This window comes from Zingiber officinale, chromosome 5A (genome assembly GCF_018446385.1).
Source record: "Zingiber officinale cultivar Zhangliang chromosome 5A, Zo_v1.1, whole genome shotgun sequence".
Classification (NCBI taxonomy): Eukaryota; Viridiplantae; Streptophyta; class Magnoliopsida; order Zingiberales; family Zingiberaceae; genus Zingiber; species Zingiber officinale.
The window spans coordinates 80,118,989-80,181,857 of NC_055994.1; the positions used below are offsets into that span (position 1 = coordinate 80,118,989).

Below are 62,869 nucleotides of genomic sequence, written 5' to 3' on the forward strand. Positions count from 1 at the left end.
AGTCTCCCTGTGTTTAAGATAACAAATGTCCACTAATTAAGTAAGTTACTGACAACTCACTTAATTAATATCTAGCTCCAAGAGTAGTACCACTCAACTTCATCATCATGTCGAACTAAGTCCACCTGCAGGGTTTAACATGACAATCCTTATGAGCTCCTCTTGGGGACATTCTCAACCTAGATTACTAGGACACAGTTTCCTTCTATAATCAACAACACACACTATAAGTGATATCATTTCCCAACTTATCGGGCTTATTGATTTATCGAACTAAATCTCATCCATTGATAAATTAAAGAAATAAATATCAAATATATGTGCTTGTTATTATATTAGGATTAAGAGCACACACTTCCATAATAACTGAGGTCTTTGTTCCTTTATAAAGTCAGTATAAAAAGAAACGACCTCTAATGGTCTTACTCAATACACTCTAAGTGTACTAGTGTAATTATATAGCTAAGATAAACTAATACATAATTACACTACGACCTTCCAATGGTTTGTTCCTTTCCATCTTGGTCGTGAGCTACTGTTTATAATTTATAAGGTACTGATAACATGATCCTCTGTGTGTGACACCACACACCATGTTATCTACAATATAAATTAATTGAACAACTACATTTATCATAAATGTAGACATTTGACCAATGTGATTCTTATTTCTAGATAAATGTTTATACCAAAAGCTAGACTTTTAGTATACATCTTAGCACTGACCGCGGAGGGGAATATTTGTCTGATATATTCAAGACAATATGTAATGATAAAGGGATTATAAGACAATTGACAATCCTTGGAACTCCACAGCAAAATGGGATAGCTGGAAGAAGAAATAAGACTCTTCCTGAAATGGTTAGGTCTATAATGGTGCAAGCTAATTTTCCAATCTCCTATTGGGGAGATTTATTATTAACTACAGTATATATACCTAACAAAGTACCTTCAAAGTCAGTTTCATCTACCCCATATGAACGTTAGACAGGCAGAAAACTAGATTTAAGTAATCTGAGATCCTAGGGGTCAGCTGCTTATGTTTATGATAGTTCTCACAAATATGGAAAACTAGGATCTAGGGGTAAGAAATGTATCTTTATAAGATATCATGAGACCTCCAAAGGTTATGTTTCCATAGGTGAGCAACTAGATGGAACCATCTTCGAAATAGATTCGAGAGATGTAACTTTTTTCGAAACAGAGCTCTCAATCAGAGGTGATATTGATAAAAATATTCCTCTATTTGAGGATGATGAGATATTATCAACAAGAGAGGTGTCAAAAGGGATACTTGAGTCTAGTCAACCGAGTAAGAGTGATATGACGAGTCATGAGTTGACTTCTTAGTAGCCCAACTTACGGAGAAGTGTTCGTAAGATCAAACCTAAGAAGAGGTTTGATATTGAGAATGAGGCAATGGTTACACTTCCAATTGATGACGATGAACCTCAATCCATTGAGGAAACATTGGGATGCAGAGTTAGAGAAAAATGGAAAGTTGCAATGGTTGAAGAGATGGAGTTCATGATTCAGAATCATGTTTGGGACTTAGTCGATCTTCCTCCGGGTCGAAGGGCTATTGGGAATAAGTGGATTCCCAAAATAAAGAGGAAAGCTGATGGATCGATTGACAGATACAAAGTTCGTTTAGTTGCAAAATAATATACCCAAATGGAGGGTATTGACTTTGACGAGACATTTTCTCCTGCAGTGAAATTTGTGTTAATACGAATTATTTTAGCCTTTGTGGCACATTATGACTTGGAATTACATCAAATGGATGTAAAAATCATTTTCCTTAATGGTGATCTTGATGAAGAAATTTATATGGTTCAACTAGAAGGTTTCATTGCTGAAGGCCAAGAGCAGAAAGTATGTAGACTTAGAAAGTCTATATATGGGCTAAAGTAAGCGTCAAGATAATGGAACATAAAGTTTAACAAAGTCATTTTATTTTATAGTTTCGAGATGATCAATGAGGATCGTTGTATTTTCTTGAAAAAGGAAAAAGGAAAGTATGTCATTTTATCATTATATGTTGATGATATGCTGATACCTGAAAATGGCATAGGATATGTGAATGAAGTCAAGAAGTGGCTGTCATTACAATTTGATACAACGGATATGGGAGAAGCTGAATGCACCTTAGGAGTGAAGATTATAAGAGATCGTCCTAAAAGACTTTTAAGTCTGTCGCAAGAGTCTTATATAAATAAGATGTTACATCATTTCATCATGTCAAATTAACGTAGAACATATACCTATTGTGAAAGGTACTATTTTGAGCAAGAGTATGTGTCCTAAAACTCCAGAGGAAATAGCTGAGATGAATAAAAAATCATATGTCAGTGTTATTGGTAGTTTGATGTACACTATATATGTTGTGTACATGTCCCGATATTAGCTATGTTGTGGGTTTGGTCAGTTGCTTCCAGTCAAACCTAGGACCGAAACACTGGAAGGCGGTAAAAAGGATATATATTCAGATATCTGAAGGTGACAACAGATTATTGTCTCTCTTTTCAAGGATCATATATAAGTCTGAAAGGTTATTCAGATGCAGATTGGGCTGAGGACCTGAATAATAGAAAATCCACATCAGACTATGCATTCTTGATTAATGGTGGCGTCATCTCTTGGAACAGCAAGAAACAAGCTTGTGTAGCTTTGACGGTTATGAAAGCTGAATATGTAGCATATTCAACGGTTGTGCAAGAAGCAGTCTGGTTGAGAAGGTTCCTAAGGTATCTGAAAATTGTTGAAGATAGTGGGAGTCCAGTAACTGTCTACTGTGACAGTCAAGCTGCAATAGCTTTTTACAAGGATCCCAAATATCACAGTAAAGGCAAGCATATAGAAATTAAATATAATTTTGTGAGGGATATTGTGGCTAAAAGAAAAGTAATTCTTGAGTATATCCCTACACGTGTTATGCTTGCAGATCATTTTACTAAGTCAAAGACTAAAGAGTCATTTAAAGAACATGTAAAGTCTTTGGAACTTCGTAGAATGTAACAATATTAAAATAACGATCAGACTTTGTGATTTGATTGTATCATTTGTCATAATTTATTCAGTGTATATGTTGTATTTGTTACATTCATATAAGATCTCGGTGAGCATGTTAGCAGGTGGAGATTGGTCCACTCATATGGATAATCATCTCTGTTTGTTAAGTACAAATAGGGGTAAGACTGTTACTTATGGAATAGTTTATGTAGCTAAAATTAGAGACAGATCCATAAGTTGAGATCGCATTGATAATTGTGTCAAGATAAGATCATTTATGTGTTAATAATGATCGAAGTAAATGAACCCACCATTTACTGAACCCGTTGAAGGCTAGATTTGAATTCATTTATTGAATTCAGGATTAAACATTAGGTATGTTTAGATCAAAATCTATACGATGTTAAATTTGAACACAACATGCGCTCTTTTTAGTAAAGAGAATAACATCGTAACATGTGATTCATACCACATGTGTTATTGCGACAATAAAGGTAGTAAGAGAATGAATCCTTGTTTCTCAACTATGTGAGACCTTTGAGATTATAAGTTATCTCAGTTTTTGTCTTAGTGACTATTTAGCTGTTTACTTGAAGTTTTAATCAGTATCTACTACTTTAGCGTGTATCCTATGACTATAGATGATTCGATCTATGGAGCATAACTAGGAAAGCGACTGATTAAAATGAATAGATTCTAGCTAAAAAGGAAGATTAAATATATTTATATTTTTTTGATGTTATTCACTGGTTGACCCATTTCTGTTATGTATAGAAATGAATGTGAATATTGGCTATGGAACATGCTCTTGACATAATGGTCATTATAAGAGATTAGAGATGTTCATATTGATGTAAATGAAAATTATTTAATCTGGGTAAATAGCAAGACATGGATATCTCCAAGATAATGGCTATGCGCCACTTAAAGATTGGATGATTTTTGGATAAAGGCTATGTGCCACCAGAAAAATGGTTGTGTGCCATGAAGAGTAAGTCTCTAATTTATTTGAGCGGCTAAGTAAAGTGTAACAACTTTGTTAGCATTGATCGTTCAAAGAGCGGCTAAGTAAAGGTGTAACAATCTTCTTCGTAATTATCGCTCAGTGTGCTTGCTGTCGCACAAACCATTTTCTCTAAGTATGGATTGGATGTTCTAATATGGTCTTTGTGACCAAACTCTCAAATAGTCTGTGTGACTTATTATGTCTTTGTGACCAAATTCTCAAATAGTCTGTGTGACTTATTAGGTCTTTGTGACTAAGTAGTCTTTGTAACTTACCTGAATGAATTAGTCTTAGTGACTTACCTTGTATGAGTGAGAGATGTAGGAAATGGGGAAAGTGAGAACATGGGAACATATATGTCCACGTTCCCCACTACTCTTAATGAAAAGGTCCATTATACCTCTGAGTTATTTCCCTTATAAGGAGTGTGTCCAAGGATCATTCAGTAGCGTAAGGAGAGATAAGAAAGAGAGAAGGAGAACATCTGAGGCGGTGCATGGGATTTGGTTCGTGGAATTGTGGAGAGATTTTCGATCCTGTGATTGTTCTTCCGATAACGAGTCTTGTCGTCGTCGATTGCAGATCTGCGAGAGATCGCTGTAAGTTTTTACCATATTAATTCATTTTAATTCATGCATTTAGAATTATCAATAAGAAAGATCGAAGGAGATGTGAAGACGCAAGTGCTCAACGACGAGAGGAGAGAGGGCCGAGCAAGGTGGACTGACAATGTCACATATGATCAACAACAACGAGCGACTGTATCAGGAGCGGGAGAGGGAGACGGGAGAGTCGCGACCGGCGATAGAAAGAGGAGATTAGGAATTTAAAATCCCGTCGGGAGATGAGACGGGAGAGTCACGATCGGTGAGAGAAAGAAGAGATAAGGGAATTAGGATGTATAACTTTACGTAGCCATGTTATCCCAGATTTAAATTCGGTTCAGGATTAAAATTTAGTTTTTTTTTAAATTTAACCGAATATGTACTTTCAAATTGAATCTGAACTAAAATAATAAATTTTTTAAACTAAATTAACTTAAATTCTAAATAACTCAATTGAATTTAAAAATTCAATTAATCTAAACTGATTTAATTGATTTTTACTCGCCCTAATCTAGTCTGTGTTTAGTAATTTTAGTCCCGAATCTATTGACTAATGTATAAAGTGTTATTATAATTGAAATAAATATTTTCATCATATGTCAGTCAATATTATAAAGATTAATAATTAATTTTTTACTGAGATAAATTGATAGAGACACTACGAATACGAATACATGTAGTCATTTTTACAACGGCAATTTATCAAAAGACGTACTAGGTTTAATGTATTTACCAAAAAGCGCATCACGATTTTGTATTTACCAAAAGGCGGAGTTTACCAAAATCAATTCTCATATTACCCCTCTGGCTAACCTGGCAACCGCCTTTTTCAAACACATTTTTCCAAGCATCCAAGCCGAAATAAGAATAAAAAAATAATTTGTGGTTCAGATGCACGTCTTCTCACCGTCTCTCTCCCTCCATCCCTCTGTGTGGTGTTATAAACTTGAAAGAAAAAAGAAATATGAACCCTGCGCTTGTCATTACTGCTCGTGGTGGTTGGCGGGATTGCAATAGACCAGTTAGGTTTATGGCATAATTGTGTAAGAGTTGCTAGAGGAGACCAAGGACAAATTAAGTTAAGAAGGTCAGCCGAGAAGGACAAACTTCTTACAAGAGGGAAATTAGTAGAAACACACATTTAAAAATTTAGACATATATGTATGGATTTTTTTACTGTAAATTAGGGTAGTGAAGGTAAATAAAAATTACACTATTTGTGTGTGAAGGGTGGCAGCAAAAAGTGTTTTTATGGTTAATTTTGGTTGTGTGGGGAATAATATTCAACAACACCTGAATTATGATGCAATAGAAGACTTAATCGATTTAAGTTATGTTAGTTTTTGACGTTGATAGTTAAGTTTGGCTAAAAATTGTTTATTTATGGTTTAGGGTTTAGTTAGTGGTGGTCCTAGTTTACAAGAAGTATCTGCTTCAAAAGGGGTCTGATATCATAGATATTAGGCCCAACGTGGGCCTAATATCATAGACATCAGGCCCACCTTGGGCCTGATATTGATAACGTGTTATGTGGTTAAAACTTTGTTTTTACATCAGACCCTTCCTAGTTTGAGCAAAATTACAATTTAACTACAGAAAAAGATTATGTAGTTACAAATTTACTAAAATAGTTTGTAATTTATTTATCAGGGATGATCATATAACTGACGAAATTCTATCTGAGATATGGAATACTCTTGATGCAAATTCTAGCATTGGACATGCAGATAATGTAGGAGAAGTATCCAGAACAAATATTCCATCATCTTCACAGTATAGTTGTGTGCATAACACAAATAGAAATACAAGCAGTAATTTCACATTTGATCTAAATGAAGAAGCTAGTATTCAAGAAGATGAGGTTCTGAACCCGTGTGCAACACTTGTTGATTACTATGAGCCTAGTTGGAGTGAGGAGGAAGGGTATTATAACCGAAATGGAGAGGAAATGCAATGCAATATAGATGTACAAGAATTCTTTGCTGATGATATGCAGATTGAACAATATGAATTCTCCTCAGAGCAGTACACTGATATAGAGGAGTTCCTAATAGCTGATGATCTATATATTATGAATTCTCGATTGCTACAAAGGACAATTGGAGAGACAACAGATGAGAATGAATATTTTGTTGGATAGGTTTTTCCGTCTCGACAAGAGTTCAAGAATGAACTTGTGAAGCATGTCATGACTAAACGTATGAGATAAAACTCAGTTGACACCCTAATAAATAAAATTAAAGTAGTCTATTTCACTTAACTATGTACATGGAGAGTAGTTGGCTGGGAAAATATGGAGTTCACTGTTATAAAATATATAAAGGAACACCAATGTGGCACCATTAGGGAAAGTGCTGATCATCAAGCATGCTCTTCATCCTTTGTAGCTTCTTTTGTTGAAGAGCAATTTCTTGCTAATGAACAATACAAGCCAAGTATGATTATAGCAGATATAAAAGTCAGGTTCGGAGTGACCATATCCTACAAAAAAGCTTACATAGCTCGAGAGAAAGCGATGAAGAAAGTTGTTGGAGATTATGATCAAGCATATAGAGATCTTCCATTATATCTGCGTGAGTTAAGAGTCAGGGATCCTGAAACCTATGTTGCACTACACAGGAATGGGGATAATCAGTTCCAACGCTGTTTTTGGGGTTTTGGAGCTTGTAGAAGAGTATTCATGTCTTATTTGCGTAAATTAATTGGAATTGATGTCACACACCTAAGAGGCAAATATCCGGGTGTGTTGTTGATGGCTACATCAATAGATGCTAATGGCAATGTCCTCCCAATAGCCTTTGGAATCGCTGAAATTGAATGTGGGTCTGCATGGGAGTGGTTTCTGGATCATACGAAGAGATTCTTTAATGTTGATCCAGAGTCAATGAGTATAGTATCAGATAGACATCGTGACATTATAGCAGCAGTTAGGAAAGTCTACCCTACTGCCCATCATGCTTTTTGTTGCCACCACATGTCTTGCAATATGGTAACAGATGCTGGCAGTAGGTCAGGTTTAGGGTTGTTTTGGGCAGCTGCTCGAGCAAACACAACACTACAATATGATCTCATAATGCAGTCCATGCTTGAAAAACATCCAGATGCTCATAAGTGGCTTCAGAACATTGACACTAAAAAATGGGCTAATGCACACTTTAGTGGCAGAAGGTACACAATGCTAACCACCAATTGTGTAGAGAGTTTAAATGCTTTGTTCAAGGAGACGCGTGAACTTCCGATAAACAGGTTAATTGATAATACCAGAAGAAAGGTAGCTCAATGGTTCTTTAACTGTAAGGAGGAAGCGTCGAAATGGTATGTAGCGTTGACACCTCATGCTACCAAAGAAATGCAATCAAGGAGGGAGAAAGCTAGACGATATAAAGTCCACCCCTACTCTCAATCCGAAATGGAAGTAGAGACATGGGGTGCTTCATACATTGTTGATTTGGAGGGGAAATATTATAACTGTGGGGAGTTTCAAATTTCAGGATTGCCTTGCTCACATGCAAATGCCGTCATAATTCACCGGAACATGGATACACTCCCATATTGTGAGCATTATTTTCATTCACATAATTGGAAAATTGACATACATGGATTATATTTACCCCTGTCGAAGCAAGGAATTTTGGCCTAGGGGAGTCAACAACATTATAGTGTTATGTCCCCGTAGCCTTGTGTAGCCTGGTAGGCGAAAGAAGGCAAGGATCGAAACATAATGGGAAGGTAAAAATCAAATGCAGCAGGTGCAAACAACTGGGCCATAATCGGAGGACCTGTAGAATGCCGCCAGCCCCTGGATCTTGACTGAATTGTAAATTGGAGGAGTTGAGGCATATGTTTTGTATGAAGTACATAAATAGGTTTGTAAGAAAATTAGTTGTTAAAAGTGATGTTTCTGTTATATACATTTATGGAGTATTTAGTTTGTGTTACAGTTTTATGGTAGGTATGAGAAGTGTAAACCATCACCTGCAAGGCAGAAATAATACTTCACACCATATCTCTATTGTATCAAATAAAAATGCGATACATTTCAATTCAACAAGAAGAGGTTCGTAATTTCAAAGTCATGTAAATATGTAGTGAAATATAGATGTGTTAAAACTCGCACAAAGGGATTGTAGTAATCCTTGCAAAATAAGATAGAACAGCAATTCTCGGTCATTGAAATGGGGTATAAATATGTTTTGACACCAGATATACCATCTTCCCAGGTAGACCTTCACAGGGGACTTGATTTCATGTACATCCAAGTAGGGGAGGGCCATCAGTGGGTTTTGGTCAAAACTCACTGATAGACCTTGACACCTCTGATTGGACCCATTTCAGCTGTAGTGGTATTCTGGAGTTGCAAGGACTCCAAATCTGCTGGCAAATCATTATTTATATATCTATAGGTGCTGGGAAAAAATAATATAAAATCAGCCTTCGTTGGGCCTGATATGCTTGGATATCAGGCCCAACGTGGGCCTGATATGACTATCATTTAATAAAGCATTATTCAATCTCCCCCTAATATAATCTCCAAACATTCTAACAGGGGCCTGATCAAAAAAATAAAATAAGATCAATTTTAAAAGTCACCTTCCATAGGGTAGAAAAGAAAAGTTGTGCACTGTTCCGTGCCAACTGGCACGGAGGCATACCTTCTAATTCATGGTGTATAAATTATGTTTGACACCATATATACCATCTCCCCACCAAGACCTTCACAGGGGACTTGATTTCATGTAAATCCAAGTAGGGGAGGGCCATCAGTGGGTTTTGGGCAAAACCCACTGATGGATCTAGACACCTCTGATTGGACCCATTTCAGTTCTAGTGGTATTATGGAGTTGCAAGGACTCCAAATCTGTTGGTAAATCATTATTTAAATATCAATAGGTACTGGGAAAAAATTAAAATACAATCAGCCTCCGTTGGGCCTGATATGCTTGGATATCAGGCCCAACGTGGGCCTGATATGAGTGGATATCAGGCCCAACGTGGGTCTGATATGAGTGCATATCAGGCCCAACGTGGGCCTGATATGAGACCATATCAGGCCCAAAGTGGCCTTGGTATGATATCCTTTCTTATAAATTTATACTATCTCCCCCTTTCTATAAATTCAAAATGTGCTACCATGCCCCTTATGAAAAAATAAATGGCAACTGGCACGGACCCATACTTCCTAATCCATGGTGTATAAATTATGTTTGACACCATATATACCATCTCCCCACCAAGTCCTTCACAGGGGACTTGATTTCATGTAAATCCAGGTAGGGGAGGGCCATCAGTGGATTTTGGTCAAAATCCACTGATGGACCTAGACACCTCTTATTGGACCCATTTCAGTTCTAGTGGTATTCTGGAGTTGCAAGGACTCCAAATCTAGTGGCAAATCATTATTTAAATATCTATAGGTGCTGGGAGAAAATTAAAATACAATCAGCCTCCGTTGGGCCTAATATACTTGGATATCAGGCCCAACGTGGGCATGATATGAGTGCATATCAGGCCCAACATGGGCCTGATATGAGACCATATCAGGCCCAACGTGGGCCTGATTGAGACCATATCAGGCCCAAAGTGGCCTTGGTATGGTATCCTTTCTTATAAATTTATACTATCTCCCCCTTTCTATAAACTCAAAATGTGCTACCATGCTCCTTATGAAAAAAATAAATGGCAACTGGCACGGACCCATATTTCCTAATCCATGGTGTATAAATTATGTTTGACACCATATATACTATCTCCCCACCAAGACCTTCACAGGGGACTTGATTTCATGTAAATCCAAGTAGGGGAGGGCCATCAGTGGGTTTTGGTCAAAACCCACTGATGAACCTAGACACCTCTGATTGGACCCATTTCAGTTCTAGTGGTATTCTGGAGTTGCAAGGACTCCAAATCTGGTGGCAAATCATTATTTAAATATCAATAGGTGCTGGGAGAAAATTAAAATACAATCAGCCTCCGTTGGGCCTGATATGCTTGGATATCAGGCCCAACGTGGGCCTGATATGAGTGCATATCAGGCCCAATGTGGGCCTGATATGAGACCATATCAGGCCCAAAGTGGCCTTGGTATGGTATCCATCTTATATATTTATACTATCTCCTCCTTTCTATAAACTCAAAATGTGCTACCATGCTCCTTATGAAAAAATAAAAAAATAAAATAAAATTAGAAGGTGCTACCATAGGGTTTAAGTCTATAGCATGGCCATAAGTGGAATAAGTGGCAACTGGCACGGAGCCATACTTCCTAATCAATGGTGTATAAATTATGTTTGACACCATATATACCATCTCCCCACCAAGACCTTCACAGGGGACTTGATTTCATGTAAATCCAAGTAGGGGAGGGCCATCAGTGGGTTTTGGTCAAAACCCACTGATGGACCTAGACACCTCTGATTGGACCCATTTCAGGTTTAGTGGTATTCTGGAGTTTCAAGAACTCCAAATATGTTGGCAAATCATTATTTAAATATCTATAGGTGCTGGGAGAAAATTAAAATACAATCAGCCTCCGCTGGGCCTGATATGCTTGGATATCATGCCCAACGTGGGCCTGATATGAGCTCATATCAGGCCCAACGTGGGCCTGATACGAGTATCATTTAATAAAGCATTATTCTATCTCCCCCTAATATAAACTCCAAGCATTCTAACAGGGACCTGATCAAAAAAATAAAATAAGATCAATTTTAAAAGTCACCTTCCATAGGGTAGAAAAGAAAAGATGTGCACTGTTCTATGCCAACTGGCACGGAGCCATACCTTCTAATCCATGGTGTATAAATTATGTGTGACACCATATATACCATCTCCCCACCAAGACCTTCACAGGGGATTTGATTTCATGTAAATCCAAGTAGGGGAGAGCAATCAGTGGGTTTTGGTCAAAACCCACTGATGGACCTAGACACCTCTGATTGGACCCATTTCAGTTCTAGTGGTATTCTGGAGTTGCAAGGACTCCAAATTTGCTGGAAAATCATTATTTAAATATCTATAGGTGCTGGGAGAAAATTAAAATACAATCAGCCTCCGTTGGGCCTGATATGCTTGGATATCAGGCCCAACGTGGGCCTGATATGAGTGGATATCAAGCCCAACGTGGGCCTGATATGAGTGCATATCAGGCCCAACGTGGGCCCGATATGAGACCATATCAGGCCCAAAGTGGCCTTGGTATGGTATCCTTTCTTATAAATTTATAATATCTCCCCCTTTCTATAAACTCAAAATGTGCTACCATGCTCCTTATGAAAAAATAAATGGCAACTGGTACGGAGCCATACTTCCTAATCCATGGTGTATAAATTATGTTTGACACCATATATACCATCTCCCCACCAAGTCCTTCACAGGGGACTTGATTTCATGTAAATCCAAGTAGGGGAGGGCCATCAGTGGGTTTTGGTCAAAACCCACTGATGGATCTAGATACCTCTGATTGGACCCATTTCAGTTCTAGTGGTATTCTGGAGTTGCAAGGACTCCAAATCTGGTGGCAAATCATTATTTAAATATCTATTGGTGCTGGGAGAAAATTAAAATACAATCAGCCTCCGTTGGGCCTGATATGCTTGGATATCAGGCCCAACGTGGGCCTGATATGAGACCATATCAGGCCCAAAGTGACCTTGGTATGGTATCCTTTCTTAAAAATTTATACTATCTCCCCCTTTCTATAAACTCAAAATGTGCTACCATGCTCCTTATGAAAAAATAAAAAAAATAAAATAAAATTAAAAGGTGCTACCATAGGGTTTAAGTCTATAGCATGGCCATAAGTGGAATAAGTGGCATCTGGCACGGAGCCATACTTCCTAATCCATGGTGTATAAATTATGTTTGACACCATATATATCATCTCCCCACCAAGACCTTCACAGGGGACTTGATTTCATGTAAATCCAAGTAGGGGAGGGTCATTAGTGGGTTTTGGTCAAAACCCTCTGATGGACCTAGACACCTTTGATTGGACTCATTTCAGCTCTAGTGGTATTCTGGAGTTGCAAGGACTCCAAATCTGCTGTCAAATTATTATTTAAATATCTATAGGTGTTGGGAAAAAATTAAAATACAATCAGCCTCCGTTGGGCCTGATATGCTTGGATATCAGGCCCAACGTGGGGTCTGATATTAAAGAGTATTATTTCAAAATATTAATAAATAATCTTACACATAAATCGAGTCGATTAAATAAAATAAAATAATGAGATATCAGGCCCAAGTTTCAATCTGCAAAAGCGCACACTCTCCTACTTCGGTCGTCATCTTCTTCTCGAAGCCATTCTACGCAGCTCCGATCGAGGTGTGACTCTACCTTCATCGGCGTTCAAAAATCATTGCCGTACGTAGGTCGGTTGCTCATTTAGTTATGCTTTCTATAACCAGTTAACCTAGGGTTTGTGTGGGTGTGTTAGAATAAGAGCGTAGTCGTTATTACGGGAACTAAGAGTTGTTTTTCTGGGTGTGGTAATACAGTAGCTAGGTTCGCAATGGCAACAAAAGAAGTCTCCACAAGTGTGAGTGCTGATCGACCAAATTATCAAAGTTATGTCAACAGAGGAAGAACTAAAAGAATGAACTGGAAAAGTACCATTTGCCACTTCAGAAAGTTTATCTCTTCTGTTAACCCGACTGCAGAACAAGAACAGAAGATTCGAGGCACACCTTTTTCGTGGATCCTTGACCTCCCTGATAGTTCTTTTGTAAGAGCTCAGGTACAAAATATGTTTGATAACTGGGATCATGAGGAAAAAAACTTTATCTTCCATGGGAAGAAGCTCAATTTTGCAAAGGTAGATGTGGGACTGATTCTTGGCCTACCCGACAATGGAGATATAGTTCGTCTCGATTTAAATGAGGCTTCAAGCGCACTGTACATGGAGTTTTTCCGATAATCGGATTGTTCTGCCAGACATTTAGAGAAACTAATTAGGAAGTCGAGATCAAATGACAAGCTGTACTGTCAGCTTTATATCCTGTATTTTTTTACAACTGTTCTGTTTTGTGGGAGTAGCAGTGTTCTCAGAATACCTGTGCTCTCCCTAATTGACTGTGTAGATGATTTTGACAACTTAGCTAGGTTTAACTGGTGCAATGCAGTATATAGTTTCATGGCTCAACAATTAGACTCCATTGGATTGGAGCTTACATTAAGACCAAAACCACAGGTTGCTGATGCAACGCCCAAGGCCCCCTTGCTAAAGGGATTTCCAAATATTTTAGTTGTAAGTCCGATTACATATATATCAAGTCATTTGTAAAGATTATGAATTATTTTTATAATCATATTGTAGGTATGGGTGTGTGAGCACATCAGCATTATTGATCCAGACCATCCAGAAAAATTACCAAGAATACTACGATGGAGGTGGCCTAACTATCATATTGACACAGTAAAAAAAATGATAGACCGTGTAACTGCAGATAAAATTTTAGTAGATTTAATTCCGACAGAATCAGAGTTGGATTTACTACCAAACCGGCCTCAGCCATCTGAGTATCTTGAGTTGGTTGGCCAAGGATCTTTACATCAAGCCGAAGAAGGTCTACTGCAGTGTGACGATACGGTAGATTGTATTTTGTGCAAAGAAAAGGATAACAAAATTGAGAGTTTAAAGCAAGAATTACATAAAGCTTCTCAAAGTTTGGAGGAAGCTAATAAAAACCTGGCAACGGTGATAGAAGAAAAGGATAGTCTAGTAGCAGCAAAGGATATTGTGATTGCTGATATGGAATCTATGCTTAAAGAAAAGGATCAACAAATAAGTGAACTGCGTAAAGAACGGGATACGAGTGACAACAAGGCTGACACTATAAATTCTGACGTGGATAACAGAATTTTAACTGTAAAGAGCTCCAACAAGTCATACAAAGCATATCAGGGGAGCCAAGAGCATCAGAAGGCATAGACCCTGAATCAGAAGGCACAGACCCTAATCTGCCTATAATTCCAACTAATTTTCGGGTAGGCCCCAAAAGAAAGAGAACCCAGAGAAGTTTGATATCCCAATGCACCAAAAAAAAAGGCAAACAGCTTGTTCTTACTGTCGAACCAGATGCTCCTGCACCATCAAAGACAGAAAATACAAGTTCATCACAGCTAGAAACACAATGTCATGAAATTAACAAGGTCAAAACCAAAATATTGAAGGTACGGTCGAGAGTAGGTAAGTTGTTATTTTATAATCCTTAATGACATTGTATTATTTTAATTATCTCAGCAAGCGAAGACATTTTTAAAAAAGAGTCAAGATGATGTGATAGCCGATGTATTATTGAAGCTCAATCAGTTAAGGTAGCGTAGTTGCCAACCTAAATACTTAACCCACATGTCAACGAAGGATTATTATTGGAGTTTAATGATATTTTTTTATTTTTAATTTATTAAATATCATTGACTGTATCCTTGTGTGTAGGGTGACGGTGCAACCAATATGGGCAAATGATAATTTCTCTTTAAATATGTAATCTTTTATGACAATATTTGATTGGACGTAATATACCAATGGGGATTGCATAAATGTTTATTGGAATATTCTTGCTAATGAAGCCAAACACTCTAACTCACCATACCACCCATCCATATTTTGTGGGGTTGGATTCCCAGTATGTCCCTTATCTCATTGTAAATTGTTTACAATATATATTGGATGCAGTCACCATAATAGCTCTATTATTTGCATAGGACTTGTTCGGAATGATGCACGTGGATGCATTGAAACAAACTGCAAAAACTGATGACGACAAGGACATTAGATATATTTTTTGTCCTCTACATAACCAAGATGATCATTGGCATCTAATGGTCATGGACCTGGAGGAACGTCAAATAATTCATTATAACTCTCTTGGCACCACAGAAAATTACACTTCTGTTTTTAATCAAACTGTAAGTAACAAATTTCTTATATCCAATAATCATTGTTTATGTATTAATTACTATGGTTTGATATTTGTAGGTGTTGTTTTTTAAGGAGCTAAACTGGTCATACTATCACAGATGGCATAAAGGTTTAGCACCATTCTCCGGGAGAGAGTATAAAACGATGCAAGTTATTGGCCCCACACAAAGCAAATCGTAAGTATTTGTGTATGTTCCATAATAATTCGATTTGGCTTTTTTATGATGGATTGTGTGCTTTTGTTTTGTAGGTTGAATTGTGCTTTTTTTATAATGCGCTATGTAGAGAGTTTGATGTTCCGGAGATCTACAGACTTTGTACAAGCTGATATGAGAGCTTATAGATTTAGACTTGGACATAAAATCATGTCTGACAAAAACTTTAAACTATAGAAATAGTGAACAATTGTAATATTGTATTCTAGTAATGATTTACTGTTTGTGTAAATTAAATTTATGGTGAATCAACTTATTGTAAATTAAATTTATGGTTAATAAATACCTTCTTTAAATCCCTTTCCTAATAAGGTATTGCTCCGTGGCAGTTGGCATGGAACAGTGCACCGCTTTTCTTTTCAACCCTATGGAAGGTGAATTTTAAAAATGATCTTATTTTAATTTTTTTATCAGGCCCCTGTTATAATGTTTGGAGTTTATATTAGGGGGAAATAGAATAATATTTTATTAAATGATACTCATATCAGGCCCAGGTTGGGCTTGATGTGCCCTCATATCAGGCCCAACGGAGGCTGATTGTATTTTAATTTTCTCCCAGCACCTATAGATATTTAAATAATGATTTGCCACCAGATTTGGAGTCCTTGCAACTCCATAATACCACTAGAACTGAAATGGGGCCAATCAGAGATGTCTAGGTCCATCAGTGGGTTTTGACCAAAACCCACTGATGGCCCTCCCCTACTTGGATTTACATGAAATCAAGTCCCCTGTGAAGGTCTTGGTGGGGAGATAGTATATATGGTGTCAAACATAATTTATACACTATGGATTAGGAAGTATGGTTCCGTGCCAGTTGCCATTTATTTTTTTCATAAGGAGCATGGTAGCACATTTTGAGTTTATAGAAAGGGGGAGATAGTATAAATTTATAAGAAAGGATATCATACCAAGGCCACTTTGGGCCTGATATGGTCTCATATCAGGCCCACGTTGGGCCTGATATGCCCTCATATCAGGCCCATGTTGGGCCTGATATCCAAGCATATCAGGCCCAACGAAGGCTGATTTTATATTATTTTTTCCCAGCACCTATAGATATATAAATAATGATTTGCCAGCAGATTTGGAGTCCTTGCAACTCTAGAATACCACTATAGCTGAAATGGGTCCAATCAGAGGTGTCAAGGTCCATCAGTGGGTTTTGACCAAAACCCACTGATGGCCCTCCCCTACTTGGATCTACATGAAATCAAGTCCCCTGTGAAGGTATTGGTGGGGAGATGGTATATATGGTGTCAAACATAATTTATATACCATTAATTAGGAAGTATAGCTCCGTGCTAGTTGCCACTTATTCCACTTATGGTCATGCTATAGACTTAAACCCTATGGTAGCACCTTCTAATTTTTTTTATTTTTTTATTTTTTCATAAGGAGCATGGTACCACATTTTGAGTTTATAGAAAGGGGGAGATAGTATAAATTTATAAGAAAGGATATCATACCAAGGCCACTTTGGGCCTGATATGGTCTCATATCAGGCTCACGTTGGGCCTGATATCCAAGCATATCAGGCCCAACGGAGGCTGATTGTATTTTAATTTTCTCCCAGCACCTATAGATATTTAAATAATGATTTGCCAGTAGATTTGGAGTCCTTGCAACTCCAGAATACCACTAGAACTGAAATGGGTCCAATCAGAGGTGTCTAGGTCCATCAGTGGGTTTTGACCAAAACCCACTGATGACCCTCCCCTACTTGGATTTACATGAAATCAAGTCCCCTGTGAAGGTCTTGGTAGGGAGATGGTATATATGGTGTCAAACATAATTTATACACCATGGATTAGGAAGTATGGCTCCGTGCCAGTTGCCATTTATTTTTTCATAAGGAGCATGGTAGCACATTTTGAGTTTATAGAAAGGGGGAGATAGTATAAATTTATAAGAAAGGATACCATACCAAGGTCACTTTGGGCCTGATATGGTCTCATATCGGGCCCACGTTGGGCTTGATATGCACTCATATCAGGCCCACGTTGGGCCTGATATCCATTCATATCAGGCTCACGTTGGGCTTGATATCCAAGCATATCAGGCCCAACGGAGGCTGATTGTATTTTAATTTTCTCCCAGCACCTATAGATATTTAAATAATGATTTGCCAGCAGATTTGGAGTCCTTGCAACTCCAGAATACCACTAGAACTGAAATGGGTCCAATCAGAGGTGTCTAGGTCCATCAGTGGATTTTGACCAAAACCCACTGATGTTCCTCCCCTACTTGGATTTACATGAAATCAAGTCCCCTGTGAAGGTCTTGGTGGGGAGATGGTATATATGGTGTCTAACATAATTTATACACCATGGATTAGAAGGTATGGCTCCGTGCCAGTTGGCATGGAACAGTGCACAACTTTTCTTTTCTACCCTATGGAAGGTGACTTTTAAAATTGATCTTATTTTATTTTTTTGATCAGGCCCCTGTTAGAATGCTTGGAGTTTATATTAGGGGGGGGGTAGAATAATGATTTATTAAATGATACTCATATCAGGCCCACGTTGGGCCTGATATCCAAGCATATCTGGCCCAACGGAGGCTGATTGTATTTTAATTTTTTCCCCAGGACCTATAGATATTTAAATAATGATTTGCCAGCAGAGTTGGAGTCCTCGCAACTCCAGAATACCACTATAGCTGAAATGGGTCCAATCAGAGGTGTCAAGGTCCATCAGTGGGTTTTGACCAAAACCCACTAATGACCCTCCCCTACTTGGATCTACCTGAAATCACATTCCCTGTGAAGTTCTAACTGGGAAGATGGTATATCTGGTGTCAAAACGTATTTATACCCCATTGCTTATAAGGTATTGCTCCGTGGCAGTTGGCACGGAACCTAGTGACGTTGTGCTCTTGAAACCGACTATTGGTCCGAGCCTATTTGATTTTTTAAACAATCCCAACCGTTACCATGTTTTCAGTTTTGAGAAGATAGAAATGGTGTGCATTATAACTTATATACATTGTGTCTTTCCACTGATAAGCACCAGCATCGCATTTTATATATTGTGACTTATATTTGACTAATCACTATGAAATATTATTAATATTCCAGTGACAGTTTATAATCTTCTCATATACTACATACCACTGTATTATACAACAAAGACTACATACAAAGATATTAAAAGTCCTACACTACGTAATAAGTGCATTTACATTCTATACAAGTTTTTGCCTTACAAGACTGGATATTTAATCCAATGTTTTAAAATACTTATCCCTCAAAATTGATACCATTACATCAATTCTAATCTTTTTCATGTCTCCTTGTTTGAAGTTCGTCTTCATATCATATAGGAGACATCGAATGTATTGTATCACAAAAAAACCACAGTTAACGCTGTAAAGAACAACAACATTTTTATGGTCAATATTTTTTTATTAATTATTTATATTCACACGTTGTGCTCGATTTACCTTGCTTGTTGTTGTGGACATTCAATTGTGCGAGAGACCCATCTATCAAACGGATAATGTCTTTCCAAGTTTGGATGAATAGCAGCAACGTGCTCACGACTATATAATTTAAAATCTGATACCTGAAGATTAAAGAGGAAATTTCCATTTTCCATCAACTAGCATTTATATTAAAATACAAATATACACATTATTATTAGATGCTCACCACTGCTTCAAATTCATATTTGTATTTACTTCCACTTGCTAGAGAATTGTACTGATTGAATGTCATTGATTTGGTGTCCACCACCAGCAAGTGGAAGTGTGCATTATCACTGCACAAAGGTATAAATATATACCTTACCTCTTCATCTCGTCTATCCGTCTTTATCATGTGTTGGAAGGCAAATTTACTTGACAATTTCATTAATGACTACAAATATGCAAAGTCATACATACATAACCAAATAATAAAAAGAATTCTATTTTTTACTATAATCAAATCAATTCCTTACTGTGAAGAATGTTGAACAATATATTGACTTGTTGTATGTGTTTCCAAACGGGAATGCCCCCCTAAATAAAATTTTACAATACGTGTCGATTACATCCCCTCTTGTCAACATTTCTCCATTAATACCAGATAAAAGGGAATACAAATTTAAACAAAAGGGTGGTTCCTCCCAAACTATATCATTTGTAAACCTACAAAGTAAACAAATCACAGATTATTTTTACAAATTTATTTTTGATAACCTTAGCCCAACTATGTAATCAGATAAGCATATAATATACTTTACTATTCAACTATTTAATTTACATACTTTATTTCCTCCAAGGCTTTTAACAAGTACGTCACCTCTTCGTCTTATTTTTTTTTCTTGGAAGACTTAAATTGCTTCTTCACATACTATGCATACAAACAAAAAAGGCAATTAGATAATCCATTATATCTAACAAATTACAATGAAATTTGCAGATATCGTCTTATAACAATTGCTTGTTTCCTCATTTTGTCATATTTGGCAAACATATCTACATCCTTGTCTGCCTCTTCATCAGATTTGTCTTCCATCAATTGTACAATAATAATTTCTTCTTCCATTTCATCCAAACCAATTTTTCCTTTCCCCTTGCCCACAACAACATATTCTTTGACAACTTTTTTTCCTTCTCCTATACTTGTAACTTTCTCCGCAGGCTCACTTATATGTATATTTCTACGCTGCTTCTTAGGTAAAGTTTTGAGCCACAATGAACTATCAATTGGAGTATCCCTGTAATCATAGCGACTTCTGTCACGTCCTCTCCTACTTCTTGTTGTAACACCTACAGGTTCAATTTGAGGATCGTCTATAGGCTCACTATATTGAGATTCCATGCTTTTTTTTTTCAACTATTTTAAGTAACTCTTTCACCCTCTCCTTCAATTGCATGTTCTCCATTGTTAGCTCTTTAATTATGTTTGCTTGAATAATGCAATTACAACAATCCTTATTAATCTGCCTTCCTCCTACAGTGACTTCAATTTGTGATGCCTCCATTGCATGTGGACTGTCATCAACGCCAGCAAAGTTCTCAACCAATGATCTTTCATCTTGGTTAGGGATTAGGTCAATCACAACCTGTAAGAATATTAAACCACATGTTAAAACAATACTTTTTAACCAAACTATAGTCAAAGTATTCTAAATTTACCTCTTCAGATGAAACTTGGTTAATCAATTCTCTCACCTTACTAATATGTGAAGGAATATTCCTCCACTTATTTATTCTGGTTCCTTTTATTTTGTATGGTTTTTGGATTGGAACATACTCCAAAAACCATGCCTGATTCACCATGACAAGGGTTAACTATTTTAAAATTGTTCGCAAAATATTAAAAAATTTCACACAAATTATACACTTACTGCCAAAAGACCAGCAAATCCTTTTAGGTAAGGGAAGTTGGTGTTAGCATGTTTTGTCTCAGTTGATGAAAATATGTCCTCAATCTTAGGTAATTGTGGAGCCATAAATTTATGGATTGCTTCAACCCAGTTGAATCTATCAAGATTCTCAAAATCATCTACTATATCTATAAGATTTAACGGGACCTTATATGTACTAGAAGAAAATAAGACACAAACAAATATATACAAAATATAGAATTTGCAAAATAATAAAACATCATCTTCGACTTCAATGCGATTGCCATAAAATTTAAGCAACTCCTCAATTCTTGATCTAGTAGCTTCCTTTTTGTTTGAGAAGTAAGTTAGAAAGAGGTCACTGGATGCTTTAGCTGAATTCATCGGAATTGAAGCTCCTCGGTCAGCAATACCAAGCAGCAATGAAACGTCTCCTCTTGTGAAGCAAACCGGAACACCTGACCAAGTTAAATTATTATTAGACTTCTACCAACACATACAAAAGTATTATGAACACCGTGGACATGATACGATGTCATATCAAGCACTGATACGACATCGTATCAGGCCCATGTTTAGCAAAAGATTAAATTTTACCATACAACTACTTTGTAATTAAAATACAAAATTATAAATTGTACCTGAGAATCTAAAGGTTTGACTACTTGAATCCCAATTTTGAAATATATTTATCAAAATCCCACGGATGTGCTGTATATCTTCTATGTCCAAAAACATACGAAAGGATGACTGTTTGATCAGCACTATGTGTCGGTCATGTAAAATAACAGAGCCTTCATGCGTTCCTTTCTTCGTGGATAGTTGAAAAAAAACTTTTAAAGTGACCGAGGACACTGTTCCAATGCAGTTTCTGTCCAACATCTTATAAAAATAAAAAAAAATTAAATCATACTAGTTCAGCTTCTCAATATCACAGAGTTTGTAAAATGATAACCTTTACAGCTAATTGATGTGGAGAGGATGATGATACACCCGATCGACGTCTTTGCGCCATTATGATACTAGTTGATTAATGTAAACCCTAGAATCCTTCACTGATGGCTCACGAACACTCCTGGTTTTTAATTGAACTGAAATTCTAGATGTCGTTTGAGAAAAACTCGAACTGATGGCTCACGAACACTAAACTAGGGTTTCACAAGACGGAGCTGTGTCACGAAGGAGGGAGGTACCCTAATGATCGATTTTATTTTTTTAAAATCAAAGTTATTTAAAAATGTGGTTCGAATGCCTGGGAAATGATGACTGATCAGAGGAGTTGGCGGGAGGGTTATATTCGGTAATACATATCACTTATCTATGTCTTTTGGTAAATACAAAACCGTGATATATTTTTTGATAAATATATTAAACTTAGTACACCTTTTGATAAATTACCGTTTTTACCACCATTGCGTTGAGAAAATATGAACAAAGGATAATGTAAAATAGTCAAAAGATGAAACAGCTTAATCGTCGCTAGTCAAAAAGGCATCCAGCCTTTGACTTTAAGTAAACGCTACGTCCTCCCTCCACGTGGAACATGATCGAACTACAGGAACTGTGTCAGACTTTAAATGACAAATGAAAAAAGAACAACATTCATGCAAAAAAACTAGAAATGTAAATTAAATTAAAAAAAATTATTATGTTCTTAACGTTTATGCAACTGTAAAAAATCTCATAATATTTATATTTTTTCTTTATTTTTTAACGAACAAATTCATAAATATAAAACTGGCTTCTGACACAGTCACAGAACCCAACTAATTAAGCTCATTTAATCACCCACGATACGAAAGCACGGAGGCAATTAAGAATATCTACTCGTTTCTGGTTCCTGTATGCTGTCTGGTGAGACACTGGGAATCCGTAGGACAAAATCACGTGGAGCTTCGTTAACGGACGCGGCATCGAGTTAGCTAAGCTAAGTAGCTAACTGATATAATAAAAAACTCAAGGTGGAATTTGGGAAAATAATTAAATATATGATTAATTAACATATTAGAAGCTTTCCAAAAAAAACTAAAATTTTTCATACTAACCCTTAATGTCTAAAAACTTTCATTCTAACCCTTAATGTTCACTGCCGGTTTTAAAATGTGCTCTACCATTCTTATCTATATGCCGCTTGTGACTTTCAAATTTATCATTCCATCACTAAACTCACTACCATGATAACTTTTTTATTAACAAAATAAGGGTACAAATATGAAGTAATTTTTCTCATAAAATAATGATATATCAATTTTTACAAGATGTAAATCCTAAAATTTGATTAAACTCATCCTAAACACATTGTAATAGCTATTGGTAATTTTTACATATTATTACAATTATTCGATAATTTCTACATATTGTAAACCTTAAATCTTAAATTTTAAATTTACCCTAAATATATTGTAACATCTACTTAATAGCTTTTATACGTTATAGTAGCTATTGGATAACTTCTATATGTTATAGCAACTACTAGTAGCTACTATAAAAAATGCTTAATCAAGAGGTATTTTTTAAATAAAATTATTAATGGGACATCCAATTCATTTTTATTTTTTATTTTTTTAAGAGTGTCCATTTGACATTTATCTTAGTTTTTTTTACCTTTTTTTTTACAAAGGAAACACGGGAATATTTTGATGATTTCAAAACTATGAGGGGGCATTTCAAAAAGATGAGAAGCTAAAATAAAATCATCTCGAAATACAAAAATAAATAACAATAAATTTGAGAGAGTAAATTGAAAGAGCGTGAAATTTCTAACTTTTTAATTTAATTTAATTTCGCTTGCTCACTTCACTCTACAACCTCAAAGTTTGGTGGCAGTCGTCGTAATTGCGCGCCCCTCTTTATTTCTCTTCTTCTTCTTCTTCTTCTTCTTCTCTCTCTCTCGATCTCCATCCGCTTCCTCTCTCTCTCTTGCTTCGCTCGACGCGGTGCTCCTGGATCTATTGCAGCAGAGATCCAGCCGCGAACTAGGGTTTTATGAGCCAGCCCCGCCCGCGCTTCCTCTTTCTCCTCCTCCAGCGGAGCCGCTGGAGCGCGGCCATTTCGGACACCTGGAATGGCGAAACAGGAGCGCTTCTGATGAGTTGAGATGTCGGGGTTTCTGATGCTGCTGATTTCGCTGCTCCGTTTGGCTTCGAACCATACTGGTACGCGCCTCCGCACTCTTTACCTTCCGGCAGTTTGTGCGAGATCGCCCCTTTTTTGCCAGATGACGCGGTTTATTTAGTTCTCGTAAGGTGTTTTTTTCTTCCGGCGGCTGGGGTTTGGCGCTTTTTGGGCTTCCGGTTGGATGGGTGGCCTTTCGCTTCGCTAAATTTGTTATTTTGGCCATAAGTTGCATTATCTCAATGTGAAGTTATGGAACCTTGAGATTGGAATGTTGCATCACTGATTTCTTCAAACTGATTGATGCTTTCATGGGATAGCTGATGCATCGAAATTGGTCGCGTCTTTTTAAGTCCATCATCATAAATTTTTGTACTAAATCACACAAAACGCAAGACGCTGCTTATTTCTGGTTAAAGGTATTACAACCTTCGTAGGAAAAGAAAGGGCAATATTTGATCGTTTGAAAAATTATAAAATACTCTCTCTCAAATTCTTGTTAGTTTCTGCATGCATTATTGCAGGCTAGTAGAGCATAGGGATTAGAATCTCCACTTACCATTCTCCTGAATTTTGTACTTTTGATAAAGGGGTAGTGCGCCCCACCAAAATCGCCTGAATTCTTATTAATGTTCCCCTCGCCATTTGCCTCAATTGCAAAGGTCATCCAAGGCCGGAGTCCAAATCCTCATCAGCGGGTCGCATGCAAGGTTTACAGCCTAAAAGACAAGAATTGTAGATTGCAACATTAATCCCAAAATGTGGTTTTCCCTATTTCCACCCGCTTTCATTGACAAAGTGTGTGATGTTTGACATAATAACAATTGAGCTCATTGTGCAGCAAATGTTTTTGGTTTATTGTGTTTGTTTATCCCCATCACGTCCATTTAATTGATTCTTCTTTCATTTGTATTACCATTGGCATACATTTTGTATTACCATTGGATACATAGGTATACATTATTTTATCCTGCCCATGTATATTTAATTGACTTTTTTTTTTCTATTTGTATGGCCACATTCACTACAAAAGCCATCGCTACAATTTTCAAGTTACTTGTGCAGGAATGCATATGGCAATAAATCAAGTAATATCTCCAAGAAACTCACTCAAACCATGGAATTTAACACCTTTAGGGCCTGCGCCTTCCCCAGTTCTCTCTCCTAAACACCATGGTAATCTACATTTTTGGTTTTGATAATACCTATCATCTTCTTGGATCTTGAAAAATCAAACTATATTTGATCATTCCAGGTTCCCATGTGAGACATCATTGGTCAAAACACCATAGAAGATTGCCTCCTGCACCCTCACCAGCCTCAGTGATACCAGAACAATCTCAGGGTGTGGTTTGTTTTGCTTCAAGAGAACTTGTGATATTTTAGTTAACTATGTCATTGATGGTGCATACAATCAAGAAGCTAGCTAGCATGATTAACCTTTTTCATTTTATTATTACTTTTCAAACAGGCTGTGATGAAATATCTTGCTCAGAACCTCTCACTTCGACCCCAATCGGCTCACCCTGTGGATGTGTCTACCCTATGCAAGTTGGAATTGATCTGGGTGTAGCACCATTTGAGCTATTCTCTAGAATTGCAGAGCTTGAAGTTGAAGTTGCAGCTGGCACATTTTTAAAACAAAGTCAAGTAAGAATAATGGGTGCCACTGCTAGCATTAAGGACCCAGAAAAAACAACAGTCAGCATTGATCTAGTGCCTCTAGGTGAGAAGTTTGATAAGACGTCTGCATTGCTGACTTACCAAAGATTTTGGCAAAAGAAAGTGCCAGTAAACATGTCTCTTTTTGGTGAGTATGATGTGCTATATGTTCGTTATCCAGGTAATGCATGCTCCTATTTTGCATATGTTATCAGCATGTCAACTTTGTAGTGCACTAAGAATCCAGGAACACCATGCAGGACTTCCTTCTCCACCACCCTCATTTAGTAAGTCATTGGGTCCAAGCGGTATTGGAGGTCATCAAGATCCAATCACAGCAAATATATCAATGCACAAGAAGCAGAAATTTAAAGGAAGAATAGTCATCATAATTTTGTTATCTTCATTCATACTTATGCTGATATGCTCTGGTGTTGTGTGCATGATTTTGAGATTAAAGAAGCTTGGCAGATCTTCTAGTTCGGTCGAGCCTACATGTACTTCCTCAGTAATCCGTAAAACAGGTAGCAACAAATTATTGAATCATTATTTAGTTAGTTCATCCATTATATCCCATTATGCATGTTTGTTGTTACATTTATCCATGTGAGCCAATGCCACTGAGAAGAGATTTAAACTGGTAAAGAATCAGCTTTCCTACTATCAAATGCTACAAAAATGAAGATTGAGCATTCAATTAACAAAAGTTCCTGTTTCCTTCATTGGTACAATCTAACAGAAAAAATCCAGCTAATCCTTGCTTGAGCAGTTCATCACTGATAGCCTCCAAAGTTAGCTTCTTCACTTCTTGTTTATTACACTTCTTATTTCTTGTAATAACACAATGTTAGTAACATCTTAACTGGAGCACTTCTGAAGCTGTATATTGCCCATAAACAACTCCCAATTCCCCAAAGTTCACTTCCTCTTCACCACCCAACCTTCAAAATCTCAGAACTTGGTGTAGAAGGAGACCTTAAAAAGAATATATATATGTATATATATATATATATGGGTTATTTGATTTATTTGAATAGTCCCGTTCTTTTTATTCTCAACTACTTTGCCTGTTTACACATTCAACTATTGTAACATGTGACTGAATCTTATGCTGTACCAGTCGTCTTAAACAATGGACAATAAAGAGACAGCTCCAATTATCTTGGTTTGATGATCCTGATAGTCTTAGCGCACATGCCAGTCAAAAATTTCATATTTATGTCATAACTTTGTCACAGCTCCAATTTTCTTGGCCTGATTATACCAGTCTTGTCTGCTATTCCTAACATTGCACATGCCATAGTCATCAGTTTCATATTTATGTCACAACTTTGTCAAGCACCATACCTGTAGTTAATTTAAAACCTTCTGTTTTAAGTAGTCAGAACTTAGAAGTGTACTGCCTAGGAGATCAGAAAGTATGGTAATTATATTGATGTTTTGCTCTAGTGATTCATAAACAGTTATTTTATATCACTAGCAAGATAAAATTTACATAGATTTCATGACAGCATAAAATCTATACTGCAGACACCAAATAATTAGGATGCATGACTTTTTTCCATTGTGGATATCCAATCAGTTATCCAGGCTGAATGTCCTACAGTTAGATGATTCATAATCAGCACATCAATTGTTCTGTTTTCTGTATAGCACATTTATATAGTGACATCTTGACTTCCTTTTCTTTTCCATTGTTTTTAGGCTCTTATGAATTCTTCCCTCTGCATTATATTTATTAAGCATTTTCTCTCTGCATTCCTTCTGTTCCCAACTTGAATGTCTGAAAAATACTTATAACAAGTTGATTCAATTGCACAGATGAATCTTAATGTTTACTAATTGCTTATCTGTCGATGTTTGTACATGGTCTCTCGACCACTGTATTATCATTTATTTACATGATTCCTTATCCATACACCGATACACGCATTTTGTTTTCCATTTTAATGTAATTCTATCTTTTTGCTCTTTGAACTTAAAGACTGTTTGCAGTTTGCACTTCAATCGCATTGTAAGTTCAGAATTACATATTGTGTCTGTCTACTTGTGACCTTTGCTTGATGACTTCCGTTAAATTGGTCTTTCTCTGAATTCTATGTGCCTTCATGCAGGCAATAGATCCATATTGTCAAGTAGTCTAGCCAGCTCCATGTCGATGTCCTTTGTTTCCACCATGCCTACTTGCCCACCTTCAGTGAGAGCATTTTCAGTATCTGAGCTCGAGAAGGCTACAGACAAGTTCAGTTCTAGGAAGGTTTTGGGAAAAGGTGGATTTGGGCGGGTTTACCATGGTGTCATGGATGATGGTACTGAGGTTGCAGTTAAGTTGCTTACTAAGGAGGACCAAAGTGGCGATCGGGAATTTATTGCTGAAGTAGAAACACTTAGCCGACTGCACCATCGTAATCTTGTCAAGTTGATTGGTATATGCATTGAAGACAGAATCCGGTGTTTGGTATATGAATTTGTTCGAAATGGAAGTGTTGAGTCCCATCTTCACCGTATGTATCTTCCAGGTTATCTGTGGAATTATAACTGCTCAAGATTGCTGCTTTTTTTTTATATATATACTGCTTCCTGGAATTTCAGGTCCTGAGAAAATGAAGCAGCCTCTTGACTGGGACTCGCGGATGAAAATTGCCCTTGGTGCGGCACGAGGACTGGCTTATCTGCATGAGGATTCCACCCCTTGTATCATACACCGCGATTTCAAGGCCAGTAATATCCTACTCGAGGATGATTTTACCCCCAGGGTTTCAGATTTTGGGTTGGCTAGGGAGGCATCAGAAGGAGTCCATCACATTTCTACCCAGGTCATGGGTACTTTCGGGTAATGTTCTATTTCTCATGCATGAACATTTTCGACACCATTCATGATACATGAACATGCTCGGGAACAATTTCCCTTAGTTTCTTCCTACTAGCATCTTGTTCATTTTTTCATCGCAAACATTTTATTTGTTGTAGCCATTACGCCATTTACACATCCTGATATTTTCTTCTGTGAAACACACATCTACTGGCTAGTTAAGAAAGACAAACAAAAAAACATTTCATCTAATATGACAAATCACCTAGATTTCCATCGCATATACTAGAGGGCTAACGATAACCTTGCAGGTATGTTGCGCCGGAATACGCTATGACTGGACACCTACTTGTTAAAAGTGACGTTTACAGCTATGGGGTCGTCTTGTTGGAGCTTTTATCCGGTAGGAAGCCAGTATACATATCTCAGTCCCAAGGTCCAGAGAATCTTGTCACATGGGCACGCCCTTTGCTTACTACCACAGAAGGGTTGGAGCAATTGGTCGATCCGTTGTTAGGCGGAAAATACAACTTCGACAATATGGCAAAAGTAGCAGCGATCGCATCAATGTGCGTCCACACAGAGGCATCGCAAAGGCCATTCATGGGTGAAGTGGTACAAGCATTGAAGCTCATATGCAACGATATGGATGAAGCCTGCGATAATTCTGTCAGCCACAGAGAAGAGTCACTGGGCACAGACTGTGATTTCAAGGGTGACTTTGACAGCGAAAGCAGTTGGTGGAACGGCACTACTATGCCGTGCTTGACATACGGCGGAGCTACTTCTTTCGTGACCATGGAGTATAGCTCAGGACCCGTGGAAGAAATCCAGAGACCCCATTCAGCATTCAATATGATCAGTGGGTTAGAAGTCTTGGTCAGGCCGAACAGATCTGGACCTTTGAGAACGAAGAGGATGAAGCAACCATTTCACAGATTGAGAGGGAGCATGAGCGACCATGGTCATCCTTACTGCGCCCCTAGGCCCTGATTACAGCTCTTGAGTTCGAGTTGTGTTGAAGGAAATGCCCATTCCTCCCTCATTTTTCCTTAAATGTACAGTTTCGAAAGGCGTCATATGCTCATGACATATCGATTTGTTTGTCATTGTCGCTCCAAAAGCTTATCTAATGTTATACCCGATCTACTGAGATTCGCTTTACTAATGACCTTGTCATATTTTACAAATTTAACTTATGAGAAATTTGCATCTGACAGACTTGTGGTTAGGTTATGTAGTGTTCTATCAACTGGTCCTGGAGTTGGAAGCTTGATGAGCCAGGGTTCTTCGAAGTTTAGCAATTGTATTGTAAAAAATCTTTTAACTCTTAAAAGACAGCATGAAATTTGCAATTCAAACTTGTGATCAACTTGATACTCAAACTTCCACCCACACGAAATCTCAAAGATGAGTACATATGTAGTCGTATTATTCTTTATAAGAGAATTATTTCGCAACCCAAACCAGTAATATCTAAATCAAACATGATACACAAAACTTCTATCAATTCGAAATCTCAAAAATGAGTATTATACATATAATCTTATTATAAGAGATTATTTTCACAACCTCAACAAATAATCTCTAAATCACAACAAATTTAATGATGCATCAAGGCTTCCTTTCAAATCTTGTTAACACTCCTTTAAAAATATTTTGAAAGAAAAAAATTAAAGTAAGAATAATTTATTTTTAAAGCTTTTATAAATTATTTAATAATTTTAAGTTTTTTTTTCATATGAATAATTTTAAAAGTAATAATAAATATAAATATCAGAGTTAATAATTATAAATAATGTCATAAATATATGATTTTAAAAAATATTTAAATAAAAAAAAAAATAATGTGATCACGATGAATGTTTGAAAATTTTTAAAACCATTCCAAACTTTATATCGAATTTAGCACACAATCGTTTAAGCTCATTTTATTTTATTTTCATATCAAGCTAAATATCAAATTCGTTATGCGTAAGAACTCTTCCTATTCTGAATCTGTGAATCATACAGGAAAGGGAGCAAAGAAAGAGAAGAAATCAAAGAGAATGGAATGTGATTCAAATCTTAAATGGGACCAATATCTTGAAGGTGCATATGATTAAATCCTAAAAATTGGAAATTAAACAATCAAATGAATTCAAGAGCATTACGTTTCTGTAGCAGGAAGTTGAAAAAACTAAAGTAGAAAAGGGAAATTTCCAAATACTATAAGAAAGTTGAGACATCAAACAAGCTGAAACAGTAAACGGAACTGCATTTCGAAAAAGGTCTAGATGAAAATTAGAAGTTGCGATCGATCGACTTCGGGAAACAAAATCATAAATTTTAAGTTGCTAAAGTAGTAATCGTTCTCCAACCACGCGGATTTAGGGAAAGCGAACTCATAGCTAGAAGGATGTAACGCAACCTCATGGCCTGCGGCCGTAACCACCACCACCAGGGCGAGACGGGAAGGCGGGTGGCGCAGGGGCATCCGCCTGCTTCTCGACGCCGGGGAGGTCCGGCATGCCGAGCGACGCGAGCATGTCGAGGGTCTCCTTGTCGACCTCGATGTGATCGACCTTGATGGCGGATTCGTCCGGCACGAAATCCATGCGGCGCTCGCGCTCCTCCTCCTGGAGCTTGAGGGAGATGCCGCGGACAGGGCCGCGCTGGATCCGGCGCATCAGGTGGGTGCTGAACCCGGCGATCTTGTTGCGAAGCCGCTTGGAGGGGATGATGGCCACCTCCTCCAGGATCTTCTTGTTGATGTGGAAGTCGAGGGTCATCCTCGAGTAGTAGCGCTCGATGACCTGTCGGGAGGACTTCTTCACCGTCTTAGTCCGGACGCGGCCCATCTCGCCGGCAGCGCTTCTGCTCCTCTGGTGGAATCAGGCTTCTCGGTCGCGCCGCTTCTATCCGTATCTAGTTTATATCGTTCAGGACGGGCGTGTTTAGGGTTTCTAACGGCGTTAGCTAGTTGCTCCGTCAACGTGCTTTCCGGTTCGCGCTTCGGTTTACGAACCAAACCGAGTCGGTTGTGATTAACCCGGACACGACCTCTTCTTCCTCCTTTTTGATCGTTTGGTACTTAAACCGGAGCAGAAGAGGAGGCTGTGGGGGACGATGGCCTAGTCCTAATTTGGGAATTGCCGGCGGCGGCCGCTACGGTGTCTGCTTCCTCGGTGGCGGTGACAACCTCAGTGGCGCCGGAAGGCATGGATCCTATCCTGGTCTACGCGGCAGGTGCTGAAATCAACCAACTGCAGTGATCTTCTATGATCTCACGTCAGAAGAAAAGATACGTACTTACGCAAGTGATAAATACAGTCCAATCAAGTCCACAATTGATACAGAAATCCATGCTGTAATGAATAACATGGATTATTTCAAAATATATTATCTGGATAAGCCTAAGTTAATTATATGGACTGACTGCCAAGCAATTATATATAAGCTTCTTCAATAAAACAGCATAAAACAAGTCATCAAGAGTTAGATGATTATCTTTCACAGACTACATCACTAGGCTTGGAATTGATGTTCAATTCCAGCACATTGAAGGTAAAGATAACCTACTTACTGACGCTCTCTCTCGTTTGGTTTGTCATATTACAGGACCATGGACTCTGACGGAGAAGGATCTTCTTCTACTAACCCAAATAGAAGAAGCAGTATTACAGATCCAAGCAAAGCCCAATATGAAGGCGTCCCATCACCTAGCAGACCTTATCACCTCCTGGAGCAATATGCAGAATTGGCTTGCTCAGGACGAACAAGCATACTCCACCCAGAAAAACACGACAAAAGATCTCATATGGCCAACATTGAATGGACAGCAACCCGTAATGTCATCAACAGCCTTCGAGAGTTGGAACTTATCTGCCAAGTCAAGGAAACCGATTTCAGACGAAGAGGCCATCATGAAGGACAAAGCACCTACTGGAAAGATGCCTTACCGGCTGTCACACAAGCCCGATTGGACCTCTGGGAAACCTTTATTCGACTCCAAGCAATAATCCAAGGAGTAAGAGATAACCCACCATAAATTCGAAGCAATGGTGAGCCCAACAATCCAACTTTAAAGATATGCCAACAGTATATATCACTATAAAAGCAACTTTACCTCTGGGACAATGGGCTGAGCCTCGGGGAGCCGTCCACCTGTCTCAAATGCAAAGAAGCTGAGTGTGTACCCAATAAGCCTACTACTAGGCCACTAGCAAATGTGTGTAAAAGGAGATATGATAGGATGACGATGGGGCCCAATGAGCACCCGATTCATCATTTCTCCTCTTTTTATAAGCACCTAGAAGTCCTCATTGCAAGACACAAGTCGAGTTCACGACACAAGTCTTACTCTGAGTTCTCTGTAAGTTTTAATTCGGTAAGTTTCCAAATTTCCTTTCTTACAAACTTAAGTCCTGTACTTTTAAGTTCTTTCGTACATTATCTTAGTTTGTTTGCAAAGAAGCACGCTTCTACTTTGGTATTAGAGCTAGTTTAATGGCTGAGTAAAACACCTAACGAGGTATTCTTGGTAAGCAGCACGGGTGAGGGAGAGGATATTGCACTACAGAGTCATTAGCTATTTCTCAAAACTCCAAACAGATATCATTCCTAACTATGATAAAGCGACCGGGGAACGACGAGTGGATTGCAAAAGGGCAGGTCCTAACTTGGCTATAAAGAAGAGTAAGTCCAAGGGCACACCTGCATGAGCAAGAAAGCTCTTAGAACCCTCTAAGCCGTACGTAGTTAAGAAATAAAGGTCTGAAGAAGGGGTGTTAAAACATAAAGTTGGAATTGAAAAAGAAATTGCTTGATCGCCCGCAAAGCCTAGCAATTTTGGTTAAGGTGGATAGCCAGAAGCCTTAGCTGGGTATAGTTGGTGGATAGCCAGAAGCCAACCTACTCAAGAGACAGCTATATGTCTAGACGTTGGGAAATAGCTATACAAGAATGGTATTCTAAGTCACCAACCGCAAACCTTGAATACCTCGACTTAGCAAAAACAGAGCCAACCCTAAAAGAACTAGCTCATAATATTGCAGTAACCTACGATAGGATAAGTTTGTCGAATAGAATCAATCTAAAGAACTTCAAACAAATTCAAGAGGAGTTAGAAGTCCTTAAAACTGAAAACAAAAGACTAACTCAAACAATAAAGGACCTAACTCAAGAAATTCTTGAAAATAGGCCTTTAACAGAAAGACAAATCAATAGCCTAATAGCCAAAACAATAGAACAACCCAAAGCTGTTGAAGAAAGAACGGTGAAGTTGACATGCTCATCCTGATTGGATAAGTATCGCCTTTGCCAACTAGGTCAAACTGCTGAGGGCTTGAAATCCTGAAGTGGTTTAGGTTCCAGAGTCCAGACACATGCAAGAAAATCTAACCCTTTTCTATGGTTAATTGACCAATTCAATGAATGCTATCGATAGTGTATTTTTCTTTTGAACATACAACTTTATACTGTCATGGCTTGTTAAAACACGTTTAGCTCTTTATCTCATTGTTCTTCAGAGATGAGATTATTTTGTTTTCTACTTGTGCTTCATCATGAGATGATCGATCTCACTTTCAATGATCGTATAGCATATAAAATGAAACCCCACTGACCCATTTCTATGCCTTCCCTTTCATATCCGTAGAGACGACTTACAAATTCTCAGGCGGCAACTATTCGCTTGGGATGTGAATGTCATGACAGGTGCTATGCTTAACTCTCTTTAATCTCGTATGAACAAGTTGGATGATCTCATGCACTCTTTACCGGAATGTTGCTTGTTTGTGTATTAATAATTTGATCCTCCTTTGTACGAGAGATGCAAACTCTGGTTGACACGTTGGTCATACGACTAAAGCAAACTTTATTGTGTTGAAGTTTTCCATGTTGGATGTGGTCAGGATACCAAACTACCTTGTTGAACATCCTTCCAAATCTGGAATATTAGGGTCAGATATCATTAATCTTTTTCAAGGATTTTTTTAAAATAATAAACAGAAATATGTGATTTCTAATTTGATATATAGCGTGTAATAAATGGTTTTTATGTTTTTTTTATATTATAGAAATATTATCAGTAATAGATAAGAAATAATTTGTATAAGACATCTTCATCAACAATATTTCATCTAATCAGCTTGATCCACAGAGTCACTCATCTGCCTACTGGAATTATCCTACAGCTCGACCAAGTGGTTACGCCCATCCTATTTTGTGGTTCACTTGACTCGTTCTATTGGATGGTTGTGTGCTGTGCCCTATCTTGTCGGCTTACTTTCGTCCACCAAACCTCTAGGGCAGTTAGCCAACTTAGCTGCCAAGACCCCTCAAACCAAATCCATTAAGTCCTCTCAACTCATCAACTCGTGCCTTGTGCCCTTAGCCAACTTACCCCACTCAACACATCCATTTCACTTAACTGCCAATTGCCAATCAAGCTCATCTAGTTTAACTTGTCCAATCTCTTCTTCTTAATTGCTTCATTTAGTCAGTCCAAAGTTAAAATTGCACCTACTAAAAAAAATCCGGCATATTTAAGACAATCAATAAATACTCAGTAAATTTAATTCTTCTTGTTGTAGTATATTCAATTTACTTTACCTACTTGACTCTCAACCCCAGTGTATCTCCGAATCCATCAGGCCGAGAAAATATATGTTTCTTGGAGAGTGATATTCTTGGATGATGGAAAGAAAATGTGCAACGAGATAATCAGAAAGATAAAATTGACTGGATGATGTTACCATAAAATATCTGATGAAACTGTGCTGATGTTGAAGAGGTATTAGGGTTGAAGGAACATACTCGAGCATTAGAATTTGATTGTGACGATGATGATGTTGAACCTTCAGGGATTCATAAAAGTTCTTCATCACTTGAACCTGATGAGCAGTGATTCAACATACGTGGTGAAGATCAAAGCCTGATATAGATTTGCATGCCTGTAGCTATTGAGAAAATATACATACATTTAGAAGCAAGATTAGCAGTGAATATTTTGATGTTGTTCTAACACAATATTAGCTGTGAACGCATCCCTACAAACTGAGAACACATAATGGGCAAATGCATTCAAAATTGCATCCGAATACACAAACTAAACAATCCAAATAGAAGAATGAATAGATTCACGTCAAGCATACGGCAGCAGGCATATACTTCAATCGAGCCATCTAGTAACACCATCTTCGTTTAGAGTTGCAAGGATCTCAATGCTTACGTCCAAGATAGCCTGCACAATCCAAAATCAGTAAGACTCCCCTACCACAAAATATATACCCTTAGAAAAGCCAAAAATGTAACAAGGGGCATTCAATTCCCAATCAATCAATCAGGGAAAAAAGGATTATTTCATCTTAGTCTGGTAAATCAAAGCTATGTTTAGCAGGCAGGTAAGACTTAAGAGAATGGAATAAATAAGTGAAAATGATCCAATTTATTTCATTCTTTTATTGCAATAGAATGGTATCATAACGTGAATGATTTGTCTATATTCAACTCGTTCAACTCATTCAATTTTTTCTGCAGATATACTTAGTATGTCTGGTTCTTCCAATTCGCACAGCCCCATCAACTCAGTCCACTGAGTTGGCTTAACTCACTTGAGTAGTCAATTTGTTGGGCTCACCAATCAATTCGGTTTGTTCAGCCCATTTTGCAGTTCGAATGACTCAACACACTTCGCCCATCTAGTCTGTATGACTCCCTCCCAGCTTATCAATTTGACTAGCCCAGATTGATAAGCCCACTAGCCCAACTAATTGATTCAGCCCATCCAACCCGCCCATTCAGTTCAAGCCGTTTTAATCTTCTATCCGCTTGATCCAATAAGTTCATCAGCCCATCCACTCTGTTTGCCCTGATAAATCTGCCACTCCATCCAACCCATAGAGCCCACCTAGTCCATTCAACTCAACCGGTCTAAGCTAGTTTTTTTCAATCTATATCTTATCTATAGGGCAGCTCGGTGCACGAAACTTCCACCAATATAGGGTTCAAGGAAGGGTCTATTATACACAACTTTATCTTGCTTTGCAAGAGGCTGTTTCTAAAACTCGAACCCTTGACCTCTGTCACATGACAAAAAGTTCACTATTACGCCAAGGCTCCCCTTCAATCTATTTCTTAGCTATCTTTATTTTAAATCTAAAAATAACAAATAAAATTATATTTAGGAGAAGAACAAAAGATTCCATATATTGAACTACGGAATAGGTGGAATTGAATGATCATGTCATCAAAAATTGTCCATCTGAAAATTGGAGTTGATTGTTCCACCCTAGCAAACATGACATAAGGTACTTTCCTTTTAGAGATCAAGGAGAAAGGAAAAAAAGGGACGAAATGAAATGTACTTAACTAGTAGCAGTAAATTGATATGTTTAAATTTGGAAAGGGATGTGAAAACAATGATAAACCTTGGGGAAAGTGATGTGAAATATCCATTGTTATGCACATGTTTCACGTAACTACAAAAGCAATAGCTACAAATAGATCAATCACAAGTGTATTTTGATCTCGTTCACAAAGATAAGAGAAAATCACATACCAATGGGTTTGTATTATTGACAAGCTTGCACTGGTCAAGAACTGAACCTTCCAGTGTCCAACTCTCCCTCTCTTCAAAACTATGGCTCGCAAATATAAATTCCATTTTTCTGTTGATCTGACAGCAGAAACATGATAAATAGAAAGTAAAGCTAGTGGAAGTATTATGTAGCAGAAATAATAAGGATTACCATTGTTACATATTCACTGACAAGCTAACTTGAGCATAGTGCACCGGACATGGTGCCAATAAAGAGAAGTAATTTTCTTTTTAAAAAAAAATAGTTCACAGAGTTAGTAATATTAAGTTCTAATAAATTTAGAACTACTGTAATTAGATTTAGGTTTAATCAGTATACATAGGATGAGGATCCAATTAAGTTTTTTGTTCCAAGTTCACAATTTGTTGCTATAATGGCAAACCATACCAGATCTAAACTTCAATGTGGATGCATTGGGTCACAACCAAAAGCCACATTGTCATGCTTCTCTTTGGTTGGCTTTTATGGATCCATGCAAAAACCACTTATCAAAACGTGAAGAACAACTGAATGTGAGCAATAGCCCTTGTTCAAATCAATCATTAGATTTAATTTACTAAAGAAATCTATTCAGATTCTGACATTAGTGACGACAGCAGCATGATCACACCATGAATCCCAAGGTTGGTAATATGGATGTTATTCAGCCACTGAAATTATTTTTATTCAAGAAGAAATTATCTCAATTATAGACGTCATTGTTCATTCCGTTTTTCCTTGCAAGCCTAAGTAATCCATCTAAAAAATAACATACAAAGATGAGGCTGCTAATATTGATATAAACTAGGGAAAAATAATAGGAATCAAGAAAATTTGTAATATCATATAATCAAAATCAGCCTACATAAAACAAATAAACATTTAAGAAAGTACAGAAAGAACACTGCAGATATATGGATTATTGTAGCTGACTACTGAAGCATAGTGACCACTAAAGCAATTACTAGTAGATGAAGATTGTTTGGTTCTGACATAATAGATACATTGTAAGCACTGAATTAGAATTGAAATAGACCTTGGTGTACCAAAGGCAGAATATTCCGTAACTATAATATCTTGGCTAAAATGCTAGAAGCAAAAGATAATTACGCTCATCCTAGGCATCCCTTACAGCCCGTTCTCAGGTTATGTGAAGGGAGATAAATCATGGGATTAGCTTATAGCCGACCGCCAAGTGACTAGGGGATGGGAGGAATTTTTCTTTCAGGGCATGCGCCCATCAAAAAAGTTAGGACTCCTGAATTAAGAGATCGAGGACAATGAAAATTAGAATAAAAAAGAACCTACAGGGATTGACAGAGGTGTGTGTATGATAGGTACTGCAATGTCAAACAATATCATAGTGTAACAATAACACTAGTTCAGTAGTTGGATACAATCAATATTCCTAAAAGTTAGGCACAATCACCTGCAAGAGTTTACCACCAGCAGCAAAAGATCGCAATCCAAGTACTTCCTGGATAAATAACAGCTGGTAAGCTGGATATGTTTTTCTTATCAAGGAAGGTGAAAGGTTGCACATAAATACATTAAAAAAATATTTTACATTCCGATGAATACCTTGCCTTCAAACGTAACAATAAATTGTGCTGCAGGGTCCCTTTTTGTGACACTAGTAGTTGTATCAAGGAACCAGCCACCACCAGGAATTCTTTGTCTAGCCACAAAAAATCCTGAATCACCTCTTGCATGCAAGGCCACAATAAACCCCTCTTTCAGCTGATTAGCTGATTTATCACAAAGATCGGTTATTAATGCAACTTTTTTCCCTGGCTTGGCTTCCATTACCGGTTCAAAAAGACACATTTGCTTGATTTTAGGATCCTCAGGAGAAGCAAACCTAGAACTGGAACTTAATACTTGATCTCTTCCGCTTATAGCTGTGTCATCATCTCGACGCGAGATGTATTTACTATCACTTTCCGCTGCTGAAAATTCATCTGACTTCTGCTGTGATCTGCGGTGAGCAGGCCTCTTCTTACCTTTCCTGCCAGATTTACTACGCTTTCCTTCTGGCCTATGACCAGAATTATGAGATGTACCTGAACCTTGGGCTTCATTCAATTTATGGAGACTTCTTGTCTTAGCATACTCTGAACTCAAATGGCTCTCATCTGTCTGTGGCTCTTGATTCTGAACCTGCAAAGGACTTTCTTCTACATGTTTCTTGGACTGCTCTTCTTCATATCCTATTTCACTTATTTCATCTTCATCAGATACAGCAATTTCTGGTACAACTCCATCAAAGAGAAAAGATTGTAATATGGTGATTGCTTTCTCTCTTATCTCCATCCAAACTTCTTCACTGTAATCAGCGCTGCGAGGAAGAATCAATACATTTGGCATTTCTCTTACCTGCAATTGTATTTGAACTTATTCATCAGTTGTTGTCATGCTAATGAGGAGTTACTGTCAAACCCAAAAACTGTTTTATAAGATAGATGCTCTTATTTGAGTACAAATTTGATTATAATAATAGAGAGGTAGAAGGTAGAATAATTCAACTTAGGTTGTTTCCATTCACCTACCAAGAAAGATCAAATTTTTTCTTAATAGAGAAAACCTTCTAAATCCCTTCAATTTTATATCCATCCTTTTAACCCCCTTTTTCCTATTATCTATCCTCTTGTGCAAACAAGGTCAAGTTTATTTGTTGTGCTAAACTTTATCCCAATCCTTTATTCCATTAAGTAGGATCGGTTATATGGATCCTCCTTGGTCATTGGGCTAGATATTCTGATATATTTTCATTTATATTTAAATGAATTTTATCATGTTTTATTGTTGCCAAAGTTTTCTTTAATCTCCTCCTCCCTCGATTTGTGTGTATTTGCCATGATCACACATTTTTTATCTTATCCATTCTCGTATATCCATCATCCACTTTAACATTCTCATCTCTATGACTCATATTCTGCTCATGTGTTCATTTCATAGCCTAACATTTAACTCCATATAACATAGTACATATATCCATTGTTTTGCAAAACTTCCCTTTAAGCTTTAGAGATACATTGTGATCATTGTTGAACTTTTCTTTCTAAAATGATAATTTTTTATTGTGTTTAGTAGGCATGACTATGTTCCAACAAAGCTAAAAGGATAATATAAGATTGGGAAAGTAGCTTCCCAATTCATAGGTAAGTCATTAGCCAATTTGATGACACAAGGTATCTAGCCCGATAATGATCTCATATGAAATAAATATTTTATACTTAGAAGAAAACAATCAACTATAAAACTATAATGAAAATGTAAATTTAGAAGTATAGATTATAATAATAAAATAAGAGATATCCCATGTTAACCCATAGGCCATTCAAAACACAAAATTAGCAACTCATAACAAGAAGCCATTGACCAATTTGATCTCATAGGGTATGCAGCCCAATAACATCATATGAAGCCATAAATATGATGTACTTAGAATAAATAGTATAAATCCATATTGAATATGAATAATAAAAAGTTAATATCTAATGTTCCCCCATGCATATAACACAATGTAAATTTTGTTGGATCTGACAGAATGACGATATAATACCATTTTGGCAAAGTCGAGGCTAAAGTTGGACTCTATCTCTTTAAGACAAAATTGTCCCGCACATAATGCTCACGGAACACGGCAATCGTCTCCCAAAATATAACGACTTTATCTTACGATAGAAACACTTTAAATCGCAAGACCTCGGAATCGAAGAAGCTTCTCCAACTCTCCAAATGCAAGTATGGAATGCAATACTTGCTTTGCTTTGAAATAGAATGAATGAAAATATGAGGAATCTTATTTATACTAAATGAAGGGGTACAAGAACCTCTTGGATCAATTAGATCTCATCCATCCAACTTGAATTGGATGATCTAGATTGCATCCCTTCCAAGAGACACAATGCCTCTTCATTTGGATGCCTTCCTTTTGAAATCAATGATGAGATTGGGCCATCTGAAGGGACACTTATGCATTCTCATTTGGATGGATTTGATTTGTCCACCTTAATTCGACGATCCAGATTAAGCCATGTCACCAATCCATGTGATTTCTCATTCATACAGTAATTGGTTCAAAACCAATTTTCCAACAATCCCCCACATAATGAAAATTAATGCATGCATGTATATTAACACCTAAGGAGAGTTCAATCAAAAGATTAGTATATCATCAGGAGAGGTAGCTTGTGGCTTTGAACCTTTCGTAATAGAGTACCATCGAATTTACTAGTCTGCTTAGTGAACGTGATGTCTTTAACTACTTAGTCGTTCATGTAAACCAAGACAATGGTACCTACACAATAACATTTCTCACTTCATTATAGTTCTCAGTTCTCACTGTTTTGTTTGTTTTGGCTATGGACAATATCTTGGATTCATAAGTGTTTCTTGTCTTCATACTTATATAGGTGACCTCCTATAAAGAGTATCCTACCATACTCTACTATTACAAGTATAGGAGTCATGAAAAGTTTATAACTTAACCTCACTACATATCGTAGGTAACACTTTTCCATCCTAGGAATGAGAGGAGAACTAATCCATAACTTCGTTGTCTAATTGAACCAAGATCTTAGGATCTCCAATTAACAAGGTTAGGTTATCACTATGAATATTCTTGTTTGTAAATTTTTAATCTCATTCCTCTTGATGTACAGTATATTTGATCTCTATTCAAACCTTTTGTAAACAGATCCATCGATTTATTTTTCGATTTGACATAATTGACAGAGATAACTCCATTAGAGATCAACTACCTAATGGTATTATGTCGTCGATGAATATATCGTGACTTACCATTATACATCTTATTTTGTGCCCTTACAATTGTCGACTGATTATCATAATATATCATCACAGCAGACATTGGCTTTGCCCAACATGGGATATCCTCTTAGAAGTTACGAAGCCTTTCAGCTTCTTCTGCGACTTTATCTAAGACTATAAACTTAGATTCCATAGTTCATCGAGCTATGCACGTTTGTTTCGTGGATTTCCATTCCAATGGTATATACATATCTACTGATTGATTTAGAGTCTTTCTATCAGATATCCAATTTGGATCACAATAGCCTTCTAATACTGCTGGATATCTTGTATAATGTAATCCATACTTTAAGGTGTATCTTAAATATTTAACAACCCTTATTAAGTCTTTCAATGGTCATCATTTGGATTACTTGTAAATCTATTTAATTTGTTAACCGCATAGGCAATATCCGAAAATGTACAGTTAGTGGCATACATCAAACTTCCAATTATCCACGAATATTCCAGTTGGGATATGGGTTTACCATGATTCTTAGCCAAATGCAAAGCTTAAGTCCATTGATGTTTTTACATGAAAAAAATCATATGCATTAAATTTACTTAGTACTGTCTCAATATAGTGAGACTGTGAAAGGATAATTAGATCTAATGTCTTATCAATCTTAATCTGGAGTATAACATCCGTTATACTCATATCTTTCATATCAAAATTCTTGGTCAACATCTTCTTAGTAGTTATGATTATATCATAATTACTACTCATGATGAGCATATCATCTATATATAGGTGTGCCTTTGATATATATGTATTCGTCGCACTCATTTATTTTAAATTCATTTAACATCATAGTTTTGTCAAATTTCTCATTCCACTATTGTGGTACTTGTTTTAACTCATATAGTGACTTCATGAGTTTGCACACACAATTATGTATTGCAGTAATAGCAATGAGTACTCGAATGGATGCAATCCTTGTTAATGGTGATAGGTATCAAAGAAGTCAAGCCCTTCCTTTTGTTTGAATCCCTTTGCCACTAGTCTTGCCTTGTGCTCATCAATAGTTCCATCAGCCTTATATTTCTTCTTTAGAATCCATTTACATGCTACAGGCTTGATTCCGGGTGGAATATCCACCAATTCCTAAGTATTTCAGTATTGATGGCTTCTTTCCAAAAGGGAGCGTCAGGACTTGATAAGGCTTCGCTTATTGCCTTTGGTTCATTTTTCAACACATAAGTCATGAAACCAAGACCAAATGAATTAACTATTTTAGCCCTCTTACCGCGTCTTGGTTCTTCATTATTTCCAACATTATCTATATTCGCAATTTCATAAGTTCTTTTATTTAAGCTTCCTTCTTTCGCCTCTTGGCAAGGAAAGATATCTTCAAAAAATATAGCATTCCTTGATTCAATTGTTGTTCCAACATGTACCTCAAGAATTTGTGCACCGAAAAACAATATGCAATCCTATTATTGGCAGATCCAATAAAAATGCAATCAATTGTCTTTGGTCCTATTAACTTGTTTTGGCTTAGGCACTTCCATCTTAGCCAAACACTCTCACACTTTTAGATATTTATAAAAAGGTTTATGACCTTTCATAACTCAGAAGAAGTTTTATCTTTCTTTTTGTAAGGGATTTTATTAAGAATATGGTTTGTCGATAAAATAGCTTCCCCCACAAATTCTGGGGTAAGCCTGAACTTATCAGCATTCAATATTTCTTTAAAAGTTCGCTCTTACGCTTAACAATCTAATTTGATTAAGGAGAGTAATAAGCTGTGGTTTGATAAATAATGTCAGATTCTACACAAAATTCATCAAATGGATCATCATATTCTCCTCCTTGATCACTTCAAATTCTTTTAATTCGTTGACCAATTTGATTCTCAACTTCATTCTTCTAATTTTTGAATGCTTTTGAGGGTTTATCTTTGTTTTTCAATAGATACGCATAACAATATCATAGATGAAAATAACAAAGTACTTTTTGCCTCCTCTAGTTTGCACAAATTTTAAATCACATAGAAAGATAACTTTGTCATTTTAGCTTAAACGCATATTTCACATTTATATATTGGATAAACATTAAATATTTAAATGTTAGCAATAAATTTAAATTCACAAGTCATCGAAAAGTGTTAAAATTTAAATGTCCAAGTCTAACATGCCATAAATTAGAACACTCAACCAAATAAGTAGAATTTATAATTTTATTGTCATTGAAGTCACGGTGTACAACCATTACATTCATTTTGAATAGACCATCTTCCATGTAGCCTCTACCTATGAACTGACTATTTTTTTGGCAAAACATATTTATTTGCAAATATATGCTTTTTTATTGATTCTAATTGCTTACGATTATCTTCTTTAATCCACAATCTTACAATCAGATCTTAAGTCTCATCTCCTTTCACTTGTGCTTTAGATAATTTTTGAATTCCCTCCATAGAGGTGGGAGTTTTTCAATTATTGCAACAACTTGAAAGGCCTCATTCATTACCATGCCCTCGGAATGCAGATTATGTAGGATCCGCTGCAACTCTTGGACTTAAGTCGTCACTGTTTTGGAATCAATCATTTTGAAGTCAAAGAATTTGCCAATGATAAATTTCTTCAATCTGACATCTTCTATTTTGTACTTCCTTCGAGAGATTCCCATAACTCATTTGCAGCTGACATTGGACTATACGCGTTGTATAGCATGTTGTCCAAGCCATTGAGGACATAATTTCGACATAAGAAGTCACTATGTCCCAAAGCATCATATGTCGCCCTCTTTTCTTTATCAGTCTCACCTTGAGATAGGGGCATCTTCACGTAAGAACCTCGCAAGAATCAACGTGGCTAGGTAAAACATCTTTTACTGTCACCTCTTGAAATTGATACCTATAAACTTCTCCAATTTCTCGTCATGCCCCAGTGGAACAGAAGTCGTTGATGATGAATCCATCAAGATTACACGAAAAAAATCGTATTAAAATTGTTAGATCTGATGCTGGTGCAATCTGAGCGTGGGCGAAGTCAAGGTTAGAGTTGGACTCTATCTCTTTAAGACAAATTTGTCCCGCACAAGGTGATCGTCTCCCAAGATATGACTTTATCTTGCGATAGCAGCTCTGTAAATCGCAAGACCTTTGAACCGAAGAAACTTCTCAAACTCTCCAAATGCAAGTATGGAATGTAATGCTTGCTTTGGTTTGAATGGAATGAATGAATAAGAATGTGAGGGATCTTATTTATACCAAATGAAGGGGTACAAGAACCTCTTGGATCAATTAGATTTTATCCATCCAACTTGAATAGGATGATCTAGATTGCATCCCTTCCCAAGAGACACAAGCCTCTTCATTTGGATGCCTTCTTTTTTAAATCAATGGTTGAGATTAAGCCATCTGAAGAGGCACTTATGCCTTCTCATTTGGATGAATCTGATTTGTCCATCTTAATACGACGATCCAGATTAACTCATGTCACCAATCCATGTGATTTCCCATTCACACTAATTGGTTTAAAACCAATTTTCCAACAAATTTAAAATAAAATATAAATTTGTAGTGAATATATATAAATCAACATCAATATCATGAAGCCAAGTGTGTCCAGAAAATCTAGATTAGTTACATGAATCATATGCCCCCATTGAGTTTTATACAAGGCCATATTGATGCAATCAGAAATCAATTTAAATTTTGAATTATAATTGATTTTGATATTGGTCCTATTGTATGTGCAAAAAAATTGATGACTTTTAATTTGATAGTAGTTTAATTAGAGTTAGTCTCTTTCCCAATTACTGGTATTTCTTTTTTAGTTTGGTTAATGTACAAGGCCATATTGATGCAATTATAAATCAATTTAATTTTTGAATTATAATTGATTTTGATATTTGTCCTATTTTATGTGCAAAAAATTGATGACTTTTAATTTGATAGTAGTTTAATTGGAGTTATTCTCTTTCCCAATTAGTGGTATTTCTTTTTTAGTTTGGTTAAAGTTAAGCTTATAAAACAGTTATAGTGACAATGTATTCTTTAACTTTAGATTAATAAAATATTCCAGTTTCAATCTGTTTGAGATAGATATTCCCTTTACTTCATCAATCTTGTCACAACTTTGTACATGATTGGAGGGTTTGACTTTGGCGTTGCATTAATGTATACGACTTAGTTCCTAGCATGAGATGTGTATACGATTTAGTACAACCTATTTAGTCATGCTTGATTCAAGTTTCATTATAGCATTTATGTCAACAAGCAGGCTTCAACTCAAAGACAATTTATAGAGCCTACTTTCGTTCAAAATGTTTTCCTCTCTTGCTTAAAAAATATTTTGCATGAAACATATGGAAGTAAATCATATGTTGTAATAAGAAAGCATCCTATGAACAAATTTTTTCTACGTACATTTGTTTGTGAACTTCTGAAATTTCAGTTATATTACGATATAAAAGAGATGTGTAGTATTTTAGTTCTTAGTTTAGGCTCTTTCAAGTCCTATCTTTATGTCCTAAACAGTGAACAATTAGGTGTCAAAATAATATCATAAAATGCTTAATTAAGAGAAAAACAATATAAAAAGTGTGATGAAGGACACTAGGTGATTGTAACTAGATGTGATGACAATGAGAATTCTAGCAACAATTATGCAGTAACAGCAGGTAAAGAATACTTGTGGAAAATCAAACTATCCTAATTTGGATGATTCTAATATTCCTACATATGTTAATATCTTGTATTTATTACTATTCCTTGTAATTAGGATTTCTGTATTGAGCTTCTTATTTTAGGTGATACGTGTATTTATACTATATCTATCCATGAATAAAAAGTACTCTGTTTTTCCTCTCAAAACCACATGGTATCAGAGCCTAGGTAAACCTAAGACCCGCTGTTTCTGCCCAACGTCTGCAGCCCTAAACTGGAGTGTCTCCTCTGCAACGGCATCATCGTCTCCTCTACAGTGCCAGCGTTTTCTCCTCTACAGCGACATTGTCTTCGCCTCAGCAACCAGTGTCTTCTCCTCTGCAGCGACAACGCCCCTTTCTCCTTCTCTACAGCATCCTCTTCTTTGCAGCCCTAAACTGCAACGTCTCCTCTACAACAACATCATCATATTCTCCTCTATAGCGATGTTGTCTTCTCCTAAGCAGTGTCAGCGTCTTCTCCTCAGCGACAACGCCCCTTTCTCCTTCTCTGCAGCATCCTCTTCTCTGCAGGCCTAAACTGCAATGTCTCCTCTGCAACGACATTGTTGTCTTCTCCTATGCAACAACGCTGTCTTCTCCTCAGTAGTGCCAGCGTCTTCTCCTCTGCAGCGATGTTGTCTTCTCCTCTGTAGCGACGTTGTCTTCTCCTCTGCAGCGGCAGTGCCCCTTTCTCTTTCTAATCGTTCACCTCAGTCTCCATGGCCTATTCCAACCAAACCTCCAGTGATTCATCTGTCACAAACCCTCATGTTTCTTCCCATATACCAAGCAGTTCACAAACACCAGTTGATTCCTCCGTTGCCCTTAACATCGGTCACAAAATCGATGGCTACAATTATCTTCAATAGTCCCAGTCCATGATGATCTTTGTGACCGGCCAACGTCACGATGACCATCTCATGGGGGCAGCCGTCGAACTTGTTACTGATGATCCAAATATCAGAAATTAGAAAACATAAAACAATCTTGTCATGTCATGGCTCATCAGTTCCATGATCACTGAAATAAGAGAACTTTCTCCTCTATTCATCAGCGAAAGAAATTTGGGATGCTGCCCGTGAAACATTCTCAACCAGCGACAACACCATAGAGTTATTCCACGCCGAAAGCGCTCTTCAAGACTTACACCAAGCTGATCAATCAGTCACTGCCTTCTTCTCCACATCGACATTCACAAGGCTTTGGCAAAAATTGGATCATTTTGAATTTCATGAGTGGAAGTGTACTGAAGATGCTACATACTTCAAGAAGATTATTGAGACTAAACGAGTATTCAAATTTCTTAGGGGACTAGACAAGTCTCTCGATGACGTGCGTGACCGAATCCTCAGCATGAAACCTCACCCTAATCTTCGAGAGGTATTTTCTGAAGTTCGTCATGAAGAAAGCAGGACAAGGATCGTGATGGGAACTCCAACCAAGACACTTTTGTCTGAGTCTTCTGCCTTAGCCACTGCCACAGAAGAATTCACATCTCTTGCTGCCCGAAAATAGCCTCAAAATCCTACTCCATGAAGAGGACGCCCACGGTGTGAACATTGTGAGAAACCAGACCACTATAAGGAGACTTGCTGGGATTTGCACGGCAAGCCAGCAAATTGGAAGCCTACGCGAAAGTATGACCATCAAGGTAATACTACTACTATTTATGCACCAAAACCATCTCCCTTCGCCAAGGAATAAATGGACGCTCTCATACAAATCTTCAAGTCTCAAGTCACTACCAATACAGTCCAAGTCACTGCAGCAACCACTGAAGGTTCTCAAGGTATTGACCATTTTGCCTTTCATGTAACAAATCAGCACCCATCCTCCTCTTGGATAGTTGACTCGGCGTCGCCGACCATATGACAGGTGATAGAAGATTATTCACTACATTTGTTCTATATTATGATTCTCAGAGTAGTCGACTCGGCGTTGCCGACCATATGACAGGTGATAGAAGATTATTCACTACATTTGTTCTATATTATGATTCTCAGAGTGTACATATAGCTAATGGGTCACAATCCAAAGTCTTTGAAAGAGGAATTGTACAACTAACACCCACTCTTACCCTTCAAGATGTGTTATATGTCCCAGAATTTGATTGTAACTTACTCTCTGTAAGTAAACTTAATTCTTACCTTAATTGTGAGACTAAATTTTTTGCTCAATCTTATGTTTTTCAGGCATTGGATTCCAGAAAAATGATTGGCAGTGCTAATCTATTCCAGATTATATCTCTTCAAAGCAAACAATCCTCTCATTGGTACACAACTCAACTCTCAGTGTCAGGCAGTTAAGTATCTTAAGACTTGTTTTCATTCCAATAAAGATAGTGACATTATGTTATGGCACTATCGATTAGGCCATCCAAATTTTATGTAACTAAAGCATCTGTTCCCATCACTATTTGTTAGTAAAAAACCAAATTCATTTAGTGTGATGTTTGCCAACTCTCTAAACATACTCATAGCACATATTCCCCTATTCCATATAATCCATCTCATCCATTTTCCCTTATTCACGGGGATATTTGGGATCCCAATAAAATACCAAATCTCACTGGGGCTCATTGGTTCTTACTATTAGTTGATGATCATACCTGAATAAGTTGGACATTCCTTATGAAAGATAAATCTGAAACCAGCAACATTTTTAAAAAATTTCATGTAATGATTAAAAACCAATTCCACACAGATATCCAAGTTTTCAACTCTGACAATGCCCGTGACTTCTTTAATTCCAATCTTGGTCCATATTTGAATGACCATGGCATTGCACATCAAAGTTCCTGTGTAGAAACTCCATAACAAAACGGAATTGTTGAACACAAAATCGTCACATATTAGAAATAGCTCAATCCATGTTGTTTCAAGTTAATGCCCCAAAAAGTTTTTGGGTGAAGTTGTTCTTATGGAAACCTATCTAATAAATAGGATGCCTTCTCATGTCATCAACGTCCAAACACCACTCCAAGCCCTTGTCCACCTATATCCAAACTCTCATCTTGTTTCGAAAATTCTGATAAAAATCTTTAGTTGTACTGTCTTTGTCCAAGTCTACCCTCATAACAGAAGTAAACTTGATGAACGTGCAATTAAATGCATGTTCATTAGGTCCTCGAATAAAAAGAGTTACAAATGCTTCTCGCCTACAACCCAAAAATTCTACACTAAAGACGTCCATTCTTCTCCATTTCCGAAATTCACTCAGAATTAGAATTGGTCCTCTCTACACTCTGCCGCTTTTGTCTGAGGCACCTAAGGATAATCAACCACCTCCTTTGGTCGACCAATCTCCTTTAGCTGATCAACTTCAGACTTCTGACAGTCCACCCGGTCATCTAAATCTTTCAGATAAGTCTATTAAAATTTACAAACGCTTGGAACAGACCAAGCACAACCAAGAATCAACTCTAAATCCAGTGACAGACGAAATAGCACAGGTTGAACCAGCAATTAGTCCTCAGTCAGAGCTCGTGGATTCTGAATCACTAGATAATTCTATCTTCAATTTGAATCGACCAATTGCTCTTTGGAAAGGTACCAAATCCTGTACAATGCATCTAATTCAAAATTATCTGTCATATGTCAGTCTCTCGGAGAAGTTTAGAGCTTTTGTGTCAACACTATGGCATACTGCTGTCCTTAAAGAATATTGGGCTCTAATGGTGAATGAAACTTGGATATTCACACCACTACCACCTGGGAAGAGAGTTGTTAGATGTAAGTGACTTATTTCCGTGAAACAGAAGGCATATGGAAGTGTTGATCAATTTAAGGCACGTCTAGTGGCAAAGAATTCACACAGTCCAATGGGATTGACTATCATGAGACTTTTGCTCCAGTTACCAAGTTCAATGTCATAAGAGTTCTCCTATCTTGCGTCGTAAATCAAGAGTGGCCAATATTCTAACTGGATGTGAAAAATGCATTCCTGAATGGCGATTTAGTTGAAGAAGTATATATGGAAATTCCACCAAGATTTGAGAATGGTCAGACATGAGGGAAAGTATGTAAACTCAAGAAATCTTTGTATGGACTCAAGCAGTCACCACGGGCGTGGTTCGAGAGGTTTTCCAAGGTCCTGAAGCTGGAAGACTACTATCAATCCCAAGTCGATCACACATTGTTTGTTAAGCACACCCCAAATGATAAGGTGACCATTCTAATCGTATACGTCAATGATATAGTACTCACAGGAGACAATGAAGAGGAAATAAAACGACTTAAAAATGTCCTATCCAAGGAATTTGCGATGAAGGACCTAGGACTTCTCAGATATTGTTTTGGTATGGAAGTTGGTAGATCTTATCAAGGAATACCGGTCTCTCAACGCAGATACGTGTTAGACTTGCTTCGTGAAACTGGTATGAGTGGTTGTCATCCATCGAAAACACCTATAGATCCTAATGTCAAATTGAAGGCTAGAACAGAGGACGAAACTGTTGATAGGGAGCAATATCAGCACCTAATAGGTAAATTGATTTACCTCACTCACACACGGCCAGATATCAGCTATGTAGTGAGTCATGTTAGCCAGTTCCTCACCAATCCTTCAGTTGATCACTTGAAGGTTGTTCATAGAAGCTTAAGATACTTGAAGGGAGATCCTGGAAAAGGACTTTTCTTTAAGAAAACGACAAATCAATCTGTGGAAAACTTTACAGATGTTGACTAGGCAGGATCTCAGAGTGATCGAAGGCCAACATCTGGTTATTGTTCATTTGTATGGGGAAATTTGGTCACTTGGCGCAACAAGAAACAGTCAGTAGTTGCTTGTAGTAGTGCTGAGGCAGAACTCCGAGCCTTAATTCAAGGCGTTTGTGAAGGAATATGGTTAAAATGATTGTTAAAGAGCTCATAATTAGTTTTCAAGGTCCTGTACAGGTGATGTGTGACAATCAGTTAACTATGGCAATGGCTAAGAATCCTGTCCAACATGATCAATCAAAACATGTTGAAATTGATTGGCATTTTCTCAATGAGAAGATACAAGATAAGAGTGTGTTGATGAACTATGTCCCTTCTCATCAGCAAGTTGCGGATATTTTCACCAAGTCTCTATTCAGATCCACCTTCATTGAACTTAATCTAAGACTTGGCTTAATGAGTATCTATCGCATAGTTTGAGGGGGAGTGTGGAAAATCAAACTATCCTAATTTGGATGATTCTAATATTCTGCTACAGATGTTAATATCTTGTATCTATAGCTATTCCATGTAATTAGTTATCAATCACGCAATTAGTTTAGCTTTATTTTAGGTAATACCTTGTGTATTTATACTACATCTATCCATGAATAAAAGGTACTCTATTTTTCCTCTCAAAACCACAATACCAATAGCTGGTCCACAGATTGCATCACAAGCCAAAATACCAATAATCTTAGTAACCATTCTTGCCAAAAGTATTGTCAAGAAATGATTGTTTCCCAGCCATGGCAACATGCACAACCTAGTGAGTAAGCTACCCCAGTGAGCTCCATATCAAGTAATAAAGAAACCATCAGTTATGCTAGAAATGAACTCTTGTTTTCACTCTTTTTTTAGTGTGGACCAGATAATGAACATTCTATGCTCCTCTTCCAACCTATTGGACTCCTAGTGTACTAAAGAGAAGACATATAAATTACTCATATTACATGATTTTTAATTTTTATAACAGTATTTTGCTCACACTGAGCCAAGGTCCTAGAACCATCAAGAGGACATATTAAGTGAATGTAACCACTGATAAATCTCATTCATAAAAAAATATGCTTGCCTGATAGGTCCTAGATTCACATGCTTGTCACTCGGAAGAAGAAAAAAAAAACCATTGGACTTTATCACATGAAAGGAGAACAAAAACTCATACCCTAAGTCTAATGTTCATACCCATGCTTCCATCCATTGGGGGCCCTCAGCTCCATCCAATGCACAGCCAGCTATGGTACCATCAAGCAAGAGCTGCTTTAGTGCACAATCATCTATTAGTTGGCTGCTACTGGTGTTCACTATGAATGCTCCTGAGGGAAAAAAAAAAATCCATTTCTATCAATGGAAAAGCTAGAAATGCATCAAAATTATTTCACTAATTATGAAGCATGGAACAAATACAAGAACAAGTCACATGATGGAAAAGACAGGAACACTATTGAATATGACCAGTCATATTTACCTGGCTTTATATTCTGCAAGCATTCAGCATTTAGCATATGAATTGTATCATCTGATAGCGAGCAATGAAGTGAAACAAGGTCACTAGCTGCCAACAAATCATTGAGTGTGTCCATTCTTCGAGCAGCAGGAGGAAATGCAATTACAGATTTTCCTTTCACCTGCATGTTTACAAGATTAGAATGAGATTGAGACTAAGACTTCTGATAGTTAATTGAAAAAGCAATGACGTTGAGTTTAATTAGTTGGATTCGAATGTATTCAGATACACAAAAATGCCTATCAGCTCAACATTTTTCTGTTTTTGTTAAAACACAGGAAGTGCTTCCTCTAACTACAAAGGGCGAAGTTGCTCCTGCATATTGGTAATAAATAAAATGTACAGGTTCCAGCACACCGATTTAGCCAGGAACAGCATACATCGAAGCACCATACTGCAAGTTTGGTGTGGGAGAGATGACAAAGTGATATCATCTCTCACAAGAATGCATGATAAGCAAAGATAGTTAATACCTCATGATGGAGATCGAAGAAGAGGACGCTCATCTTGAACGCGAGGCTCCGAGTGGCCAAACACCTGGCAGAGGCTGACCGCCCGACGATGCCTAGAACGAGGCCGCGGCAGCGGCGCATCCCCCGGCACAGCGGCTGGATGGATCCGAGCCACCCGGAAACGGACAAAGACGAGGAGTGGCGGGAGAGCAGGTGAGTCCGGCGTACGAGGCCAAGGAAGAGTGCCATGACGGTGTCGGCGATCTCCTCCGCACGGTTGGCATCGACGTGCACGAGGCGGAGACCGAGTTCGGCGGCGAGGGCGGAGTCGACGGCGCGGTCTTGGGAGCCGAGACACAGGACGAGCTGATAGGGGCGGAGGCGGCGCTGGGCGGATCGAGGGAGAAGGGCGAGGGAGTGGATGAGGACGGCTGAGGCGGACTCGATCCGACCGCCGGAGAGGTCAGGGAGGCCGACATGCTCGACGGCTGCTGCGCCGGCGAGGGCCTCCCGCTCCAAGGACGGGTTCTCGATGCAGTTGAGGGAGACTATAAGAGGAAGCTCCACCGCCATCCGATTCCCACCGGCCGGCGATCGCCCCATCCCGCTGCACTGATCCCCCTGTCTCTGATCTCGATATTTTCTTATGGTATTTTCTGGATCTAATAGTAAAAAAATGGAGTAAATATTTGGATTTTACCTTTTATATTATCGATATTTTTAAACGTAAGATGTGAAATATAAATATTGATAAATTCTGGGAGGCAAACCTAACCTGGACGGAAAAGAATCTAGAAACAAACTCAAAAGATTTGAAATTGAAATGGAAAGAAAGGAATTCGAATCTGATTGATAATGAAGCATAATAAAACTCGGGCAAAAATAAAAAAGTACATCCTTTTTCATAGAATAATTAAAAAAGACATTATTTATTTATTTATTATTATTATAATCATCATTTCAATCTATTTTTATTTTTTAAAATATTTTTATTTTTTAAATTATTTTTATTTTTAAACATATTTTTATTTTCAACCGTTATAACAATTATGAGATTATGTCACTATGATTACGTAGCTACAGTCAGAAACGCTGTTATAATTCTATAACAATAATAATTATAATTATGTTAAAATATAATCTTGATTATTGATATGGCGACAAAGAGGGGTCCACTGAGGATGGGTCAAAGATGGAAAGAACGGTCGACGTGAGCGTCAAAGTTAACATAGCCGATTGAACGGGTGACAACAGGCCGATTGGACCTCAAAATACCGAGCGGCTATGGCTGTCCACTCTGTGAAAGAAGGTCTCATAACTAAATAGTCGTCCAGTGGCTTGTCTGGCCAGACCGCTTGTCCGACCAGATGAAGGTAGTGCCTTGATACTTCGGCGATTAGAGAAAGGAAACAAGATGTTCACAGCTACGACGACCAAATAAATGCTAGTTCGACCGGACCACTTGTCTGGATGGACGAAGGGCGGCGATCTACTGAACAAGGCGACTATAAAGGCTAGTCCGATCGGATTGCTAGTCTGGTCGGACGATGATGATCTACTGAGTCATATGCCCAAGAGGAGAACTACTCCGAGCAAGCGAGCGGGGAGTCCCGACCCAACGTCTCCCGCTCGGCTAACAGTGAGACCCCTTTCAGCTCATTGTATTTTTTTAGGAGTTTGTGCCGCTGACAACAGAACATGATCAGTAGGCAAAGCGTACGATGGAAGCTTCCCACTGTCACATCAGGAATTTGCACACCCTGTTCACAGAAAAAAATGGGAAAATGTGCACGCTTTGAAAATGTGCATATACGCTATAAGACCACTATATAAAGGAGGTCTATACACAGTTCTCTTTATTCTTCATTGTTATCGGTAACTGACTTGAGCATCGGAGGGCCAACACCGGAGACCCTTCCCTGGCCCAACACTAACGTTCTTGGTTTTGCAGAGTAGAGTAGAGTCTTCACACGTTCAACCGCAGAGCTATATCCCCAGCCAGCTATCTTCATCGCTTTTGGACAATATCATACTTGGCACCATCTGTGGGAATTTAACCTGCATCTGAGACGTGAAAATGGAGGATGATGGACGACTTACGACTGTGACACTGAGCCAAGAAGATTTAGAGTTGTTGATCAAGGCCCAAGCTGCTAAACTGGTGCAGCGGCAATAAGAAGCAGCAGCCAACTGTCGAGCGTTGAACAACCCAGCAGCATCATTGGTGGGGCAGCGAGCCGACCAAAGAAGTGGAGCAGGAGACCACTCTGGCAGGAGACCAAACTACAGACCAACGAGCAACTCCCAAGAACCGTCAAACGCGTCGATCACGTTTCATCAGGCGCTATTCCACACACCATCCGAAGAATAAGGCCGAGTGGAGAGGACGCAAGGATCCTCCTAAGAGAGTGTGTTGGCTCGGGAAGGATGAAAAGGCAAGGCACCCTGACTCGGTGACTCTCCCAAGTAGATCAATCGACAATTCTCCTCCTCACTATAGGCCTCAGACGATCGGGGAATATACAGGGACGATGGACCCTGAGGAGCACCTGATCAAATTCGACAACATAGTCACACTCCACCAATACACCAATAGAGTGAAGTGTCGAGTCTTCCTCACCACTCTTTCTGGATTAGCGCAGAGGTGGTTTAGATGCCTGTCGATCGGATCAATCCACAGCTTCAAGGATTTCCAAGCGACATTTATGTAATATTTTGCCAACAGTCGCCGTTACCAGAAGACGAACGTTAACTTGTTCGTTATGAAGCAAGGGCCCAAAGAAGCATTAATAGTCTTCACCAAGAGGTTTAACTAGGTGGTCATGGACGTCCCATCGGCCACCCCGAAGATCTTGGAAAGTGTCTTTTCTCAAGGACTTACAAAGGGCAAATTCTTTCGCTCACTCATCCAAAAACCACCAAAGGACTTCGACCAGCTGCTTCGGAGAGCTAGTGAATACATCAACATGGAGGAGGTCCAAGTAGCTCGAAAGAAGGGAGTCATTCCCGAGTCGGCATGCTCCCTTGAATGTCGATTGGCTCAGATCCATCAACCACCAAAGGGCCCCCAAGCGGGAGTGACTCAGCAGGAGCCCCAAGCCCACGCCGTGTAATATGGGGAAGCAAAGCAGGCAAAGGCTGTGAAAGGTAGGCCTTGGACACCATTGTTCTGTTCATACCATCGCTCGACGATGCATAATACCCGGGACTGTTACAACTTCAGGCCAGTTTCAAGCCGGTCGGCTCCTCAAGGATATCGCCGTCGGTCACCCTCTCCTGATCGGCATCACTGACGGCTATCAGGTGGACAATAGGAAGAAGAGAGGTTGGTGGCTGAGTAGCGCCAACACCAGCCTCAACGTAGAGGTAATGCAAGTCCCACCCGGGTTTCCATCGAGCGGACTTAACCTTCAGCTTAGGAGGAGGAGAATAAGAGCAACGTCGCATGGGGTGACATTGGGATGAGCGTCAGTGGCTCGACAGGCGACAATTCCAACAGGGCAAGGAATCACACGCTCGACGATTAGAAATACATGTCATCGGGTGCAGCAACAAGAAAGCAGAGGGACTGGAGATCAGTTTTGGTCCTCGGGACTTAAAGGGGATGGAGGTCCCTCATGACGACGCCTTGATCATCCGAGTGGTAATAGCTAATTACACTAGTCAACAGACTTTTGTAAATACAGACAATTTAGTGAACATTATATTCAAGAAAGTGTTCGACCAGCTGCAAATCGACCTGAGTGAGTTGCAACTGTTGGTCCCCTGGCGGTCGGCTAGAGCGGGGTGAGTAGCCCTGAAAATAAACGAATACCCTTTCTCGATCTTCAGATTAATTTAGGTAAATACTTGTATAATAACAGAAAATAAATTCATAAAATAAAGACAGAGGCAAGAAAAATTTACTTAGTTTGCAATCAGAGGATTGCTAATCAAAGACAAGTGAAGCTCACTATGAAGATCTCCTTCAGGCGATGTAGTCTCTTACAACGTTGACAGCTCACATAATAGTAAAACAGAAAGATAATCCGTTTACAATTGTTGTGTTTTGACTACTGAAATCAGGGTTGTGTTTATAAACTTGATCCGGGGGACTGGAAGGGTTCCGGGCGCTTGGAAGGGTTTCGGGTGCTTGAGTGTGGATAAAACTTTATCCATGACGTAACAGATCATGACAACGTGGCACAGATAGAGTTTTCTGGTTCGAGCGCCTGGACCAGGTCCGGGCACCCAGACCGGGCTGAACCAGCCCTCGACCAGGGCACGAGCCGGGGCGCCCTAACTACCCCCAGGAGTCCGGGTGCCCAGACTAGTCTAGACAATCAACCGCCTATTGACTGCGCAATTTCTCCCCGTTCGGGCTCCACTCGCTTAGGTGATTTCAGCCATCCTGAATAGGGCTCACCTGAACCCATTTTCCGACCTTCTCGAGCAATCTTCCACTCCGGCTTCTCATCTCTCGAAAATGTCGCGCGCTTCCTTCTCGTCTGCTAGCGTACTATTTCGCAGCACCTCGTCACTCGGACACACCGAATTTTTCGACTCTCTCCCATGTCGTCCTTCTCGCTAGCTACGTCTTTTGTTCGATTTCCTGTGCTCCTAAGTTCCTACACACTTAGACATAAGACATCAAACCACAACAGGACCTAACTTTACTTGGTTGATCACATCAAAACCATCACAGAGTACTTGCAATCTTCTCCTTTTTGATGTGGATCAACCCAAGTTAAGTTATAGTAAAACAATACATTAAATTAAATGAATATGCAAGTTTAAAACATTAGATATGCAATATTTGAAAAAAAATATATATCTTGGAACATCCGGTTTAACGAAGTGATCCAGTCATATGGATTTATTCAGTGTCAAGATGAGTCTTGTGTATACAAGAAGTGTAACGGAAACATGGTGGTATTTCTTGTACTATACGTAGATGATATTTTGTTAATTGGAAATAATGTCAAAGTGTTATCGGACGTAAGGGTATGGTTATCCAAATAATTTGTTATGAAGGACTTAGGAGAATGTGCACACATTCTTGGGATCAAAGTCATAAGGGATCGCAAGAAAAGGATGTTGTGTCTATCTCAAGCTTCATATATAGATACAATCCTTGCTCGTTTTAGCATGCAAAACTCCAAAAAGGGTTTCTTACTTTTAGGCATGGAGTAACCTTATCTAAAGAGATGTCTCTGAAGACATCAAAAGAGATAGAGGACATGAAGGCAGTTCCTTATGCTTCGGCTGTGGGAAGTCTAATGTATGCAATGCTGTGTACGAGACCTGATATCTGTTTTGCCATGGGCATGGTTAGCAGATATCAGAGTAACCCTGGATAAGGACATTGGACTGCTGTAAAGCATATATTGAAGTACTTGAGAAGGACTAGAGATTATATGCTAGTTTACCAAGCAGACTATTTGCTCCCTGTGGGTTACACGGATTCAGATTTCCAATCAGATAGGGACAACAGTAAGTCTACATCAGGCTATGTGTTTACTTTAGGAGGTGGAGCCATTGCATGGAGGAGTGTTAAGTAGAAATGCGTTTCAGACTCAACCATGGAAGCTGAGTATGTGGCAGCCTCTCAGGCAGCCAAAGAAGTTGTATGACTCAGGAACTTCCTAATGGACTTAGATATGATTCCTGGTTTGCCCAAAATCATCACAATTTATTGTGATAATAGCGGTACAGTTGCAAACTCGAAGGAACCACGAGCCCATAAGGTAAGTAAACATATAGAGCGTAAGTACCACCTTATACGAGACATCGTCAAGCGAGGAGAAGTTGTCGTCGCCAAGATTGCATCAGCAGATAACCTGGTAGATCCTTTCACTATGGCCCTTCCGGCGAAAGCTTTTGATCGGCATGTGGAGGGGATGAGAATAAGATGTATGGCAGCAGATATGACAGCTTAGTCTTTTAGTATAAGTGGGAGATTGTTAGAGTATATACTAAAAGCTTAGTTTTTGTAAAGATTTATTTATGAAATAAAAGAATCACATTAGTCAAATGTCTACATTTTATTTGTTAAGTATAGTTGTTCAATTAATTTATATTGTAGATAACATGGTGTGTGGGTCACACACAGAAGATCATGTTTTCAGTTCTTTATAAATTATAAACAGTTGCTCACGACTAAGATGGAAAGGAACAAACTATTGGAATAGTCGTAGTGTAATTAGGTATTAGTTTATCTTGACTAATAAATTATACTGGTACACTCTAAGTGTATTGAGTAGGACCATTTTAGGTAAGTTCTTTTTATACTGACTTAATAAAAGAACTAGACCTTAGTTATTATGGAAGTGTGCGCTCTTAATCCTAATATAATAACAAGCACATATATTTAGTATTTATTTCTTTAACTTATCAAAGGATGAGATTTAGTTCGATAAATCAATAGGCTCGATAAGTTGGGAAATGATATTACTTATAGTGTGTGTTGTTGATTATAGAAGGAAACTGTGTCCTAGTTATCTAGGTTGAGAATGCCCCCAAGAGGAGCTCATAAGGATTGTCATATTAAACCCTGCAGGTGGACTTAGTCTGCATGACATGACAATGAAGTTGAGTGGTACTACTTTTGGAGCTAGATATTAATTAAGTGAAGTTGTTAGTGACTTACTTAATTAGTGGGCATTCGTTATCTTAAACATAGAGAGATTAACACACTCATATATGAAGGAGTCTGTAATATAATTTGGGATTGGTGCGGTAGTGCAATAATAACTCTCTAGTGGAATGAGTTATTATTGATGAACTTGAGTTGTGTGTTCGGGGCGAATACGGGATACACAAAGCTCATTGGAAGGCCAAAATCAATTTCTCCTCTAGGTCCCTGTCATAGCCTCATTAATGCCTTAAATCCACTCATGGAAAAGCTCATCTTGGTATCTAAGAGAGGGCCGACCCATGGCTTGGTGACCAAGCCATGTGGCCTGCCACTTCCTCCTCAATGGGGGCCAACCCCTTGCTTGGTGCCCAAGCTAGAAGGGGCCGACCACAATATTCAAATTATTAGGGGGTGTTTTGAATTTTTAAAATCTTCTCTTTGTAGAAAACTATAAGTTTTAAAAGAGAGTTTTTAAAATATAAAACTTTCCTTATTTGAATTAGGCCACATGGTTTAATAGAAAGTTTAAAAGTTTTAAAACTTCCTTTTTTAACCATCCTCATGGTTTTTAGAAAAAAGGAAGAGAAGTTTTAAAATTAATTTTTTTTTATTTTTGTAACCATGTTAAAAAAAGAAATTTTAGAATAGTAGTTTTAAATTTTAAAACTTAATTTTAATTTTTAAAACTTTCCTTTTTTAACATCCACATTGGGAAATTTAAAAGAGAGCTTGTAAAATTTTATAAGAAATTTTCTTCTTTGCTTATAAAATTTTTACAAAAGAATTTCCTTCCTTTTGTGCCCATCGATTTTCTCCCATGTCGTCCTTCTCACTATCTGCGTCTTTTGCTCGACTTCCTGTGCTCCTAAGTTGCTGTAATTAGACACAAGGCATCAAACCACAACATGACTTAACTTGACTTAGTTGATCACATCAAAAACACCACGAAGTACTTACAGCAGCCCATGACTACTCCTTTGTACGGGTTCACGGGCAACGTAGTGTTGCCGATTGGCTAGGCTAGGCTGGTCATATCGCTCAGGGAGGAGCTACTCAAGTGAACAAGAACCACAAAGTTCATCATGGTGGATGTGTCATCCACCTATAACATTATATTGGGCTGACTGGCATTGAATGAGTTTCGAGCGGTAGTGTCCACCTTCTGCCAGAAGATTAAGTTCTCGGTGGATAATTCAGTGGATGAAGTCAAAGGCGACCAACTAGCTGCTCAGCGGTGCTACATCGAGATGGTTAGATTCGAGTTAAGGGCCGCTCGGAAGGCACAGCGATTGGAGGCAAACGTGAGTCTGGAAGAGCCTATTGTGTTGGTCTACGATGAAAAAGAGGAGATTCAGATCCACCCTAGCCGACCGGAAGCCACAACTTTTGTCACGACCGATCTAACCAATGCAAGGAAGGCTGAGTTGGTGGCCTACCTTAGCAAAATCACGATGTATTTGCTTGGTCAACTTAGGAACTCCCAAGCATCTTGCCTAGTATAGCGCAACACAAAATGCATGTCAGACCAGATGCTCGGCCGGTGAAGCAGAGGAAGAGGGACTTCATCTCGGAGTAGAACCAAATCATCCAAGCGGAAATAGAAAAATTACTAGAAACTGACCACATTTGCGAAGTCCAATTTCTGAGTTAGCTGGCCAACGTGGTGCTAGTCTCTAAGTCGAGCAACAAGTGGCAGGTTTGCATTAACTTCTATGACTTGAACAAAGCCTGCTCGAAGGATTTCTATCCCCTACCGCACATCGATCAAATGGTGGACTCCATGGTAAGCTGTGAGCTGATATGCATGTTTGATAAGTACTAGGGTTATAATCAAGTTTTGCTCGCCAAGGAGGATCAAGAGAAGGTCAGCTTCATCACGACTGATGGGACCTACTGCTACGTAGTTATGCCATTCAGATTGAAGAACATCAGCGCCACCTACTAAAGACTGATGAACAAGGTGCTTCAGTTGCAGATCGGTCGTAATATGGAGGTGTATATAGACAATATATTAATAAAATCCCTTCGAGCAACTAACCTTTGTGTAAACTTCAAAGAGACCTGTCGAACCTTGATGACATACGTGATCAAGCTTAATTCGAGTAAGTGTCCCAAACTCTTGCACCGATCGTCCAAGTTAAAAGTTGAGTGACGACTATAAACCCTTGTTAAGGACTCTAAAGTCGAATGGAGGTTATAAACCCTTGCGTGAGAGAATAGCAATTGAGCAGTGGCTTTAAACCCGAGCATAATGGAAATCGATAGTCAAGTAGCGACTATAAACCCTGGATTCAAGGAGAAAATTTCATAAGCTGAGCGACGACTCTAAACCTTTGCGTGTGAGAATAACAACTAATCAGCGGCTTTAAACCCGAATACAATGGAAATCAATAGTCGAGTGATGACTATAAACCCTAGATTCAAGGAGAAAGTTTCATAAGCCGAGCAGCTATTGTAAATCCTTGAACATTGATAATCAAACAGCCGAGCGATGACTATAAACCCAAGCGCAAGCTAAGAGTAAAAGTCGAGCGGTGGCTATAAACTCGAGCGTGATAGCCGAGCGATGGCTATAAACCCTAGAGTCACCGTTTGATAAAAGGAGTTAACAGCTGAGCGACGACTATAAACCTCTGGCCAATAAGCAAATCAACAGTCAAGCGGTGACTATAAATGTTTGAATAGTAAATTGTAAACAGTTGAACGACGACTATAAACCCTTGAATGGTAAACTGTAAATAGTCGAGCGGTGACTATAAACCCTTTGTTGGTGCAATATCTTTGGGTCAGGTTGACCAAGTTGACTGAGCTTGAGTTGACTCAAGCTTGAGTCTTGATGTTTAAGTTTCGATGTTTGACAATATATGGAGATTGCAG

General features: G+C 38.1%; 4 protein-coding genes and 1 long non-coding RNA gene across 6 annotated transcripts; 3 read left to right on the forward strand and 2 right to left on the reverse strand.

Moving 5' to 3' along the window:
* The first annotated feature begins 23,912 nt into the window (after nucleotides 1-23,912).
* Nucleotides 23,913-29,915, forward strand: LOC121980706 (receptor-like serine/threonine-protein kinase ALE2). Of its 2 annotated transcripts, none has more exons than XM_042532870.1 (8): nucleotides 23,913-24,251; nucleotides 25,276-25,386; nucleotides 25,466-25,555; nucleotides 25,682-26,053; nucleotides 26,133-26,396; nucleotides 27,987-28,376; nucleotides 28,465-28,705; nucleotides 28,996-29,915. In XM_042532870.1, the coding sequence occupies exons 1-8, from the start codon at nucleotides 24,194-24,196 to the stop codon at nucleotides 29,675-29,677; spliced, it is 2,208 nt and encodes a 735-aa protein (XP_042388804.1). In that variant the 5' UTR covers nucleotides 23,913-24,193; the 3' UTR covers nucleotides 29,678-29,915. The 2 variants fall into 2 exon arrangements, with proteins under 2 accessions (XP_042388804.1, XP_042388805.1); XM_042532871.1 differs by having other exon boundaries at nucleotides 25,682-26,020.
* Nucleotides 29,916-30,864: 949 nt separating this feature from the next.
* LOC121980708 (40S ribosomal protein S17-like) lies at nucleotides 30,865-31,592 on the reverse strand. Its single transcript, XM_042532873.1, has one exon. It carries the CDS (start codon nucleotides 31,522-31,524, stop codon nucleotides 31,096-31,098), a length of 429 nt encoding a protein of 142 aa, XP_042388807.1. The 5' UTR covers nucleotides 31,525-31,592; the 3' UTR covers nucleotides 30,865-31,095.
* Nucleotides 31,593-31,770: 178 nt separating this feature from the next.
* Nucleotides 31,771-32,685, forward strand: LOC121979690. Its single transcript, XM_042531679.1, has 2 exons — nucleotides 31,771-31,912; nucleotides 32,285-32,685. The coding sequence occupies exons 1-2, from the start codon at nucleotides 31,885-31,887 to the stop codon at nucleotides 32,683-32,685; spliced, it is 429 nt and encodes a 142-aa protein (XP_042387613.1). The 5' UTR covers nucleotides 31,771-31,884.
* Nucleotides 32,686-32,776: 91 nt separating this feature from the next.
* On the forward strand, nucleotides 32,777-52,603 carry LOC121980709. Its single transcript, XR_006111647.1, has 3 exons — nucleotides 32,777-33,053; nucleotides 34,323-34,381; nucleotides 48,910-52,603. It is a non-coding gene; the product is annotated as an uncharacterized LOC121980709 (long non-coding RNA).
* Nucleotides 35,661-54,031, reverse strand: LOC121980707 (C-terminal binding protein AN-like). The gene is made up of 7 exons (XM_042532872.1): nucleotides 53,398-54,031; nucleotides 52,886-53,045; nucleotides 52,603-52,733; nucleotides 38,827-39,621; nucleotides 38,675-38,722; nucleotides 37,227-37,343; nucleotides 35,661-35,909 (listed from the first exon to the last, which is right to left on the reverse strand). The coding sequence occupies exons 1-7, from the start codon at nucleotides 53,977-53,979 to the stop codon at nucleotides 35,838-35,840; spliced, it is 1,905 nt and encodes a 634-aa protein (XP_042388806.1). The 5' UTR covers nucleotides 53,980-54,031; the 3' UTR covers nucleotides 35,661-35,837.
* Nucleotides 54,032-62,869: the final 8,838 nt, after the last annotated feature.

Excerpts from the sequence above, each read along its gene's own strand:
- LOC121980706 (XM_042532870.1), top strand. The coding sequence starts at position 24,194 with ATGTCGGGGTTTCTGATGCTGCTGATTTCGCTGCTCCGTTTGGCTTCG. Across the intron at positions 25,387-25,465 it reads TCTCTCTCCTAAACACCATG|GTTCCCATGTGAGACATCAT; the intron begins GTAATCTACATT and ends TGATCATTCCAG. Across the intron at positions 28,706-28,995 it reads CAGGTCATGGGTACTTTCGG|GTATGTTGCGCCGGAATACG; the intron begins GTAATGTTCTAT and ends ATAACCTTGCAG.
- LOC121980708 (XM_042532873.1), bottom strand. The coding sequence starts at position 31,524 with ATGGGCCGCGTCCGGACTAAGACGGTGAAGAAGTCCTCCCGACAGGTC.
- LOC121979690 (XM_042531679.1), top strand. The coding sequence starts at position 31,885 with ATGGATCCTATCCTGGTCTACGCGGCAG. Across the intron at positions 31,913-32,284 it reads TATCCTGGTCTACGCGGCAG|GACCATGGACTCTGACGGAG; the intron begins GTGCTGAAATCA and ends GTCATATTACAG.
- LOC121980707 (XM_042532872.1), bottom strand. The coding sequence starts at position 53,979 with ATGGGGCGATCGCCGGCCGGTGGGAATCGGATGGCGGTGGAGCTTCCT. Across the intron at positions 52,734-52,885 it reads CTTGCAGAATATAAAGCCAG|GAGCATTCATAGTGAACACC; the intron begins GTAAATATGACT and ends TTTTTCCCTCAG. Across the intron at positions 37,344-38,674 it reads CTGGTGGTAAACTCTTGCAG|ATCAACAGAAAAATGGAATT; the intron begins GTGATTGTGCCT and ends TTCTGCTGTCAG.